The sequence below is a fragment of the Pleurodeles waltl genome, chromosome 8, assembly GCF_031143425.1.
Source record: "Pleurodeles waltl isolate 20211129_DDA chromosome 8, aPleWal1.hap1.20221129, whole genome shotgun sequence".
In the NCBI taxonomy this organism is placed as follows: domain Eukaryota; kingdom Metazoa; phylum Chordata; class Amphibia; order Caudata; family Salamandridae; genus Pleurodeles; species Pleurodeles waltl.
Window position 1 is genome coordinate 201,071,712 of NC_090447.1, and position 72,089 is coordinate 201,143,800.

A 72,089-nucleotide genomic window follows, 5' to 3' on the forward strand; every position below is an offset into this window, starting at 1 on the left:
TGGCTTCTTCCGTAACAGCGATCATTGCAGTCTCAGCACCATGTAGTGGTCTGAAGCCCATCTGAGTGGCCTGTAGGATATTATTATCCTCCATGAAACGGGAAATTTGAGTATGGACGTGTTTTTCAGCTATCTTAGACAGAACAGGCAACAGTGAGATGGGTCTATAGTTGCTAAGAAGTACAGGATCAAGATTAAGTTTCTTCAGGAGTGGTTTAACAACAGCATGTTTCCAGTGAAAGATTAACAAGATTTGTAATAATAGGAACCGTCACTGGAGTGCCTAAAGTCAGCACCTGGGGAGGGGCTAGATCAAGGGGGTATCCTGATTTAATGGCTGAAAGATATCTACTCACATCTTCTTCAGATATCAAGGGGAGGTCTGATAAGATTATGGAACCCATAGACTTCTGTTCTGGTACCTTCTGTACCTGATCAACAGCGCTAGGGAAGGTCGAATAGATGTCTAGTACTTTTTGTTTAAAATATGATTCAAGATTATTAACATGTTCCTGAGATGGATCCGGGTGTGCCAAGTCCTCTTGTGGCTGGGTGATCTCATTGATGACGCGAAAGATCTCTTTAGGGGAATTAGCAGTCCGCTCAATTCTTGAGGAGCAGTATCTGGTTTGAGCTATTTTTATTTCAGTGTGATAGGACCAGATTGCTTTCTGATATTCTTGTTTTAATGTTTCATCATGTGACTTTCACCATCTCCTTTCTCATTTTCTACATTCTCTTTTGAGATGCAGAAGATGCGGAGTAAACAAGGAAGAGCTCTGCCTACAATGTCCTCTCCCTTTGGAGGAGAGCGGTAGGAGAGCATCTAAACTGACGGTAATCCAATTATTAAAGGACTCTGACAATTTCATAACATTATTTTGACTAGATGGCTTATATCTTTCTAGAATGTTGATCCAGGCATCGGCTTTGAGATTACTCCAGCTTCTGGTAGAAAGAAAGGTATTATAAATCGGTTTCCTATGCCTAGATATGGCTAATTCAAGTTTTATCAGAAAGTGGTCAGACCATGCTAAAGGGTGAGATGGCATGGGTTTTAATTCTTTGACATTTGAAAAGACTAGATCAATCGCATGACCCCTGTTATGTGTCGGTCCCTTAATCAGTTGTGCTAGATTAAGGGCATTCATGCCAGAGAGCAGAGATTTAGGCCATCATTATGACCCTGGCAGTGTTGCACCGCCAGGGCCAACGGGGGCGGGAGCACCGCCGACAGGCCGGCGGTGCTCCCTTGGGCATTCTGACCGCGGCGCTTTGGCCGCGGTCAGAAATGGAAAACCGGCGGTCTCCCGCCGGTTTTCCGTTGCCCATTTGAATCCCCCATGGCGGCTCAGCTCGCTGCGCCGCCATGGGGGATTCTGACACCCCCTACCGCCATCCTGTTCCTGGCGGTTCGCCCGCCAGGAACAGGATGGCGGTAGGGGGTGTCACGGGGCCCCTGGGGGCCCCTGCAGTGCCCATGCCAATGGCATGGGCACTGCAGGGGCCCCCGTAAGAGGGCCCCGCTAGTATTTCACTGTCTGCATAGCAGACAGTGAAATACGCGACGGGTGCAGTAGCACCCGTCGCACCTTCCCACTCCGCCGGCTCGATTACGAGCCGGCTTCATGGTGGGAAGGTCGTTTTCCCCTGGGCTGGCGGGCGGCCTTTCGGCGGCTGCCCGCCAGCCCAGGGGAAAAGTCAAAATACCCGCCGTGGTCTTGCGACCGCGGTATGGTATTTTGACGGCGGGACTTTGGCGGGCGGCCTCCGCCGCCCGCCAAGGTCCGAATGAGGGCCTTAGTTTCCACACTATCTGCCTCTTCCACATGAATATTGAAATCACCTAGTAAAGTGAAGTTAGGATTAGAACAAACCAGCTCAGGGATATTCTCTGCCAGGGAATGCAGAAAATGTTCAGTGGGACCCGGGGAGCGGTAAACCAAAGCACCTGACAAGGCATGTTGATGATTCAGACTGATGGAAAAATACATACTTCCACATCCTGTTATCTGTAGGGGCTGTGAATTGACTGTTAGGTTATTCCTATAAATTAACGCAATACCCCCACCTCTAGCAGAGGCTCTATTGAGCCTGCTTATTCGATATCCGCTGGGTAATGCCAAGGCGACATCAGGGACCGAACCCTCATGTAGCCAAGTCTCGGTCAGACAGAGAATCGTAGGTTTAATCTGTTCTAAGAGTACGTGTATGTCCAATTTATGTGCTACCAAAGAGCGACTGCTAGCTAAGCTAAGGATTGAACATTTGCTACCTTCCTGGGCTGTTGGATCCAAGTTGTCCAGAGTAAGTTGCTGGGACCACAAGCACACTGAACATTGGTGCTTAAGGTTCACGAGGTCTATACTATGGGTGTAGACACTCTGGGTATCAGGTCTCAGAGCATGAAGGAAATCTTAGGTGTACTTGATTCTTACCTCTTTTATAGGGACATGGGCATAGGGACTGGGCCCTGGGCCCGTTCTGGCTCAGATGGGCGCAGACGTAGCTTGCATCTGAGCTAAAAATAGTCCAGATGCCGAAGTAAATAGAGACTGTACCGCCGACCCACCTAAAATGGTGGCTGTAACAGTGCTTTTGAGGAGGAGGAAAAATGGAGGGCAGAAGGCTAGAATCAAAAATTCCCTACCACTGAGGCCACAGAACACGGACCAGGGGGGAGGTAGAGGTGAAAAATTGTCCCTAAAAAGTTAAGAAAAACATGTACATGGCAGTCCCTGCCTGCTTATTTGGTGTACAATGTCAGCGTTTGGGCTATTGACACAATTAATAGCGATTCTTTTTAAAATTCTGCAATTAAAAAGTATTCCCAGCTCTGAGCTTGCTAAAAAAATGTATAACAGAGGCAGCTCTCACCTACTCGTTATTCGCTCACTGTGCGTAGCTTGCATTTGAGCTAAAAATAGCACAGATGCCGAAGTAAATAGAGACTGTACCGATGACCCACCTAAAATGGCGGCTGTAACAGTGATTTTGAGGAGGAGGAAAAATGGAGGGTGGAAGGCTAGAATCAAAAATTCCCTACCACCGAGGCCACTGAACACGGACTAAGGGGGAGGGAGAGGTGAAAAATTGTCCTTAAAAGGTTAAGAAAAACAAGTATATGGCCGTTCCTGCCTGCTTATTTGGTGTACAATCTCAGCTTTTGGACTATTGACACAATTAAAAGCGATTATTTTTAAAATTAGGCAATTAAAAAGTATTCCCAGCTCTAAGCTTGCTAAAAAAACGTATAACAGAGGCAGCTCTCTCCTACTCATTATTCGTAACAGCTGTTGACAAGAATCAAAAGATTAGCCATGCAATACGTTATGTGTACATCAGTGATTAGTATAGACAGCATCTCTTAGGGCTCCACTGACTCAGGGGATTTAATTTCAGTGCATGTAGGAGACCTCCCTGGACAGTTTCACAAGTTTCTGCACTCAAGGCGAAATCACTGCAATGAGTTTTCGCACTGCAGAGATCCTGCCCCAAGTGTGGAGACTCTCCCACAACTGGGAGGCCTCCGCCACAAGGGCAGAGGCCCTTTGTGAATCAAACCTCCTGTATGTGTGTGGGCTGAAAATCATGTGTCAGTGTGGCAATATGTCTGTCATATGTATATCACGGAACAAGTGGACCAGTGTAAAGACCTGGATAGTCCATGCTCATAGCTGCCATGTTTGTGCCACTCCAGGCCTCTGGTTGATTATAGTGTAAACTGGGACTTGTGTTCCTGTATCACTATGGAATGAAAAGGACTATAAGTCCCAGAATGCATTCTGATCAACTGGCCTGGATCAGCACATCATAAATGGCATTGGCAAACTTGGAAGGGCTGTGTGATTACAAATTATCTCCTTCATGAATCTGACTAACATCTACTGGTCCCATTCAAAACTGGCAAGACAGTTTGTATTTTGTGTAATGCAGAATGCATCACAGTTACAGGTCTAATGTACCACTATGATGGTATGTCACTGTCTCATGTTAACTTAACAGGTACCTTGCCAGATACATGACGTGGAGTGTCTGCCAGTGTCTGAGCAGGTAATCCTGTAGTAACAGACACACCCTGCTCTAATGCAGCGAATAAGCTCCAGTGACCATATTCTACAAAGTGCGCCAGGTGTGCAATGGGCATATGTGCCCGCTCTGCACTCCCAAAGGGCACTTCTGTATTACAGAAAGGGCTGCAGATAATTGCGTACAAATAGCACCTGCACTATCACCAGCTGGTGTCCCCTCATGCCTCTGCGCCCATGCAATATTTTAGAATTGGGCACATAGACAAAGAAGCTGGTCGGGAGGTGCACTGAAAGTGTGCCACATAAAAGGTGTGGCAATGTCAGTGCATCACCTGATGGCAGCCATCTGAAAGGGAAAAGGGGTCCTATGGGCTCCCAAGATATCCCCTTGCAGGCAGATGCAGTCCCTTACTGCACCTCACTGCAAGAGCATCTAATCCCCCTGAAATGCGCATCTGGGATGCCGCCTGCACATTGCTATACAGAGCGGCTACTTTAAAGCTGCTCAGTTTTTCACTTGACTGCACTGCCTCCAGGGCAGCACAAGTTTGTGGCTGTCCTGGGAGCAGCACGTTCAATGTAATCTGGTGCACTTTCACTGTTTGTACATGGTGCACATGTTTCAAAGTCAGCTGTGGTGCAAACAGAGAAGATGTGTCCTATGTGTAATAGGGGCCCAGATCTTATTGTGTGCTGCAGCACTCATCTGTTCCTCTGTGCCCACATAATGTAGAGACTACCTGCGAAGCACCCCTCAGTTAGTATGCTCCAATCAGTATCACAGAATGTGTGGGTGCAGCAGTCCAGCAGGAAGGCAGAGGATCCTGCTTAGAGATGACACTGACTCAGAATGACCATATAATGGATGCATCCCCCTCCATATATTGAAGGAGCTTGGGAGTACTACTCTCTACTGATAAAGGGCAACATTCAGAAACAAATATATGGTCCGGATTCACAATGGGCCCCTCACTTGGAATTCTCATTGTAGAGATTCTGCCCGAGTGCAATGACTCCCCCATGACTGAGGGGCTTCCAGCTCTAGTGCGGCGGTTGTTTGTTAATCAGTCTCTATGTGTCTAGGGATAAATAGCACTACCTGCTCCAACTTTGATGAAACGCTAGTCTACTTTGATGTAAATGTAAAATGTTGATCCAATGTATCATAATGCAAAAGAGCAAACTGTGCTGGGATGTGATGTAATGTGTACCTAAACACTCTTCCCTTCCTGAATTGAACTTCCTGTCCTTCTTTCACATTATTTCTGATTTTCTACTTACTAAGCCTTGTTTTCCATCCCGAATACATTGCCTCCGCCATGAGTGCAGAGTATACACCTTGAGTACGGAAAGAAGGCCCCATGTATGGAAATTCCACACTCGGCTGGAGAATCCGAAAACAGGTCGGAACCTAAGGTTTTCATACAGGAAATCAAGCACAAAAGTTCCCCTTCGATATTCATTCAATGAAAACACATTCCTTACATCAACTCATACTTTAAACAATGCCACTCAGCACCTCAGTAATACCCAGATCAATACCAGAATAATATAAGGATCACAAACTCATGTATAATCAATGTAAAACAATATATTTTAATGACACAGCAATTTTGTAAACATGTCAATACACATATTCTGCTCAAATTGTTTACAACTCATAAAAAGCTAATCCTCACATTCAGCCCCACAAACCGGTGTAAACAAATGTCTCAATAAAACCTTTAAAAAAACTTACAACTGGGAGAGACACAAAAGACAGCACACAATTGTCTATCACAATAGCACCGATCCCATCAGTTGTTATGCAACCTGCATTACATGTGCATCAAAGTCAGTCTTTTACAGAATGCTACTATATGGGTTCAGTATCACATCCATGTGTTTCAGTGGTCTTCACAATTCTACACCACCTTCTTCAGGAAAGGACAATATTCTCCAACAAACAAGCACAAAAACATATGTTGAAAAATAATACACATTTTGTTTTCTTGAAACTCATATCATAATGCAACATAATCCATGAGTACACACCCTTACCCTGTCCCATACTTTTGTGGTACTGTTACTTTCACACATTCATGGTGTTCACTTCCATCCAATTGAGACTTCTAATGGGGCACACCAAACTTCAGACTGTGAATAGACTCATCTGTGTGGCCCCTACTCATTCGCCATCCCACAGCACAGCCTAGTACCACCACACACAGGTCTCAATCAGGCTTATCACACCTTTACTTATTTGTTTACACCTTTTTTACACTTGTGTTGCTCACCAATCAATGTTCTCATGAAGCTACATTCTTGGGATTAAACTGCCATTTGAACCTTGTATGTGGAGCCTCAATAAATGATGAGTCACTCCGTATTCTAAAAAATAAAGGCACCTTGAATGAGATAAATCCCTCCGCTTTAAGTCAGGTTTTAAAGTTTGGGATACAAACAGGTTATTTCTTGTAACCCGCCCCTGTCTCTATCGTATGGGCATCCTCTCAAGGGTCTAGAAATGTATGGTAACCACATCCTACTCACACCCTTCTGATACTGATACTGATAAAGGACATATACCCATATGGAGACACACCTGAGGGAAACTGACTGTGGCATAGCCTCGGATTTTACATTCTCAGTTTTTTTTATTTAAACTCACTATTAGCTGAAACCCCACCATTTAATCATATAATGCTGACACAAATCTCGCCTTTGAGAGCCTCAATAGTTGGTGGGTCACTCTGTAAGATTAAGACAATTACATTAAAAAAAACACATAAAACACATCCACATTCTGTTTGGTTTCAAACAGAAATGCAAGCAGGTTATTACTTGTAATCCCTCCCTTTATGTCAGTATTCAAAGAGTAGAGCTCAAACAGGTTATTTCCTGTCACTCACCCCTGTCCATATCATCGGCATCCTCTCAAATGTCTAGTAATTGGCGATGACCGCATCACACTCACACCCGTCCAAAATTAGTAAGGGGCATATGACCATATGGAGACACACTTGAAGAAAATTATCTATGGCACAGCCTAAGATTTTAACATGCTCATGGTCCTAAATACACTCATTATTTACTGATATCCCACCATTAAATCCTAAAATTGTGCTTTGCTTAGCGAAACTCGCCCACTATATTTATAAACGTGCAAATTATTTCTCCCAAATGTGATGAACATGGGATTCTGGTCCACTTCAATTCACCATTTGCTTCCACCGATAAGCTTCATCTACATTTCCTGGGTCAGATAATGTCAAGTGTGGGGGGACAAGGGCACGTATCTGCGAGCACAAATCAGCGACCAAAACACAGAAGGTGAATGCCCCCTTAGTATATTTTTTAGAAAAGGTACATGTGAAGACACACTTGAGATGGTTTTTGTTGGAGAAGATTCAGTTAAAAAAGAGAGGAGTAAATGTAGATAAATTCAGGAAGATGAGAGAACAATTGTTTATGTCAAAATATAACACAATGAGACAGGGCTTAAATAACAGAGAAGACTGAGAGAAACTAATGGATCTCCCTGATCGACATTTTATTTTGGATGAGAATTCTGAGATGGAGTTATAATGATGAGTCTCACAGAAGATTAATTAGTAGGGAATTTGAGGACTTGTTTTGATTCTGTGTTTTGACAATCCTCATTTTCAGAAATGTATGTATTTCATTATGGTGGAGGTTTTCTCCATGAGCCGCCCCCAGAGGTTGGGGTTTTAGCCAGACCTTGCATTATTAACTAGTGGAGACTTGGGAAAAGATAAGGCAGCCTTTTAGCCGTTTGATATATGGCTTGGCTCATACAGCTGTAGTCTTCTCATATGGCAATATGGTAGCTCATATGAAAATACGGTAGCAATTGAAATTCTAAACTCAAGTTTGGTCCAGTCTATTTTCAGAAAGAGGTAGTCAATTCCAAGTGACTAGAAATAACCAATTAGAAGGCACCTGTACAGGTGGGGAGGTGCCTGGACAGAGGATGAGGGTGCCTCCACTGCTGGTGGGGGTATCTGGACAGGGCATGAAGGTGCCTGTACAAGTGGGGAAGGTGCCTGGAAAAGGGGTGATGGTGGCTGTACAGGTGGGGGAGTTGCCTGGACAGCGGATAATGGTGTTTGTACAGGTGGAGATGTGACTGGGCAGGAAGGAGGGGAATGTGACTGGCCAGTGAGGGGCATATGCAATGGGTGGTGCCTGTACGGGTCAAGAGGGGTGCCTGTGCAGGTTATAGCCCCCCCACTGGTGGATGATCCTTGTCACTGAAGCGACTCATCATCTTCAGCACCTGAAAGACAGAGTTTGCAACAGGCCAAGTATTTTTCTTACAATATGATGCAGTGCAACACAAGGATGTTCCACATGTGACCTGGTTTGTATACATTTACATGTGACAGCTCACACTGTAGCATTGAGGTGTTCAGTGCAGATGTGCAATGCAAAACCAAACTCAGCAGTTCCAACCACAGCTCTGTGTGGTATTGTGATCCCTCTTGATGTCAACTGCTGAACCAGGCTCCTCAAGTGTGTAGCAGAAGATGTGGTCCTCGATCCAGTACTTGAGAAGGAAGTGATGGCATACTTAATGTTCTGCATGAATTGTATGTGAACATCCACACTTGACACACACATCACTGATTATGGTGGGGACATTTTACACATCAACTTTAAATGCAATGCAAAAGTGGCTATATCTGCCGATGCCCTTCCACAAGGATTTGGGTATTGTAGATGAGTAGAGAATCAATAGTATAGAACACTATATCATATGCCTACCCTATAGAGGGATGCCAGTGGGTTTGGCTACTGTAGCCAGGATGTCTCCCAATCCCCTGGATGATGTCATCCGTATTCATGAGTAAGTCCTGCCAGTAGCTATAATGTGACATACATGTCCATGTTTAAGGGCAAAAGATGATGGTAATGATTCTACATGTATATGTCATAGGTATATACCAGTGATCTGCAATTTATGGGTAGGCCACATATGGCCCTCCTGACCTTACATGCTGCACTCTGGTTAACAGCAACACTGGACAGCTATTAATGCAACATAGCCCTGACATCAACCAGGTATCACATTTACAGGCAAATATGTGATTGAAAGTTACTGATAGTTACAGGAAGGAAGTAAATAAGGTGTTCTGCACTGCCTACCTTTAGACATACCTTCATTTTGAGAGGCATCATACATCATAACCATGATGTGGTTTCTTCAAAATTCTAAAGGTGTTTTCCATAAGATGCAGACATGTTTCACCTTTGCACATCAGATCATGTGAGTGCATTGCAGAGTACAAGTTTAATATGTAGAATTATCAACCAGGATTTGGGGTAACATATATTCTTCCACTCCCTGCCCCCCAAGACATAATTTCCCAATGTGGACTGGGAGGTCAACCATTTCTGCTATACACACTTTTGCTGCCCTTTGTCCTCATTATACATGAACAACATCATGGTATATTTGACCAAATACTTGACAAGGTTTTGTACAGCACATATCTTGAAGTACTGTATTTCAAGGTTTGCTTATATGTAATGATGGAGGAAGAGGATACAAAGTGAAAATCAGCATTTGGCTAGGATCACACAATTTGGTCAAGTGGAAAAGCTGGGATGATCCCACCTTTACTGGTTTCACATTGTGCAGTGCGGCCACCAGATTTATATTCTTCACTTCCTCTACACCCACCTTACCCCCAACCCCCCTCCCCAACCGCAACTCTGCTGGCATCAGTGCAGCCCTAATCCAAATCAATTGCTATTCCTTTTGGCCCTGGGATTTTGGCAGCAAGTATCCATGTCATGGACTTTCAAACCAGTTGTGGCTGCTCCTCGCCATAAGAGTCTTGGGGACATACTTATAAGCCCCTTGCACTGCCAGAGCATCACGTTTTGTGCAGCTCTGGCAGTGCAAACTACAAATTCATATCTAAGAGGCCATGTAAAGCTACTTTCCATGGCTTTGAATGGCCTCATAGCTGTGGAGTAAGGTAAGGCTGTGCAAATCCCTGTGTTGCCTTACTCTGCACTCAGGTGGCATTCCGTGGGCATTGCTGGGGTTGTTCCCACACAACACCCATGCATGGACACTTATCAGGATTTACAGAACCATGTAAACCTGGACATGTGCCAAAACCTTATACCTCCTTAGGTGAGGTATAACGACTTGTAAAGATTTGTTGCGCTGACCTATGCCAAATCCACAGACATTGGGGTGAATTGAGAAACGTAGATGCATACTGTACACATACATTTTGAGTCAACCTTTCATTAGCCAACATGTTATGAAGTGGTATACTGTTATGAGCCATATGTGAGCATATGGAGATGAGTGAGAACAGTGATATTAGACACACACCACATACTGCTGACATTTAATCCACCGTTTAGGAGCATGAACATTTGGTAAAGTAATTTTTATGTATACTTACCAGGGTCCCCATCCGCCCAGTATGTAGTGCCTGACCAGATGTCACACCCATATGTGTAGTAGAGATCACTGCATTCTGTGTATTTCTGGACAACATCACAGGACCTACAATGATATGTGTGTTTTCAGTTTGCATTCTAGTTGACACATGTGATGCATAACATTTTCTAGTTCATTGCACAGGTTTGGGACTGTTTATGGATTCTAATTAATATATCTATGAGTTGAATGATCACAATGTAGGAGTTAGGACCCTCTCCTGGCCATATTTACCTACCAGTCTGTGCTGGTGGTAGGAGTGGATGTGCTCAATGACGTTGCCTACCTGATGGTGCAGGGACCTCTGCTCCAGTGGGCGAATGTACTCTGGCTGTGTGTGGCAAAAAAAGGGGAAGGTCACCAGACGTAACCAAGAAATGTTGAATATGTGCAACTTTTGCACATATTGTCACAATTGCATCTACATGCCGGCAGTATTGGTTAGTGAATGACGCACATTATCTATTGCCATTTACCAGTGTTAAGTAAATGAAGCAGCAGTGATGGGCCACTGTTTGGGACTTAGGAATTGGAAGTTGCCATTTCCATCACAAAGGAATCTGGGACTTGTAATGCAGTGGACTAAATGAGACACATGAGTGTCTGACTCACCATGCAGTCTGCACATACCTGGGACAACACCCATGGTCATATCTGTAGTTTACCACAGACATTGCTCATTTAGTGTCATTGTTAGGATCATCACATATTACCTGGCACCACATTGAGGCCATCACTCACAGGCAGTCAATGGAGCAAGTGGGGGTCCATGGTGGAGAGAATGTTCCTCTCAAGTGGGGTGAGCTGGAGGTGGGGTCCAGTTTGTCTACCTGGGAAAGCTCTGGCCACCTTTATCCTGCTGTAGTGCTCCTTCACCTGTCTCTTCCCATCCTACCAATTCTTCTTAATATCTGTGACTGTATGGATGTCCTCCCCCCATGCAGTGACTGCAGTAGTAGTCAAATGCTGCCATAGGGTTACCTTTTGTAAAGCACTGCTGTAGACCATACAGTCTTTTGTGGTGTCTCACTATGAATTTGAGTATCATAGAGGACTCCTCCTCAGAATAATTCTTTGTTCTCCTCATTGGTGTCATGGTGGAGGCAAGTTGAAGGGAAGGCAGCTGAAACGTTGGTGTGCACAAACCAGGGCCTTGCTTGTATGCTGTTTTTATGCGGTCTGTAGTACTGGGATTGCAGGTGGTGTTGCTAGTCTGCAGGTGTATGAAATTAGACTTACTATGCCTTGAGTGCGGAGACTCCACCCCAAGTACAGAGACTCCACCTAAGTGCGGAGATTCCGCTGGGAGTGTGGAGACTCCACTCCGATGAGTGGGGGTGTAAAGATACTTATCATAAATGTCCTTTGTGAATACAGTAAAATTAGACTTTTGTTCTAAGTTTTGACCAAAAGTCTAAGTTTAGCTTTGTGAATAGGGCCCATTGATTGGCAAAAGATTGACAGGGCAGCCCAGGAGTCAAATGACTCAATTCATGCTTAAAACGAGAGATGGTTGCAGACTTTCAAAAAGCACAGTGGTACAGAAACAATAGAAGCTAAAGATATGGGTCATTTTGTGTTCAGGTTTGTGCAAGATTTAAAATCAGACATGAGGGAGATGATTCAGCAGCACCTGATTTGTTGGCAGAATAAATTGATTGACCAAATCCTGCAATATGAGAAGTATTGCAGCGATCAATTGGAATTGAAGCAGAAAAAGCTAAAAGAAAAGGTAATGGTGATTCAATTGAAGGCTGCACAGAAAGTTAGTCAGAGCCCACAGATGATGGTCAATACTGGCAGGATTCAAGGTGTGCCACAGCAGGTGACAAATGTTGTTCAGCCTAGAGGTAGAGGATGTGGTGTTCATGTAGATCAGAGTGGAGGTGTTGCTGATGTTCAGGCTTTGAAGAGAACTAGTTCATGTCATGCTTGTGAAAATGTAGGTAACTGACAACATGTGTGCCCCTTTAATAATGTAAATAACCATGTGCAGAGGATGGGAGTAGCTCATGCAAAAGGCAGTAATCAAGCTCAAATACAAAGCTCATACAAAAGGCAGTAATCAAGCTCAAATACAAAGAGTTTAAAGACCCTGAGTACAAAATGTGAATGTGTCTCCAGGGCAGCAGATGCAAGTCTAACAAGCCCGATGACTCAACAGCAAATGGTTGTTTCCCAACAGAATCTGAACCAGATTGTAAATACAAATATGAATCAGATAGCATCACAGTTTCCCCTGATGGACATGAGTGATGAAGAATTTTCAGAAATTCTTCAAGCAGACAGCTCAGGTGATGAGGATTGCACATTAGCTGTAGTCTTAGAAGTAGATCAACGCAGTAGCTATGTAAATGCCAACGTTATGGGACATGATGTCTTATTCTTGGTTTACACTGGAGCTACACTTTCCACTGTCAGAACAGCAGGAGTGCTAAACTTGCCCCTTTCAGTAAAAATAGTTTAGGTTGTAGGAGTCACAAATAAGCAGTTAACCAACCCTGTAACAGAACATGTCCCTGTAAAAATAGGATAACTTGAAGATGAGCTCCAATTTGTGGTTTGCGATTCAAGTCCTGTAAGTTTAATTGAATGCAACCTACTATGTAAGCTAAGCTGTTCTATTAGTTGCACACCCCAAGGAATTGAAATTCAAATGAATGAAAATGTGCCCTGTAAAACTGTAAAGCAGTACCCAAGTGTTACATTGTGCCCAATGCTGACATTTAATGATTTGTCTGAAGATTTGAAAGACAAAGTGATACCTGGGGTTTGGGATTTTTCAAGAAAGGCATAGAACTCAATAAAGAAGTTGAGCCTATGAAAATAACAGTGAAGCCAAATGCAATGTATCCAAAAATGCCTTTGTATCTTTTGGTACCTGAGATAATCGGTGGAATCACACCCCTAGTTAATAGTCTAATTGACCATTTTGGAAAGTCCATGTAATGCGCCCATTCTGGCATTGAGGAAGGCCAAAGGAAAGTACTGCATAATTCAAGATCTGAGGAAAAAGTGAACAAGGTTGTCGTTCCATGTTGTCCAGTGGTACCGAATCCTGCAGTGATTTTATTTCAAATTCCCTGTGAAGCAGAATTGATCTTTGTCAGGCTTTCTTTTCCATCCTCCTGCATAAGGAAAGCCAATTTCTCTTTGTGTTTAAATTCATCAGTCCTGTGTTGGCATAGTGCAAAATCCTCAAGGGTATACAGAGTCACCATCTATTTTCAACCAGATCTTGAAAAAGAATCTGGAGTCCCTTAAAATGCCTTATCACTAAGTTTTAGTCCAGGACATAGATGCCCTCCTTGTTGCATCAAACACCCATGAGGCATGCAGGAGAGATAGAATAGCTCTCTTGAATCATTTAGGAGAAAATGGACATAAAGTTTCCCCAACTAAATTACAGTATTGCAACAAAGATTTCCTGTATTCAAGTCACCACATTGAGAAAAGTGCGCAGAATGTGTCACAAGAACGAATCTCAGCAATAATTCAAACAAATCCCCGTCACACAGAAAGAAGTTTGAATATTTCTGAGAATGGTTGGCTACTGTAACCAATAGATTCCAAACTTTTCCCATTTTGTCAAGCCTTTACAGAGGCTGACACACAAGGATTGTCTGATTTGGTACCATTGGATGACAACTGCATGTGTGCCTTCATAGAGCTGAAAGAAAGCTTACGCCAAACCCCAGTTCTGGAAATGCCTGATTATAACGAATGTTTTTGTTTGTTTTGCTGCAAGAGGGATGGATGTGCTCTCTCAGTTTTGACACAGCTGCATGAAAATGTGGACAAACCTTTGGTTTATTTTTCTGCCACTCTTCATCCTGTGGCTTTGGAGCTGCCTGGTTGTTTAAAGGCTGTTGCTCCATTGAGCATCAGCATAGAACAGTGTGAAGGCATTGTTAAGGGTCATTCCATGAATGCTTTTATTCTGCACTCAGTGAAATGTTGTTAACCCGCACAAAGACCCAATATTTAAAATGTGCATGTTTGACCCACTATGAGCAAGTTATACTTGCATCTCCAAACATTAATATCAAACGATGTACAGATCTGAATCCTGCCACATTGTTGCTAGGTCCTGCTGAGAATGTTGATGACCATGAGGATAAGGTTGAACATGACTGTCTTGAGGTAATTGAATTGTGCACCAAACCAAGACCTGACATACATTCAAGATGTCCCCCTACAATGAAAATTATTATGTTGTGGTTGTTGATCGCTCCTGTTTAACAGATAAAGGCCCTCATTACAACCCTGTCGGTCGGTGTTAAAGCGGCGGCAAGACCGCCAACAGGCCGGCGATAAAAAAAATGGAATCATGACCATGGCGGAAACCGCCAACATAGACAGCCACTTTAACACTCCGACCACCACGGTGGTAGAAACAAACACCACGGCCGTAACCGCCAACAGACAGGTGCAACACAATGTACCGCCCACCGTATTACAAGGCACCAATCCGCCAGCTTTTCCGGGTGGTACCAACGCTATCAAAAGCACAGCGGAAACAGTCTGTGGAACGGAAACTATTCATTTCTCAACACCCAATGAGGAACCAGGATGCCATGGGGCCCGAGTTACATGTGCTGCCCATGTTGGTTTACGTCCTCTTCTATCAGGAGCAGCAAAGACGCCGGCGATGACCACGATGCGTACTGTACCTAGCACACAGGGGTGGGGAGGAGGGAAAAGAGAGTGACACATGCACGCAACACGCAACACGCAACCCCCTCACCCACAACACCATACACACAAATACATGCAGCAACATTACATTTACACCCCGTCACCCCCTGGAATAACACAAGGACCAAATGAAATGATTGTAACAAGTGTAATCATCGAAAAATCAGATAGGCCAAAATTAAAATCCTCAGCGTATACAAATATGTACATCAACTACACAAGTCTGGATAGTAATGAACTCATTGTCCGTGGACCAGTGGTCCAGTGACCCCCAAAATGCATGAGCGAAGCCCACACATGATACCTGACTCGAAATGGAGAGTACACTGCTGTGGCATCAGATCGAAAATAAACAGGCACCTCAGCCGGATAAACAGACAACATCACTGGTCCACGAGGGGGCTCTATGCCCACAGTTTGGTCCTGGGGAGTACAAAGCCTCAGTCTCTCAAGTCTCTCCAGTGGGTGGTTTGCCCACTGCTTTATCCTGGGGAGTGCAAAGCCACAGTCTTACAAGTCTCTCCAGTGGGTGGATTGCCCACTGCTATATCCTGGGGAGTGTAAAGCCACAGTCTCTTAAGTCTCTCCAGTGGGTGGTTTGCCCACTGCTTTATCCTGGTGAGTGCAAAGCCACAGTCTCTCTAGTCTCTCCAGTGTGTGGTTTGCCTACTGCTTTATCCTGGGGAGTGCAAAGCCACAGTCTCTCAAGTCTCTTCAGTGGGTGGTTTGCCCACTGCTATATCCTGGGGAGTGTAAAGCCACAGTCTCTTAAGTCTCTCCAGTGGGTGGTTTGCCCACTGCTTTATCCTGGTGAGTGCAAAGCCACAGTCTCTCTAGTCTCTCCAGTGTGTGGTTTGCCTACTGCTTTATCCTGGGGAGTGCAAAGCCACAGTCTCTCAAGTCTCTTCAGTGAGTGGTTTGCCCACTGCTTTATCCTTGGGAGTGCAAAGCCACAGTCTCTCAAGTCTCTCCAGTGGGTGGATTGCCCACTGCTTTACCCTGGGGAATGCAAAGCCACAGGCTCTCAAGTGCATATCAGTCTCCACTAATTCTGGAGGGGGCATTGTGCCCAGAGTGCTTCATCCTGCCAAGGATAGGGTTTGTGGATGTTTTTCTCCACTGGTTCTGGAGGGGGCATTGTGCCCAGAGTGCTTCACCATGCCAATGATAGGGTGAGTGGATGCTTTTCTCCACTAGTTTTGTAGGGAGCATTGTGCCCAGAGTGCTTCACATACAGTGTGGCAGGTCCCATTCCCTCACCTGGGTGTGTGTGCCACGAGATTGCCTGGGAACAGATAGCATGATACTCCATGGAGGCAGAGACACACTCCACCCTCCTGCGACTTCGCCTGCCACCTGCAGGTACAAACAGTGCTGGGTGTCGTGCCTCATGTACGCTGTGCAGAGTCCAGGACGCCTCCTGCAGCCTTGGACGGCTGGCCACTGGGGATGATAGCCATGTCAGCTGTGGTGGCACTGTCTGAGCACGTCGTGGGCTGGTGGCAGTGGTTGCAGTGGTGTCTGTGGTGGAGATGCTGGCAGTGGTGAATGTGTCAGCACCTGTGAATGTGTCAGCACCTGTGGAGGGACACTGCAGGATGTCTCCTGCAGCCTTGGACAGCTGCCCAATGGGGATGATCCTGGGGACTGTTGCTGCGGCAGTAAACGTGCAGGTGGCGGTGTCCACCGCCGTACAGGTTGCTGTTCTGGTTGCCAGAAGGGGTGACTCTGGTCCCTCAGCCGGAGGCTCCGTGCCCTGTCCTGACTTGCCCTTCACCCTGTGTCCCTTCCCCACCCTTGATGTTGCTGCTGGTCCCTTGGCACTGTCCCCTTTTGGCTTGGAGGAGCCCTTGCTGGGTGGTTGGTGCGGCTTCTCCCTACGGCATGTGGGGACCTTCTTCACCTTGGCAGGTGGCGGAATGGGCTGATCCTTGGCCTCGCTAGGTGGCACACTGGCAGCCCTGATGGGTGCCGGCCGCGATGTGACAGGACTTGCTGAGACCACAGTGCTGGAGGATTTGGTGGCTGAGGTGCTGGGCTGGGACCTGGACATCCTAACCCTAGGGGAAAGACGGAGGGGGAAGGTGTAGGGAAGAGGTCAAAGTTAGCCAGAAAGAGTTTCTTAGACACACTGGGACGGGAAGATGGAGGGGGTTTGGCAGTGGAGGAAGAGGTAGTGGTTATAGGAGGTGTACGACTGCTGAATTTGGGTGAAGGTGCATGGGCCGAAGGCTGTTGTGAGGTGGATGGCTGTTGGGTGGGTGTGTGCCTGCGTTTGTGTACTTTGGGAGGAGGGCTCTCAGACAACTGGGAGAGGACACAGGGGATGTGTGAATGGTAGTGGGGGTGGTGATTGCACGTGAGTGGTGTGCGGTGATGGGCGTGCTGGTGATGAAGGTAGTGGATGAAGATGTAGTGCATTCAGGTGTGAGTGGAGACGAGACAGGGAGGGAGGAGGAGGACGTGGAGGAGGGGGACACAGTGGAGGCAGTGGATGTTGGTGTGTCTGCATGGGGATAGTGCTTGTGTGAGTGCCTGTGGGATGTGTGGTGCTCATGTTTGCCATGTCCACTCTTGTGTGTTGATGAGTGTGCATGCTGGTCTGATGGTGTGCTTGGGATAGGCTGAGGTACAGGGGATTGGGTCTGGGTAGAGGAAGTTGGAGGGAGAGGCTGGACACAGGGACAATGGCTGCCATCAGTGCTGAGGACAGAGCCTGAAATGCTCTCTGTTGGGCCGCCATGCCAGAATGAATGCCCTCCAGGTATGCATTTGTTTGCTGCAAATGCCTCTTAACACCCTGGATGGCATTCAAAATGGTTGATTGCCCAACAGTGAGGGATCTCAGGAGGTCAATAGCCTCCCAGCAGCCCCTCAGCATGTTTCCCGTGTCCGCTCACCCAGGAGGGTGGGCATCTCCTTCACCCGAGGCACCTCAGGCCCTGCCCCAGTCAGCCCTGCTGCCCTCAGTGAGGAGGCTATTGACCTCCTGAAACCCCTCACTGTTGGGCAGTCAACCATTCTGAATGCCGTCCAGGGTGTCGGGAGGCATTTCCAACAAACAAATGCATACCTGGAGGGCATTCTCTCTGACATGGCAGCCCAACAGAGAGCATTTCAGGCTCTGGCCTCAGCACTGATGGCAGCCATTGTCCCTATGTCTAGCCTCCCCCTCTAACTTCCTCTACCCAGTCCCAATCCCCTCAACCCCAACCTATCCCAAGCACAACTTCAGACCAGCATTCACCCAAATCAACACAAAAAACTGGCTCAGGCAAACATAAGCACCACACCTCATCTCACAGGCACTCATACAAACACCATGCCCATGCAGACACAGCAACATCCACTGGCTCCACTGTGTCCCCCTCCTCCTCTTCGGCCACCCCCCTCCCAGCCTCGTCTCCACTCACACCTGCATGCACTACCTCCTCATCCACTACCTCTTTCACCAGCACACCCATCATTACACACCCCTCACGAGCGGTCACAACCCCCACAACCATGCACACATCCCCTGTGTCCTCTCCCAGTATGTCTGCGACCCCTCCTCCAAAAGTATACAAACACAAGCACCCACCCACCCAACAGCCATCCACCTCACAACAGCATCCAGCCCATGCACCTTCACCCAAACTCAGCCGAAAGACACCTCCAACAACCACTCCCACTTCCTCCACTCCCAAACCCTCTCCATCTTCCTATCCAAGTGTGTCTAAAAAACTTTTCCTTGCTAACTTTGACCTCTTACCTACGCCTCCCCCCACCCGTCCTTCTCCTCGGGCCAGGGTGTCAAGATCCCAGGCCAGCACCTCAGCCACCAAGTCGGCGTCCGCGCTGGTACCTGAAAGTCCCAGGGGGTCCAAGGTGGGCACCCGTCAGGGCTGCCAGTGTGCCAGCGATCCCTGCAAAGGACCAACCCATTCCACCGCCTGCCAGGGTGAAGAGGGTGCCAGCAAGCAGCACGGCCAAAAAGCAGGACCCAACCAGCAAGTCCTCCTCCAAAATTGCATTTGCCAGTGCCAAGGTCCCAGCTGCGTCTGGATAGGTGGGGAAGGGCACGAAAACCCAGGGCAAGGCACTTCAGGCCTCGGACCCTCCAGGTGAGGGACTGGTGCCCACCATAAGTACTGACAGCCCAGCAACCTGTACAGCAGAAGGCACCACCGCAAGCATTGCCACCTGCACCACCATCTGCCCCACCACTTGCACCGGCACCTGCACCGCCGCTGCCACAACAACAGTCAGCAGCATCATACCCAGTGGGCAGCCGTCCGAGGCGTCAGGAGATGGCCTGGTGTCTCCCTACACTACTACCAGCACCTGCACCACGGCCTGCACCGGCAGGATCTCCGCCGCAGACACCGCCGCAAGCACTGCCACCTGCGCCGTCATCTGCACGGCCACGTGCCCAGCCAGTGCCACTACATCTGTCATCAGCAGCATCCCCAGTGTGCAGGAGTCCGGGGATGCAGGAGGCGGCCTGGACCCTCCACTTGAAGCACCACCACCAGCACAGGCACTACCAGCAGTTTGCAGCCTAAGTCGCCGCAGAATGGAGTGTGGCTCTGCCTCCATGGAGTATCATGCTACCTATTCCCTGCACATCTCGTGGCTCAGACACCCAGGTGAGGGAATGGGAACTGCCACACCCCAGGTGCAGCATCACTGGGCACAAGGCCTTCTCCAGAACCAGTGGAGATATGCATCCACTATCACTTTCCTTGGCAGGATGAAGCACACTGGGCACAAAGCCCCCTCCAGAACGAGTGGAGATATGCATCCACTATCACTTTCCTTGGCAGGATAAAGCACACTGGGCACAAAGCCCCCTCCAGAACCAATGGAGATATGCATCCACTATCACTTTCCTTGGCAGGATGAAGCACACTGGGCACAAGGCCCCCTCCAGAACCAGTGGAGATATACATCCACTATCACTTTCCTTGGCAGAATGAAGCACACTGGGCACAAAGCCCCCTCCAGAACCAGTGGAGATATGCATCCACTATCACTTCCCTTGGCAGCATAAAGCACACTGGACACTAAGCCCCCTCCAGCACCAGTGGAACATGTCACCCACTTGAGAGCCTGTGGCCTTGCACAGCCCATGGACCAAGCAGTGGGCAAACTACCCACTTGAAAGACTGTGGGCTTGCACTCCCCAGGACCAAGCAGTGGCAAACCACCCACTTGAGAGACTTGAGAGACTGTGGCTTTGCACTCCCCAGGACCAAGCAGTGGCCATGTGGCTCCCTCCAGGAGCAGTGGCGTAGTACCTTCTTTCAGCAGAGGTGCCCCCCCGAGGTGCCTGTGTGTTTTCGACCTGATGCCCCTGCAGTGTACTCTCCGTTTTGAGGCAGGAGTTAAGTGTGGGCTTCACCTCTGTTTTTTTGGTCCACTGGTCAACGGACATTTGCAAAGGACAGTGTACGGCCCTCTGTACATATTGTAAATATTTGTATATACTAACTTTATCTGAATTTTCTAAATATCACTGATTTAACTCAATTCCTTTTGTCCTTGCATTCTTCCAGGGGGTTACGGGGTGAACATGTAATGTTGCTGCATGTGCTTGTGTGTATGGTGTTGTGGGTGAGGGTGGGGGTGGCGGTGTTGCGTGTGTGTGTGTCACTCTCTTTTTCCTCCCCCCTTCCCTGTGTGCTAGGTTCAGTACTCACTGTGGTCATCGCCGCCGCCTTCTTTGATGTTCCTGGTGTATTAGCAGATACACCAGCATCGGCAGGACCTGTAGTTCGGGCTCCATGGTGTCCTGGTTATTCATTGAGTGTCGAATGGTGAGTGGTTTCCCTTCCAAAGACTGTTTCCACCATGCTTTTGATGTCGTTGGTTCAGCCGCGGAAAAACTGGTGGATTAGTGCGTTGTAATAGCATGGGTGGTACATTGTTTTCCGCCTGTCTGTTGGCGCTGACCGCCGTGGTGTTTGTTGCTACTGCCGTGGTGGTCGGAGTGTTAAAGTGGCTATCTGTGTTGGCGGTTTCCGCCGTGGTAGTGATTCCATTTTTTGTACCGCCGGCTTTTTGGCAGAATTACTGCCGCTTTAACACCAACCGTCAGGGTTGTAATGAGGGCCTAAGTTTTGGAAGCGATTATTAGTGATTATGAGCTATGTCTATATTAGAGACATTTCAACCTTTCGTTGAAGCGTTTTGGACTTTTGCAAGTGGTGAAAACTCTGGATGAACTTTCTGGAAGATAAAGAAACTATCTGAATAATTTGCTTTTTTAAATAGACAATTTTCGATTATTGCTTTGGCTCACAAATAAAAAGGACTGAAAAGAGACAGTGATACATTGAAGTTGCTTTGCATTTTTTTCATTTTTGTTTTTGATTTTCAAATTTGTATTTTTTTCTGATATTAGAGAACTCATGGAGTTGAATTGCAAAAGAGGTAGTAAATGTAAATACATATGCATAAGTTGATTAATATTGACAGTAATCATGATTAAAATAATGCTCATTAGATTGAGTTTTCCCAGAATAAGTGACACTGAGAATGTTACATCCACAAGTGCCTTCAGTTTAGCGAATTCCATTGCAAATCAGTATCCCCTGTACAAAGATGGGAAATACTTACCAGTTGATGGTTCTAGAGGTGATTCATCAGCAAATGTGTATTATAAACTTCTTTATGAGTACATAGATACCATGGAAGCTAGAGATTGCTACATGTGTGTGTAGTTGCCTTCATCAGTGAGTGAAGGAATCACATATCATAGTCTACCCCTGACCTACGGAATTTCCTGTAGTCTGTTGTATTATCAATATTTCTATTCAAAATATGACCTTGTGTTTTCAGTTGTCTCCATCATAAAACATTTGAGTAACATTGCAAAGAAGAAAAACATTGACATAGTGGGATGTTTCTTTGACCCTACATTGACATTTTGTACAGTTTATGCCCACAAGAATAATTTGACCTGCATTCTTAGCCTAGTAGCGAAGGAGTTCATTGGACAAGTTGAGGAGAGGAAACAAGCTATGAAAGCTAATATAGAAAAGGGAATCGTTTTACACATTTGGTGGCTGGAAATTAAGGATTCATGGCATTAGATTGTCAACTGCTAGAGAAATTATGTGTTATACTCTTAGATCAAAGACTGACCAACTTTTTGTAGGAACTAGTAAATGTAGACATGTTCTTGTTTAAGAAAGTTTGGACTTTCATGCTGAATGGACAAGATCCCACCATTCTAGGTGTTTATTTTATAAGTGGGGAAAAATGCCTACTACAAGCTGCCAAAAGGCTGGTATGGTACATGTTTCCTGGGAGTAGTTATTCCAAAGATTTAGTATGTGGACCATTTTAATGATCTAGTCTGGGATGAGAAATCAAACTCCAGAGTCAAAAGAGGAACTAGTGTTCCAGAGATTGTGGGAGATATTTTTGGTGACATAAATCTATCGGAGATTTTGAATGACTTCAAGATTAGAAAGCTGGTAACAATAGTAGATAAGTTATCTACAGACACTGCAGGAGCCATATTAATAATGAATATGGAAATGGTTGCTGTGAGATTAATAGTTTTGCAAACTTGCCTTGCATTAGACATACTCCCTGCAAAGCAAAGTGGACTAGTAAAGAGATAAGAAAATACATTGCAAACATGACTGACCTGAAAAAGGACCTGAAAGAGTTAACAGTAAAGGGTGTGTGGGAAGTGAAAGGTAGTGGTTTTTCAGCCATTGGAAGGTGGGTTCGAAAATCTGGGAGAGGAGTTATGGGAACCCTATTGTTAATGGCTTTGTGTACCCTAGTTGTCGTTGGTCTTTACAAATGGATCAAAGGTTAAAGGAAATGAGAGCAAAAAAAAGACAGAGAAAGGAGGAGATCGAAATGGAGACGAGGAGAAGTATATACTATAGTAACCTTAAGCGGTTAGAGGACTACAGAAGGCCTTACCTGAATAAGCCTCTAAAACTTTGAACTGTCTCATTAAAATGAAAGTTCGAGTATTTTGAGATGGCTTGATTCGCCAGAGGGTACTGATGTTGTTGATAATTTAGTGTTGTCTCTCATGTCTCAGACGTCTTCAATGCGTGACAATATATGCATTATGTTAACCAAAGTATTAATAGCTTTAATGTAGAAAGAGGCCCTGAGAAATTATTTTAACTGTACATTCATTTAGACTAATGTAAGAAACCCTGGTGGTATTACTCATAAATCAAATGTTTGGAAGATGTTATTGATATTGTGACTTTAGACTTGGAGAATGTATTGAAACAATATGGAACTTCTAATGATTAATGATTTAAATACGAGTGAAATGCAGTTAATTTAAAGTGAATGTAACATGAATATTAAAGATAGATTATTAATGTTGAATTCATAAGTTTGGATATTTTAAAAATGTGTTTATTGAAAGGTATTAATTAAATGTAATGCTTTAATAAATTTGCATTGGCCTAGGTGAGGCCTGCTAGGCTTTTATTTGGTGACTGCAGGAAATGCTGATTCATTTTCATAATGTGAGCTTTCTTTCAGACTTTGTTTCCATGAGAAGACTAGCTTTGGTAATGAACCCCTATTGTTTAGATATAGAGAGAAGTGAAATGGAGTCCTTGAATGTGGAGCATCCTAAACTATGGACTGACAAATTATACTGTTGTTTCAGTCTTGTATGGATCTAAATGGATGGATGAGATTCCCATGAAAGATCTGAGAATATGTCCTGCTGTTTCAACTTGGAATCATGTGATCGATTTCCATTGGATGATTCCCTTTCAGCATAATATGGACTGTTACGTGGAGTGAATCAGATTGCTGTATGACATTTAGTATGACGTTGGCCAGTTGGACTTTGGTCAGAAGATCTACAGATTTTCCAGAACCTTTTTTGATGAAGAACCCTGAATACTGAGCCCCTAGGAGAGGTATCTTCCTCTCTGCTTTGCCCCCTTGAGATGTTCCCCCAAGACTTGGAGATTTTCTCCCTGACCCCTGCAGAAGACTCTTAATCAAGCTTCTGAGATGTTGACGCTTCCTCTTTTTTGCCTACCCTAGTTAGAATTTTGTTACCAAAGACTACCTTTTTCCAAACTTTCTCTCTTTTTTTTAATCCTTTTTGTCTGTTGCCCATGTGTTCTGCCCCACACATGTAATACTTAATTTAGCAATAGTAGGGTTTTCCCTGTGCTCAGCTAAATTAAAACTCTGATGATTTGAAATAGACTGATGCTTGTCAAGTCTGAGCAATGCTCAGTATCTGAATTGCAGATAATCTTTTTATTGCTTTGTATTCTTCTTATTGAAGATTTAGCTGTAATAATGTTAGATTGCATGAATTTATTTTGTCTCCTTGGGCAACCCTTGGTGCTCCTGTATCTTTATAATTTTGCTTTGAGATTTATCTACCTGACTTTAAGCTTGAGTTTGTAATAAATCCCTTAACCTTATTCCACACTGGAGTTTTTCTTGTAGGGCTGAATAGGCTATACTGTACAATTAAATGGTTTGTATTGTAATTGAGTTATATTGTTCTACCACACTCGTTTACAGAGTCCAAAGATCTGTCAACCCCAACGAGCATTCATTCCTGCAAAGGACAAAAATGCTCCAGCGTCCTCTTGGCTTCACTTATGGGTTCTAACCATGCAAATGAAATGGATAATTTCTCCCAAATGTTCTGTAAGTGCTTGCATTATGATAGGATTTAGGAACGTGTCTGTTGTGCTACTTACTTGTTAGTAGCAATAATTTCCATAATCATTTCAGATAATTGTTTTCGATGACTATATATAAATTGTCCCAATTCTGTGATGGGCTCTCTCATTTTCTCTTATCACTGTTCTCTATTCAAACATGATGAGTAAACCTTTTCCTCAGATTCACCAATCTATTTCAAAGTAGGCTGAAGCGCATGAGGAGGAGCTGTCTCTTTTTTTGCGGTCTTGCAGCTCTTGCTAGCTATCTGTTGTAAACATTGTTGTATGCAATACTCAACAGAACCAATCCTTGCTCATGATTGGATGGCTTTCATGTTAATCTCAGCTGCCTTACTTTTATGTGTAACTTTCCTCTCTCTCTGTGTTGGAGCTGCCCACAGGAGCTTTGAACTTTTGCCATTGACAAGTTTGTTGTTTGTTCTGCTTCTAATGCAGCACTGGAACTAAGAAAAGATAGCCAGGCTTAAAAAACATGTTCACTTTGTTAGTCACGAGAAAAACTACATCAGAAATGTGGATCATACAATATGGATCTTGACAGACACAGACTACCATAAACAAGCTGCTGGGCTTGGCCCTTTTTTCAGGGTCATCCCCAAACTTTTTACCTCCTTCCTCCTATTTTTCTCTGACCAGTTTTTGTTGGCCTTAGGACTCTGGGCACTTTACCATTGCTAACCAGTGCTAAAGTAGCTATGCTCTCTGTCTTAATTGTATTGGTGATTGGTTTATCCATGATAGGCATATTTGATTTACTAGTAAATCCCTAGTAAAGTGCACTAGAGGTGCCCAGGGCCTATAAATCAAATGCTACTAGTAGGCATGCAGCACTAATTGTGCAACCCACATGAGTAGCCTTGTAAACACATCTCAGACCTGCTACTGCAGTGTCTGTGTGTGTAGTCTTGCACTACCAATTCGACCTGGCAAGTGTACCTGCTTGACAGGCCCAAACCTTCCCTTTTACTACATGTAAGCTACCCCTAAGGTAGGCCCTACGTAGCCCCATGGGCAGATTGCAGTGTATTTAAAAAGTAGGACATGTAGTGGTGTTTTTTAAATATCCTGATAGAGAAATGCTGCCAAATTTGATTGTCTCTATAGCAAGGCCTATCCCTCCCATGGGTAACATGGGGCCTGCCTTTAAATATCTTTTAAGTGCAGTTTCCCATTGGAAGCAGATAGAGCTATGGAGTTCCGGATCTCTGAGCTCATAATTAAAAAATACATCTTTTGGTAAAGATTTTTTCATAGATTGTCGGATTGAAAAATGCCACTTTTAGAAAGTGGGCATTTTCTTGCTTATCCATTCTGTGCCTCTGCCTACCTGTGGAATCCACATCTGGGTCAGACTGACAGTTGGACTATTTGTGAATTCCCCTTAGACAGTGACATAAAGGGAAATGGGATTGTCCTGCAAATACTGATGTGCACCCTGGGCTAGAGTATGGAGGGACAAGCTGACACTGCACCTGAAAGGGCTGTGTCTGTCCTCACACAATGCAGTCTCCGATCCCCTGGTGTGTGTCTGGGGTCAAGCCTGGGCAAGGCAGGATCTTGTCAACAACAGAGACTTTTCCTTTGCAGTTTGCCTACTTCAAAAGCAAAAATGGGTATAAGTAGTGGACTCAAAACCCTAGACTTTTAGAAGACCTCTGGATCAAGAGGAACATCTGCCAAGGAGAAGAGCTGAAGAGCTGAAGAGCTAGAGGAGGAGTGCTGTCCATTTGCCTTTTGTGCTTTGCTGGGTTGGCCTGCAGTTGCTGCTTCTGCCTTAGAGTAGATAAAGACTAGATGTTGCTGTGTATCCTGCTTGAGAAGTTTCTCCAAGGGCTTGGACTGAGCTTGCTTCCTGTTAGGATGTCTCAGAGACAGCAAAGACCTCTCCTACTAGCCTCTGGGTTCATTTGCTGTGGACCACAACTCTCCAGGTGGTGCCTATTCCAGTTTCTGGGCCTTTGGGAGTGAAAGCTGGTTGAAAACTAAGACAAAAGCAAGTGCACCGATAGCGGAAGACACCTCAACTGATGCTGCTGCTGATCCCATGACCCCACATGCAATCGAAGCCATGGGCCCCGTTGGAGTGCAAAGACTACGACTGACATTGCAGGCATGGTGCCACCGCAGCCGCGCTGATGTCCTGTGACTTTGTGAGTCCTGAGTGCTGTGTCACTGACGTCCATGACACCCGACTTTGCAGCAGTGTCTGCAACCCCGTGGCATGACCATGACCCCGTGAGGTCGCCCCCCCGCGTCTCCACCCGCTGGACATCAACCCCGCCACAGCGTAACCACACCGGCACTGCCTCATCTCTACTGCTCTGCAGCAAGGACCCAACGCTTTGCACCAATGCCTCCACTCCACTGCTCTGCAACACCAGAACTGATGTCCCACCAGATCCAGCAACGCCTCGCCTTCCCCGACTCCTTGCACCAGCTTGTTTCCTCACTTTCAAAGGGTAGTGCACCTAGGGAGTCTGTGCGACTCTGTGACTGGCGCCATTGGCATCAGATTGCTGGGAATTACTCCGTCATGACGCTGTGATAACACCAAATTGAACCATTTATGTTCCTAAGCACTATATTGAAGTTTAATCTTTAAAAATTCATAACTTTGCTTGTGTCTGTTGGATTTTTGTTGTTGTGGTTTTGTTTTAATCAGATAAACATTCATTAGCTATTGTTCTAAACTGGTGCTGAGTCATTTTGTGGTGTTTTCACAGTGTTACTGTGTGATTTGATTTGGTACAAATACTTTACACACTGCCTCAGAGATAGGCCTGACTGCTTGTGCCAAGCTACCAAGGGGGAGGGCAGGTGTTATCCTAGGTGTGTATCTCGATTACCCTGACGAGAGTGAGGGTCCCTGCTTGGACAGAGTGCAAACTGACTTCCAACCAGAGACCCCATTTCTAACACAAGCATTTGCAATGTCAACCGATCTTGCCTCTATCTAAAAGTAAGCATGACTCACTGACATTGACAGTGCTTGTTTCCACATTGCTTTAATGGTAATTCTTAGCCAATATTACTCCCACTACAACAGAGGCGATACCAGAGGTTCCTTGAATATTTTTTGCTGTTGTTAATCGATCATCAGTTTTTTTTATAATATGTAAAGTTGCAGCAGTAAATGCAAAAAATATTTCCTCATTAACAGATAAACATTTACGGGAGCTGCAGTTGTTTACTTCCTCGCAAGACCTTTGGAAATGTTTATCTCATGATTAGCGCAGGTTGCTTGGACTGACAGGATATGCTCATCGTATTATGCTTATCATTGCGATGTTGTTATTAATCTAATCCCCATTACATATTAGCATACCACGAACAAATATGACGTTCGGAGCAATATGCTTTGCGGTAAGCAGGAAAAGGTCAGCAACCCAAACACAAGTGAAGTGAAAATGGCATTAAAGTTATGTGTGGGAGAGAAGCCTGTGGAGCAGAATAACTAGGAATGGGTTAGACAATAGAGTGTTAAAAGGTGTGATGTGTCTGCCCGACTCCTATTTCAATTCTTAACCACGTTTAATCCTAACTAGACCGAATGTATCTCCTGCAATTTGTGTGACACATTAATCTGCAGAAGTGAAGGTCACATTGCATTAAGCTGATCTGAAGGTCGCCGCATGATCAGCATTATTTCCACATGCTGGATTTCTTTCTTTTTTTTTTTTTGGCTGTTTTCCACTGATGCAGTTTAAGTTCAATTAAATCGTATTTTCTTTTATGGAAGCATTTCAGTGATATCTAATACGCTGATTTATGTGAATGTGTCCTCCATTTATGCGGTGCGCATTGTGCCATTATTCTATATTGATAGATTTAAATAGCAAAAGTATCTGTTTTGTTTTAGAAGAGGGCAAGATATCCAGGTAAGGTACCGCGACCCATTCACAAAGACATTTTGCAGTACCCAACGTGGTACTCCTGTAGTATTATGTTACATACTCTGACATTACTTTGTGTATTAGCCCAAAAACGTCTAAAACGGGACTACAGTGGACTATTCATGTAGAATTAAGGAGGGACTGTGGCCTTTTGCACTTTTACTACTAGAGAGTTGGGCATTTCTTGGGCAAATTGGCAAATGTGTGGAGGAGTTTGTGAAAGAGAACTCCTGAAGTTCTGCTCCCCATGCTCACAAATTCTTTCGTGAACTAATCAGTCCCACTATACTTAAACCACCAGAGCCATCAATAACCTGAATGGGGCACTTGAAATTGACAGAAGCTATTCTAATAGATGATTGCAAAAGCAGGTAAAATGACACAGTGTGCATATATAACTGAGATATTAATATTTATTAAATACGGTGACATTCAGAAAAAGTAAAAATGGTTGATTAATTAAAAATATCCTGGCGGTGCACACGTACTTTTTAAAATTATAATAAATTATTAAATGCCATGGTTTGAGTTACAAGTATTTTATATTCAAGCACCTTGAACGCATTCTACAATGGCATTCTGCTTTCAGTTATGTCTTTCAGCTTGTAACTTGTGTTTTTTGTTAATTACATTTTTCAACATTTGTATTGCTTAGAAGATTCTCGGCTATCGTTAGAAACTACCAGATGGCAGGATGGATCCTAGTGCTACATTAGTTTGTTTCATATAATTCCCTCGTTTTCCAATTACGTAATGCTCTTTAACCTCAAATGTGCAAGAGTTAAATCAGCTGCCAATAAAGCAGGTCGCTCATTCATATCCTGTCCAAATATAAGTCGATTGATTTTTGGACTCCTATGCATCAAATATTTAGCGAAACAACGTTTATCAAACATTTGTTCAGATAAACCTGGGGAGAAATGGCTATTAAGGGATTATTTGTAATCCTTCATCAGTAATCAGACCCAGAAAGATCACTAAGGACCATTTTCTCCAGAATTACAAGCATCAACAGTGACTCCCATCAGAGGATTGGTCTTTCACTAAACCTTATCTGGATACACTTGTCCCTCCTTGCTTAGATCTAGTAATGTGTAATTACAGCCATTACAAGTATGAGGAGGATTTTAAAGCTTCAGAACATATTTGCACTTTTATTTCGAGTGCTTCCTAAGAACTACATATGCTGGTGGACATCTTGATAATCTATCAGACAGATGGAATAGATAAAAAAAAATGTAAAGCAATAATTTAACCACTCCGATGAATTTAACGTAATCACATTATTTACAATAGCTCCAGGAAGCACATTTTACAAAATGATTGCTTGTTGAAATAGTACCTGCTACTGATGCTCGCTTTTCTCATCCATAGAATGGGAAATAGGTTTATTTTAGCAGATCACCCATTCCTTGAAAGACGTATAGGACTATATGTAATGAAACCCTTTCCATGTCAATGACAGGAGGAAAAGGTTGTGTTAATAGGTCTTATGTCAAATTATAACATTTGTTCTAATTTTCACACCTGATGGAGACACCACAAAACTCAGGACAGAAAACATATGCCCTGGGTGTGCAGTTAGCCAGCAAGCCCTTATTTCACATCTAGCACAGGAACCTCCTTCTACTATGCTCGTCCTCCCACCACACCTGGGACTTACTCGCCATTCATCCTGTTCAGTATAGAAAGTTTTATGGATGAAAATCCAAGACCTGAAAAGGCACACCATCACAGGTCAGACTGGGGGAGGGCGGATATATTAAAATTCCACACACAACTAAAATTCCTTCTCTGCTGCTGTTCATTTAACAAACCCATGTACCCCGCGCTGGTGCTCGAGCATTCATACAGCTCAGCATACGGCAATAGAACCCCTTTCTGGTCATACATGTGAAACTGTTCTTGACTCCTGAAATCCATTGTACACCATATGACCTTCAGTGTACTGGCCCACCATAATAAGTCCCCATCACCGGAACAATGCAAAGATACTTTCCTTGTAATCCATGAAATAACTTGAAAACAAATATTAGATGCCTAGAAACTATTTTAGGCAGAGTTGGGAGTTGCAGTATTTAAATGAGAAGTTAAACAATCCTAATGATGTTTCAAATGACTGGAAAGCACTGACAGACTTAAATGAGAAGGACTGTGACTACAGGAAGGATTTAGTCCACTACACAGTTATGATGCATTCTGGAGTGCAATGAAAGGTTAGTTGAGTAATGTCTATGAAGTACCCATTATTTTAGGAGTCCTAGCTTGTTCTTTAAAGTTCTTCATATTATAAGCCAACTCTTCATTCTTCACTTCCGCTATATTTTCAGTTACCTTGTTAATCAGTCAACACATACAGAAGCACAACAATTTGTAGTCTTTGTCCTGTGAACACATAACCTTACATTTATTTAACATTTCTAACAATCGATTTGTGTTTCACAGTTGCCTAAAGCACTGCAAAGTAGCACTCTGTGATGCTTTGTGTCAAGGGGGCATAGCATATGTGGTACATGGACACTCCTATGAAACCGCCCAAGTGTTTTGACACAAATCTCTACTTCTTAACACTTGTAGGCAGGAATTTGTGCCAAATAATGACACGTCCCCTAGGAAGGAGTAGCAATGAGGCAAGTTTTTGAAACTCTCCACATTTCTTCAACTTTGTATGGGTACTGAACTGAACAGCACACGCACAAAGTGGGAAATGTATTAAAGCACAGTTTTTTTCTGGAGGGTCCCTTTCCAATACAATACCTAGGCTTGACAGACGCAGACACCCTTGCGTAATGGTGCAAGACTGCGTTGGCGCATGGCAGCATAAAGTGTGCCACCGCAGGGAGAGTGAAAGTGAACACCATACCTTAGAAGATATTGAGCTGTTCTGTTCACTCCATTTCATGGAACATAGCACTGCAACTTTCATTGCTGTGATCCGTTGCGTGAAATATTAGTAAATCTGCCCCTTAGAACCTGATTGAAATTGGGTGATAAAGGGGTATCTTGGATTTTTTTTTTAGGAAGTGCAACATCTGGTGAAGAATCAAAGAGTGGAATTTGCTCCACTATAGGGAAAATAAGATGAAGGCGATTCCTCCAATTTAATTATTCTCTGGAATTAGCCCCGCATCAAAAAAAGTCTCACTGAACTCTGAATCAGACTTTAAGACTAGAACGCAAGCTGACTGTCTGATTCAAGTACAACACGGAGCAGATGGAGTAATCTGTTGTTTACATTTCGGACAGCTGTCGCCCTTTATAGATGGAATACAAAGCGATGTTGACATTAGAAATATATTAACAACATGTAGCTATCCTTTAAGAAATGGTGCTAAGTTATGAAATAAAGACTGCCGAGAGCTTTCTCATGGTTGAAGACCTGCATCCACACACAAATCTTGTTAAGAAATAATCGAATGCGTTTGCGCGGCCTCTACTGCTCTGCGTGAGAAAGTGGCTTGCATCTAGCAAGTTCATTTTAAAATATGTACCAGCTAGTTTCCAAACATTTAAGGACAAACGACTTGTGAGGTGAAAGGTCCATTTCTAGAATTAATTAATTTCACAATTTAACCTATTTAGAAAATATAGACATGGATAGTTTTTATTTTTACTACAGTATATAGGTGATGAACACATGTTAAGTTATACTGTAAAGGTTTACAGGCTGCTCACTGAGCAAAAAGTAATTTTAATTGCAGAAACACGTGGGGGAAATAGTCAACACATGCAACACATGTCTGCATGAACATCAATTTAATGGGACTATCTGTTGTGCTACTATCAACAAGAGTATAGCTTAGGGGTGATGATGCACTGTACCTTAAAAGTGACATCAATCACAACAAGCCAGCACTTACCAATGTTGAGTGAGTGAATGCATTGGCTTTTGCTAATGCATGAGCAGCTATGTTAAAAGGATTGAAGGTAATCAAAAAAAGCTTCCTATAGTTTCAAGATAGCCACTGTACTATTACCTGTTGAATCATCACCAGTGTTGCGATATTTTCAGAGCATTCTCTAGCTTAAAGCCAAAGAAAAAGTAGCCCAAAGTAGTTCAATGTTGCTACGAAGATGGGGCAGTGGCAGGCAGTAGATGGATATTTGTGGCTGGACAGTCTTACAGAAGTAGTAAGCGCAGAATTTCTGCTCTTGCAAACTGTCATCCTTGCAGGGAGGGGATTTGGCAACCCTCACAAACCAATTTTTCCCACACAAATGGAAATAATATAGCCCAATTGTGCGTGATCTTACCCAATCTGTCAACACTGGTCAGTCATCCAATGCACTGGTGCATGCATGGTGCCTCTATCCATGTTCCACCACTCAACATTGTGACCATCTTGAAAGTATATAGAGCAATGTTTTAATTACATTTTAGACTTGTAACATAGCCACTAACTATTGCAGAGCATTGTGAGGGCGTGAAGGGGCGTCCAAGAGACCACAAAGTCTGTTATCTAGTGCCTCGATGAGGGGCACAGAAAAGTCAGGAGATTAGGGCCGGGGATGATTAAATCCTAGAACTCGAGCTAACTCTGAAAAAAATATACACACTCCAATATAGTGATAATTGAACAAAAAATATAAAGTGGCTCCAGTGTAAGTCTAAAAGACAGCAACCAATTGAAAGAAGCATTTGCAATGCAGTGGGTCTCGCATTTGCTCGACTTAGAGCTATTAGCATTTTAAACTCCTAACCAGACTTTTCTTGCCACATAAACTGAAAAGTAAAACAGGTTCACATAAGCCAGCCGAAGAAGACACACAAAAGGGCACAGAAGTCCGCTCGTAGTGAAATGTATTGGCAAAAGTGCAATTATCCATGTAACAGGGTCAAGTTCATGCAAAGAGCTCCATTTCTGCCCAGCAAGATCGTGCTGAATAGGGAATAAAAACAAAAAGTAGTCCAGAAACCATATGGAAAACATGGAGCCTCGTATGTTTTCAGTAGTTTACCAGTGCTCTTGAGGATACAACTATTGAAATCAAGGGAATTTTAGAAGGCAAGCTCACAAACCAACCAAAATGATCCCATATTGAGATTGGACCAGGGACAGAACGATTCACGTGCTCGACCCATAAAAAACAGCAAAAGAGCAATACTCTAGGAAAATGATATACAGTGTAGAGACAAAGAAGCAACAGTTCACAAGCACATGGGCCGGAGGCTCAGATTATGCTTCTCTTTTCCTTACATGGAAACTTCAGCAGAAAATCATTTAAAAATAAAAACAAACCACAATACACATCAGTCACAGTAAGCATGTCACATCCCCCAATCACAGGAGAGTTACCCCTATAAGAGTATCAAGCCACCATATTGCGTCCTCTTTCTTTGCAGCTTTGCAGCCAGGTAAGTGCTATTTAACCTTATTATCTTTATTGTGCTGGTAATCTGATTTAATTGTGCTAATAAGCGTCATGTGAGCAGTGTTAATCCCTCTTTATATATACCCAGTGGATTTCTTCACTGTCATTTTGCTTGTAATTTACATTTCCCCATCTGCCGCTAATCAGATCGCTTTCTACCTTAATATTATTTGTGTCTTCCAACGCCTTTTTCCTTCCTTTGCCGAGGGCTTCTGTGCCACGTCTTTGTAACCTTGTGGAGTGGGGAGCAGATGTACTTCAGCACAGTCCTTTTTCTATTTTCATGATCACTCACTCCTACGCGTACACACGGAGTACCTTGTGATGCCAATAGATGCCTCTGTGAGATTGCAGGCATTCCGAGCACTGCATTGTGACCCAGCAAGCTAGCCATAATGTTTTCTTGGCTCCCCTGACACCCTGCTTGCAGAGAGCACAGGGTTTTATAACTCTTACATAGGCTTGGCCCACAGTGTTTCTTTTTTGGTGACCAGGCAGCTCCCTCCACTTAAAATTAAGCAACTCAATTGCCTGGCAGAGGTCTTTTCATTCCACCTACTTCTCTCTTGAAATTCATACTTTTCATTTGATAAGATGATGGCTAATTGGGACCCCTATGATGCAGAAGTGGAGTATCTCCCTAATGATGTGGTGGAAACCAGTTGGAAATGGTGCTCGAGGAGGACTTAGATTGTCAGGTGCAGCAATCTGTGAATGATTCCCTGGTCAGGGCTTTTGGCCCTTTTACTGGTCAATTGCTGGATTACACCCACCATCAGGACTGGCTTCCTGGTTCTTTAACCCCTGGACAAGATCATACTCCTCCTAACAAGGGTAATACCAGCAGTAAGGTGCAGTCAGATGCCCACGCAGAAGCCTTTGCTAAACTACGGCACAAGACACCAGGTGATCATGATTATAGGACACCTCACCAATCAGGGTCTCCTAGGACTGTTAATATTTCACCTTCTACTTCTCAAGATACTGATGGATCAAATAAGGATGATAGTGACAACTCAGATAAACCTGGCCCAAGTAAGAAGAAGCAAGTAGCTCCTCCTAACACCCTTGCTTTTTTACTTTTGAACCCACAGAAATCATAGATCCTCGAGTTTTTAATTGTACTCCCTCCCCAAAGGTGGCAAAATATGTTCAATCCCACCTTCGTCATGGTTTTGACAAAGAGGTTTGCGCTCGTCTGCATTCAGAATGCCGTTGACCTGATTTAGAAGTAAAGGTTGTGCATACTCTGGAGGTAGACCCTACTATGGCCACCTTTGTGAAAAAAATCACAAAAGACCCTAAGAAAGGATTAGTTAGGGCATGGTGTTAGTGCCAGGATAAGCTTCTATATATAGCAGGCCTGTTGACTAAAATCCCAGAACTAGCTTACAATGACAAAGATTCTCAATTTCATGTAGATCCCGATATCTTGGTAGGCTGGGCACAAAGAGCTATCTGTCAACTTGGGAACACTAATTGTGCTATATCTTTGGAGCTGAGGAGATCCATCCTTATGTGAATTGATCCGAACCTCAATGACCTAGCCACCTGTGTAGCTGTCCAGTGGCTGAGGGTCTGCTCTTTGGAGGACTTTTTGTTAAGTAACTGGCAAAGTTTTGTTCTACATACTCTGCTATATAACGCACAACTGTCTCTTAAAAGTGTTCAAAAGAGACCTTTTTCTCAGGGCTAGGTGTTATGGAGAGTGAGCACCAGGCCGAGGTTCCTTTCAAAGCTCTCAACAAAACAACTATCCTTGAGGCAGATGTGAGAAAAGGCCTCTTTTGTCATGGTTTGCCTCAACCTTTTTGCCTGGTATTTGATGTGGTCTCAAAGTTGTTAGTGCCCAGGGCCCCTGCTAACCAGGTTCCCTGGGCCAGATCTCTTACCCAAAACTGTTGTGATACATTTGCACAATTGGTAACACCTTTAGCTGCCACTATAAGTCCCTAGTAAATGGTACTTAGGTACCCAGTGCATGGGGTACTAAGGGTTAGCCCCTGATGGCAGCAGCACAGATTGTGCCACACTCAAGGGCCATGCAATCAGATGCACCCTGTGCAGTCATAAAAAGTAAACTCGACATGGCACACAGTCTGTGTGCCCTGTACACTACAGATTGCATCCGACATAGGTAAGTCAGCCCTTTGGCTGGCCTTCCAGCCCTGAGGCAGGATGCACAATACTGTATGTGTGGGCGTAGATGCATGAGCAATATACCTCTACTGTGTCCTTGACAAAACTAGGACATGGTAAGTTAACAGTGCAGCCATTTTAAATGCATGTGCTGGACGCTGCTCAGTATGAGTTTCACAGCTACATGATGGCTACTTTGAACCCTGGTTTGTTTGGTATGAAACAACTTAGAATGATTAATCCAAACTGGTACCAGTATTGGATTTACTGCAACATGTACCTAGGGGCCACCTTAGAGGTGACACCTGCAAAGCTAACTAACACTGGTGTGGTTGCTGGCTTGTCAGAACCAGCCTGCCACCACCAGACAGGATTCTGGGACGCAGGGGTGAGAGTTCATGCTCTCTGGGTCCCAGAACAAAGCCCTTCCTGAGTGGAGGTGTAACACCTCCCTCCTCAGGAATGTGCACTGTCCTGCTAGAGAGTTTCAAAGGGCTTGCTGCTATTGAAACTCGCCCCACAAGTCTGCCGCTAGCAGCAGATGGCCACCATCATTGCAAACCCCCAATTTTGGTGGGAGTAAAGGTGGGAAAACACACAAAGGACAGGAGGAGTGGTCAGCCCCAGTTTGCACCACCCTAAGGTGTTGCATGCAAGGTGACCCCTTAATTTATTTTTCCTCCAACTTGCATGGAAGGAAAATAGCCAATCAGAAGTACAGAAGGGACCTCTGCCCACAGAAAGTGGTCACTTCGTGGGTGTAGCCACCCAAAGGTAGATGACCTTTTGGTCACTACTAGGTACTCCCCTAAACACCCAATAGATACAGTATTTAGTGGGCACCCCTGGACCAGAGATTCAGATTCCAAGGGCAAAAGAAGACCAGCAACAAAGAAGACCCAAAGCTCGAGAACTGCAGTCATGCTGCACCCAGAAAAGGTGCAAAGCCCTGTCTGCTCTACCCAGGACTCAACAATCACTGCTGAGGGGTTGCTTGGACATCGGGCAGACTCTACAAACCCCCAGAGGACCTCCACTCTTCTGAACATTGCAAAGATTCCTCTTCAGAGTGAAGGCATCACTCACCTGCAACAAAGATCAAAAGACTAGTGAAGTTTATATCACTGACTGGCTGTTGACCACGGAACCGGATGCCACAGCTGGACCAAATTTCACCTGACAGACCATGAGGACAGCACTTACCAGTGTGCCAAGTTTGGTGGCACTATAACTTCCAGTGACCGAACCATGCAATAGCTCTAGGTACTGGTCACTCCACATCGGACACCAAGAAGTTCAGTCCACTCTGGACTTGAAAAGGACCAGGAGGAATCCCCAGTCAAGGTACTTCAAAAAACACTAGGATCCCTATCACAGTGCCCCTGCAATCAACCCTCAAAATAACCTACCTCCTGCTTCCATGGGCACCTTTCTGCACAGCAACCTGAAGCGCAAAGCTCTGATAACTCATCACAATCTAAGACGAAAGTAAATACTCCGGTAGAATTAAAAACTTGCAAAGGAGGGATCCAAGGGATAAATGCTCTAAAGAACAGTGCGCTCTCTGCCGAATTAGTTCTCACACCTCATCACTGCTCAGAAGGAGCCACGATATCCTGGATCAGTCAAATCTATTAAGGCTATTTAAGGCATTACCAGTAGAGATCACTATAAGCTCTGATAATATTTTAAAGGTGGGGTTTAAGGTACTGCCCGAACACAATAATTATGGACAATCAACTATAATCACTTTAAGCCCCCCAAAACTGTCTGACCAGATACTGGCAAACAAGCAGGTCCATGAAGAATGGGGAATAAAAGTAGTGACACTTGGTCAGACCAAATACCCCATCCCATTAAAAAAAACACACAAAAACAGTGAATCACAGCAGCAAAAAAACAATACTAACAGTAGCCTATAAGGGACAGGCTACCCCAAGGCAATAGCGCAGCACACCAACTTCTCCATACTTTGCATCTATTTGACTCTAACAAGCAGCACTAGGAAAGTACTCCAAGCCTGAGGAACTGAAACTAACCCCAACAGATGCCCTCCACTCTCCCAGAATATCAACCAGCAATATCTCTAACAACAAAAGCACCATAGAGGCTCTGCATCTGAGATGTGTCTCGTGCAATGTGGCAAGCCTGACTAGATTTATGAAATATGATCAGGCACAACTGCTCTTAAAAAAAGCCGACATAATATGCCCACAAGAAACATGGCTTATTTCGCCACTGACAATCCAGGGCTTTCATGAAATACACAAAAGTTACAATAAAAAAAATATATATTCAGCAGACCATATGGTGGCCTCTCAATATATCTAAATGTCAATCTTGACTTCCCTGTCCGAGTGGTACCCACACAAAATGAAATGCTTCAGATAATTAGGCTAGAAACGTCAACACCAAAACACCAAAACACCAAAAGTCAAAATTTGTAATAGCTAATCTTTATTTTGATAAATTCATTTATGACAGAGGAGCAATTATGGCCCACTTAGTAGATATTCTGGACCAAATAATTTATAATCACATTAGCTACAATGTTATAATCTGCAGAGATTTTAACCTTTGGGCCTTGGGAGAGAGGCTAACTACTGAACAACCAATATGTATGGCTACTCAATATTGCCATACTTTTCTCAGTAAACATAATTTCTTCTTTCAGCACTCAAAAAATACAAGTTTTTATACACAATCAGTCCCAAAAACCTTTCAGGGCAAAAACACCTTAGATTATATCTTCGCCTCAGAGGCAACCATTAACCGCCTGGTCTCCATTACAATCTTACAAGTAAACGCCAGTGATCATCTCCCACTCATAGCGAACATCAAAATGGATATAAAATGCATGAAAACACAAACGTTAGTGGGAACTTCATGAGGAGAGGAAGAATCACAACCAATCAGGCATATAAAATGTGGTCCAGTGGCAACCCGGCTATACAGCTCGTGGATGAAACTAAGTGGCCCCACAGCTCTGACAATGGCTTGTAATACACTTCGGGCTAATTGGTCTGACATCACCAACAATCTCTTGCAACATGCAGGATTATCACACATCCCACAACAGAGTCTCAGTAAAACCTTCCCTCAACCGCCCATAAGGGAGAGCAAACTGAGACTTGGTAGACTGAGAGCACAACGCAACAAAACAAGGAATGGTGTAGTGAAAATGGAGCTACCCACAAAACTACAGAAACACATCAAACAACATAAACAGCTGATATGGCTGCTAAAATACAATCATGCGGAAAAGGAGGCTGTCCATATTTACTCCCCGATGGGAAAGCACAATCATGCTGATTTATGGAGGTACATTAAAAACAAGGTGGGACAGAATAATCCTCGAATCAATGCAATAAACAAAACAGAATGGATAAAACATGTCAAGAAATTGTACACATATAACTCACCATTCTCTGTCCATCAACAGCTTAAACCAGGTACATATGATACCGCTCTGGCACAGGACTTTGCCCCTGCACCAAGGGAAGTTTCTAACATCTTGCAAAATATGAGATCATAAGGGGCCCCTGGTCCCAATGGCATCCCTGCATAAATCTTCAAGAAAAACAAAAAGCTTTGGTCCCCGGTTTTGTCGGCGCTCTACTGCTCTTGCCTGGCATCAGGTGAAATACTCCCAGCCTGGAGAGGCTCCATACTGCACCCAATTTTTTAAAAGGGTGACAGAAACGGCCCAGCAAACTACTGCCTGATCGCCCTATTAGATATCGAAGCAAAAGGTTTTGCCTCTGTCATCCTGGATGAACTACAAAACTGGGCAGAGGACACTGGGGTAGTGCCTCTCTGCCAAACCAGCTTTAGGGCAAAATCTGCGACCATAGATAATGTAGTGGCTCTCTCATGGTTGATATATAAAGCAACTACTAAAACGTCTCCTCCATTGTTTGCGTTCTTTGTAGATTATTCTGCAGCATTTGACGCAGTCAACCGGACCCAGCTTTGGAGAAAGCTCCAAAACTGGGGAGTTCCAAGCAAACTGCAAAGGGCAACAATTTCACTTTACACATCAACCAGGGTAAGAATTAAGCTATCAAACTCTGCCATTAGCAAGAAGATCATCACCACCAGTGGGCTAAAGCAAGGTTGCGTGCTCGCGCCCCTTCTATTCAATCTCTGTACAGCAGACATGTCACAAGCTCTAAAACACACAATCCTGATACCACCAAAAATTGGGAATCTTAGACTCACTCTCCTGCAATATGCAGATGACATTGTATTGCTGGATCACTCAAAAACTGGCCTACAAAAAGCACTCACAGCTCTGTATGACTACAACATTGCAAATGAAACAAAGGCAAATCCCTCAAAAACTAAAGTAATAATCTTTGGTGGGCCACAGAAACACCAGCACCTCAACTGGAAAATGGGGCAACTTAGCATCTGCAGCATAGACACCTACAACTATCTGGGTGTCTGGCTATCAGCCAATGGAAAGCCAAAAGCTCATTTTCATTACTTGAAGGCAAAGGCTGATCTCATAATAATTAGACTCTGCCAGTTAAACAAAAGCATGTAAAGCCCGACTGCCAGACTAAGCCTTCAAGTACTGAAAGCTTCTTTCTTACCAGCATTAAATTATGGCCCTGAAGCATACCCAGGTCGCCTTAGTGAGCCGATAGAAAAGCTTCAAGTGAAAATCTATAAAAGAATATTCAAACTCTCTCATTATCTAAGGAGTGATATGATTAGAATTTGGGCTGGAAGGTCAAAACTGGACACACATGGGGGCTTTTCGAAAGTACTACAACAAATTAATTATGGCACCTACTAACACTCTGAAATCATGCCTTCGTTTCATTTTTTAAACAAAGTCAAACCCATGGTCACAATACTTAACCATAGGATTAACCGGCCTACAAATTGATCAAACCGCACTGACAAAACTAGCACAGTTGCAAATATCCATCAAGGTGATCCTGAAAAGACAAACAAAATTCCTTTTCCGAGCATGTGGTCTTGGCAAACTGAATAACACAGCAGTGCAAAGAGCAGTGGCGGCATGCTATAAGAGTGTTACACAGCATCTGGCACACCAGCCCCACTTAGCTTGCACAATTAGGAAGGCCTGTGTGACAAAAATTGCCTTTGCCAGACTGCTTGGCCCTAAAAATAAAGGAACTGAATCCAAATTGGCAGTCCCTGACCAGTATAAACTGTTGCAGACTCTGTGGCTATAAAACAGAGACATTTATCCATTTATTATGCTGCTGCCCAGCACTGTTGAATGCACAACACACTTTACTACGACCTCTCTTCCTCCGCTATGGCATACGATCTTGCTCTGAGGCTAGAACTTTGGTATTCTCTGTAAAAGAGCCAGTAGAGCTGGCCAAATTTGGGAAATACATCTCACAACTGCAAGCAAAATTAAATGAAAACTGCACATCGAACTGATTTAACTTTTAAACTGTTGAACTGATATAATCTAATATCTTATTGTAAAGAATGCCGGAAGGAATATACCATGCCCTGATATCTACTGCTGCACCTCTTACTTTCCTCCAACTCTATTAGGCCCCAATTTCAATGATTTTATAAACCAAGAAGTGCAAATATTGTTTAAATAGTGACACACAATTTGTATTATTAGCTGATGTTTGTAAATTGGTACATTATGTCCTCCTTTGCAAATCTTTTAAGTAATCACACTCTTCTACTTTTGCAATATCATGGATTTTATATTGTATGCCTTACATTTGTAAGCCGACACAATAAATAAGTTTGACAATTATAATTATTTGATAACTTATCAAAAATAAATGAGGTTAATGTCACACTCACACATCTCTTGGACAACTGGCCAGAATGATACGGCTTTTAGCATTGTCTATTTAAGTCAATGACCCCTTCATTACCATGCACAGTGATATCTCAAGATCAGACATTAATGAAAGGGTTACTCCTTACAGTCAAAGTACCCTTAGACAAAGAAGATGCTCAAAATGAGATGACATGGTAGCAAGACCATTTATCCGTTTGGAATGGTTGTACAATCTGTACCAGATCCCCATATTATGAAGTACCCACAGGCCAGTCTGTGGGTTTGAAGTCCTTGAAGTATTCAGTACTCAACCGGTGGGACATGCTCTGTAAAAGAATTGTCAATGCATATCTATTGATTAGATCATTTGCAGACTCCTTTGCCATTAAATTTCACCAAGGAAAAGGCAATGTCCAATTTGCAAAACATCTGGAAGGTGCCAGTTCTCAAACACTAGTAGGGTTGGGAAATGCATTTTGGGAGTTCTGTACCCATCACAAAACTTCAATCAGAGCAGAGTTCCTTCCTACCATTCTTATGGTGGCAGTCAAGATAGGGAAACAGCATTTTTGATGCTGCCAGAACCACACATAGCCTTAATAATGGTGTTGGAACAACAAATGCGTCTTTACAATGAAGGTCTTTACAACAGCTTTTTTACCACAGATATGTCTTAACCATGCACACCTTTACAACAAAAATTATTAGGGTTTAGAGTGGATATAGGTCTTTGGGTATGAAGGGAAGTTTTAGGGTTTAAGGTGCCTACGGGTTTGTGGTTGGCAAGGGTATTTTTAGGGTTTAGGATGGGTTTTTTGTGGCTGACACAGAGGTTTTAGGGTTAGGGGTGGGTATGGGTTTCCGGGTGGGAGGGAATTTTTAGGGTGGGTATGGGTTTTTGAGTGGCAACGGTATTTATAGAGTTTAGGGTGGGTATGGGTTTTGTGGTAGCAAGGGTATGTATGGGGTTTAGGGTGGGCATGGGTTTTTGGGTGGGGAGGGAATTTTTAGTGTTTAGGGTGAGTATGGGTTCTGGTTTGGGAAGGGAATTCTTACGGTTTGGGGTGAGTATGGGTTTTCGTGTGGCATAGGCATCTTTAGGGTTTAGGGTGAGTATAGGTTTTTGGGTGGCAAGCGCATTTTTAGAGTTTAGGGTGGCTATGGGTTTTTGGGTGGCAAGGATATTTTCCGGGTTTAGGGTAGGTATGGTTTATTTGGTGGGAATTCAATTTATAGGGTTTAGGTTGGGAATGGGTTTTTGAATGGAAAGGGTATTTTTAAGGGTTAAGGTGTGTATGGTGTTTTGGGTAGGAAGGGCTGTTTTTAGGGTTTTGTGTGGGTATGGGTTTTTGGGTGGGATGAACATTTTTTGGGCTTAGAGTAGGTGTGCTTTTTTTAGATGGCAAGGCTATTTTTAGGGTCTAGGGTGGGTATGGTTTTTTAGGTGATATGGGTATTTTTAGTGTTTAGGGTGGTTATGGGTATTTGGGTAGCAATGGTATTTTTAGGGTTTAGGGTGGGTATGGATTTTTGAGTTGCAAGGGGTTTTGGGGCTCAGGATTTGGAATCGGTTTTTGGGTGGAAGGGGAATTTTTAGGGTTTAGTCTGGGTGTTGGTTTAGGGGTTTATGGGCTAATAATGTTAGAATATATGTCACCATGCACATAGCTGCCATGGACTGATTGTGGGGGTGGCATCAGGAGTCCTCAACATGGACGGCCTAAATGGGACAGTATTGAGGAAATTACTCCTTATCATGATGAAATATGTTGCCCTAAGAGTGTAGGGTTTGTGTAGGGAAACAGCCATGGCATTCTGGTACATATGACTCTATGTGTGCAAATAACACTGCCTAATGCATTGCACCAGCTATCAATCTGTGGTCTAGCCATTCCAACTATGGAATGGTAGTACATGTGGTAAGTCCCCTGTGAGGTCCCTGGAGTCTAACCCTATTGTTTAAATGTCATGCATGACATCGCCCTGGAAACACAATGCTTCTATGCAGTGTTTCATCCTTGCCAACTCACTAAGTCAAGATGTTCTCACAATAGCTGGATTATGAGCATAGCATCTTACAATTCACAATGTGTATTTTCTGAAATGCACTGTCATTTTAACGGCATGCCATTTGGTAATTGGTGAGATGTACATGTTGATCTGTGTTAATGATTGGTAGGTACTGATCCTTTTCCATCCTATTTATCTCTCTCTCTCTCTCTCTCTCCCTCCCTCCCTCTCCTCCTCTGTCTTCATGTGCAGCAGCATCATCAGGCAAAGGAGAAGGGGCACCCATGAGTGGGGAAGCAGCAGCCCACAGGACGCAGGAGGCTGACACCAGCGAAGCCAAAGGGACTAGTGGGATTGAGGGAGAGGGGAGTACCACAGGGGAGACGGGATCATCTGCATCATCAATGGATTCCTACTCGGATGGAATCTCTCTGGCAGTGGTAGACCCATTTTGGACCAGCCCAGCACCATCCTTGTCCTCCACCCACCTTATCAGCAACGACCTCCCTGTTGCTCCCCACCCAGTTCCCTGTGCCCGCTCACCCAGGAGGATGGACGTCTCCTTTGCCACAGGCACCTCTGCCCCTGCCCCAGTCAGCCCTGCTGCTCTCAGTGAGGAAGCTATTGACATCCTGAGGTCCATCTCTGTGGGTTAGACAACCATTGTGAATGCCATCCTGGGACTGGCAGCTCAGGTACAGCAGAGCAAGGGTAACATGGTCCCCGTTAAACTGGAGATACCTGCAGAGGCAGTCCATCTGCAATGGCGTTACTGGAGGTCTATTGGCTGTGTCCCATCGGGAACACGACCATGCTCATAATATGACGGTCTTCTCCGCGGGCCTGTGGCGGTGCAACCGCCACCTCCAAAGTGGCGGTCCTCTTATCACCAAATTCGGAATGAGGGCCTTACTCTTGCCTTTGATAGAAGTACATTTGTGTGTCTTTCAGGGTATATACCTATCTCCACAAGGTATGAGAATACCTACAGATTAACAGTTTTCAAGATGTTTACCTATTTTTTTATGGTGCATTAATGAGAAATGCCCACAGCCCCACTCCTAACCCTTAACTTATGAATCTTTTTCCTCAAAATAATGGCGTCTGCCTAAAATGCAACTAAATCTGATTATGTGTATTAGGGGTTGGACTTTATTTCTAAAAGTTCCACTTCTGGCCATATGTTCACATTAAGTACAAAGAAAGGTTTGTAAATTGTGCTCTCAGCATGCCATTTGAAACACTTGAGAAAAAGCCTCATTGTAACTTGCGCTTCAAAGTTGAACAACTTTCAGATTAAAGACAAGTGAATGAGAGTTTCCACGTTTCGAGGTCACAGCAGGGTGGGCATTTACATGACATGCCACTGTAATAAGTATTAGGGGTGTGCACAATTTTATTTCTGTGCACTGTTTACTTGTCCTAGTCATTATGCAAATTATGGGTATTAATTATTTTGAGGGGATAATGTCTCAGAGAGATATTTTCCACTCACACCAGTCTCTCGTGCATATAAATGACGCTAAGTTTGCAAAATATGCATCATCTACATTATGCATAATAGGAGGAAATTGTCACAATTCATGAAACATGATGTTCTCAAATAATGTGAGATTGCACCCACATAACAGAAATGTTTCATGGGTTTAGTTGTATATCAAAAATGAATACCTCACCCGTAACCGCAAGAACACAAGCTTTAGGTTAGTAGACAATGTGTAAATTATTTACCAACAAAGCTGTGCACATGCATTATTAGGTAAGGTGAAGCTGCCCCACTAAATAAAACAAGATGTGAAAGGAATTTTGTAGAGGGGGGACTAGCTTCTGGTCCTACACCCTGGATGTGCTGAGTTCTTAAGAGAACAACTTTTCACCAGGTGCTTCTGTTTCCATAATTATCGTTTGGAAGTACTTGGAAAGAGTGGGTCTGACCGTGCAATGCCCTGAAAATGTGGAATTTACATTATCAATTCCTTTTAGGAAAGTTCATGAGTCTTCTGACTCTTTCAACTATTAGTAATATGCCTGTCTGTTTTCCATATTTTGCAACCAAAGCAAAATGCGTAACACATATCAAATTACTTTATGGAAAAAAAACGAGTGGGGGTGGATAGTGATTTCCACTCAATGAGACAGACATACTTTGCTAAGTTTAGAGTAAGAATACCAAAGTTATGTAGGTTGTTAAGTGTGATGAAAACATGATGCTCCTCATTCAATGTAATTTTGCTTGTAAATATGGGGATTTGCATACTGTGTGCATACCTTTCATCTCAGCCACGGTTTTGAGGGTAATATTTTCAGTCTGTGCTGAGCATGTCCCCCAATAGCTATGATTAAGGGCCTGATTTGGAGTTTGGCAGATGGGTAACTCTGTCACAAATGTGACAGATATCCCATCTGCTGTATTGCAAGTGCCAGAAAATATAATGGGATTGTAATATGGTGTGAGGGATATCCGTCACATTTGCATTGGAGTAACCCATCTGCCAAACTCCCAAATCAGGCCCTAAGTTTGACACACTCTCTGTTTATACATTGACATGCCACACATGGTCACTGTACCACAAAATACTGTCATAGATAGACAACAGCCATCTGAGGCCAGCATGGCTAGGGGAATTTGGTTACAAGTATGCACCTGGGATGCAAAGGACCCTCTTGAGAATGTGTATGCCACTTACTCCTTCCTATACATCAAACAGCATGTGATCTGAAGGGCATGCACCATATTGCACTACTAAATCCCTTCCTTGCCAAGTCCTGTCTTCGTTAGTAAGGGATCTTTACTCGATATGTGTCTTTACCGATGCCAGTAAGATGGCTGAAGTAACTGGCCCATTTTTTGCTGGTTAAACTCTCTTTGTAGCTGGGACTGCAAACAATGAATGAGTAAGAATGAAGATGGTTTTACATTTTTTCTTATCATTTCCTATTTTTAAGTAACCATATAACTATACCCGTGTGCAGTGAGCTCCCGAGTGACGTTTCCCAGACAGGGAGTACCATAGATCTTCGGTTATGTGGCCTATGAATAGAAACGGCCCTGAGTTTAGTCAATTCTGGGTGTAAGGAGTACATACCGGAAAGATGCGGATGCCCCTTTCACACTATGGCCTTCAATGAGAGGTTGTGCTTGATGGGTGAGAGGTTTGGAGCTGAGAGGTAAAGGCTCCCTGGAGAAGTGTGACACCATTTATGTAGCACATGTCTTAATGAACACTAAGAAAATACTTCATATTTAATTTGTAGAAAACAGCTTAGGCATCATTTAAACTTTGGCTTCCTGGCCACCAAATCACCGCTGTAGCACATGTATCCCAAATTTAAAAATATGCAACATTCTGACTACCTTTTTTTTTTCAACAAATGGTTTCCACAAATATGGTGAGAGTTGCTTCAGGGGATGTAGCTACACCTGTAGTTAAAACTAGCATAGCAGAACTCTTGTCACTCACTGTTTAATTCCTGAAACAAAACCACCACGGGGGTCAACTTTCAGAAATGAGAATTAATATGCACTCCAAGCACTGTGAGATTTTTTTCCTTCATCTTGGGATACTTAGAAGATGTTTTCCAGGGTCACTATGGTTTCAATGGTAGGTCCGAAAAGAAGAACTTCAGCTGAAATGCCAGATGGGTGACCCTTAATCGGTCGCTCTCAAAGACGCCATTCTCTTCTGCAGCAGGGCTGCCGCACGGATGTTTCCAATGAAGGAGCAAGCAGTGGCCTTAACATCAGGAACTCTGAAAACTGCTTGCATGTTAGACGGGGCGGCCATTCGTGTAGTTCGGTATCTGAGACTTTGCTCTTTTTATGCTGTAAGTGATATTAACAATTATTACATAATGACCCCTCCCATGGGATTCTTCTGTTTACACAGTGTTCTTGCACATAGATAAGCTATTCAAAATTTATATTCTTAAAAGAAAATACGCTGTGTACATTTGTCATTGTGCCTAGAAAAGCTTTACAAAAGGTTAACTTAAAATGGAAGCACCAGCGCTCATTTGTATCTTTGACTGGTTTCGATTAGAGGCGGAATTCCTTGGCATTTGAAATGTATCTCACTATGTGGACAACATATATTCATAGGAACATTTGAAGTTAAATGATAAACTGCATAACTTTGCCGGTAAAACAAATGCTTTGCAAAAAACTGGTTAGGCCACAGAACACAGGTTAGACCACATGTAGTGTGGGAGAACTTCCGGAACCCCACCAATACAAAAAGAATGGCTAAAAGCAAATATAGTTTTTGGTGAGAAAAATAATACACTTTTGCATAGTAGTTCCTGGTAGTTAAGAAACTACTTTCTGTGTGGAAGTGCTCCCACTGAACGAAATGAATGAAGCTAACCATTGGCAGAAGGGGCTGACCCTTTGCTCTATGTTGCATGCTGTAAGGGGAGGAAGAAAATGGGAATGACACAAGAGACCAATAGATTGAAGAGTGCAGTCTGGAAGTTCCTTAAAACGTTTAGACATATACTTGTAGTAAAACCAAAAGGCCTTGGCTAACCACAAACCTTATATGAGAACTTTCCATAAAATGCAAGAGACTGAACTGGTAGTGTTTATGATTTTAGAGCAGCCAGTTGTACCACTCAATGCTGACAACGTAACCTTATTTTTATACACACACCATCTTTCAAGGACCAATATGATTAGTGCTCCAGCAATACTTAGTTAAAACATTGGTAAGACCAATAGTCCTGTATTTCACAGTTTATGCACAATTGTGCCTTCCTGTGTTTGAATACATTGTCATATAAAAGCCCAGAACTATTAGTTTTGTCAGTGCTTGTTTTTTTCTTTTTTTACTATTGCTTTTCATGATTTCTGTTTACCTCGTCTCATTTTCTTTATCTTTTTCTCCCTACCCTGAATAAAGCAGCCTCTATCCAGGTGATTTTTGACTCCCATGTTTCTATGTACACCGTGAAAGTTTTACAACATTTATTTAAAGTATGGTTTGGATTCGCTATGTTTGACACTTCTCATAGAGCAGTCTTTAGCTTCAGTGGCATATCGGTATAACAGTATTGTGTTACGAGGTAAGATATCACTAACTATATAACTTCAGAGCACATCAGAGCACATCACGCCGTGATATTACATCATGGTACAGCTGCGTACATAACAGCGCAGCCAGACGTGTAACAGCATAGCACAGAACATTACATCAAGGACAAACTCGACATGAGAGTACAGAACATTTTTCCACACCACTGGATTCTGTAACACAGCATGCACAATGTGTCACATTACTTTGAATCATTTCACATCACATGACATTAAAGCACATCAGAGCACAGCACAGCATAATACACATCCTGCAATCACACCACATTATCAAACAGCACTTTACGGCACGTGGCACTGCAATACAGTACACTGTACCACAAAATAGTGACACATATGACTTCATGTCACACCATAGATGATCACTTAGCAGTACCTCAAAGTGCTTAGTAGCAGATCACAGCACATTAAAGCACACTAGAGAACGGGAGGGGGTGGCACCACAGGAAACCTTGTCATCATAGTCAAGCACATCACAGTGAACCACATCACATCACGACACATCCCAAAATACATCACAGCGTATTAAAGAACAACAGATGACATTCATAGCACTTAACATCAAAGTATTCCAATAACATTGAAAGAATCAAAGACAGTACGGCATAATAGAGCGCACCAGAATGACCCCCAAAATAACAAGGCAAACCAAAGCATCAAAAGTCAATAGCCAAGAATATTCAAACACATTAATTTGTAACAAATCACAGATGAGCCTAGAACAGTACAAAACATTCCATTACAGGTCACAGCAATGCAGATAATTTCAGACCAAAGCACATAAGAACATCACAGCGCATCACAGCCTCCCACTGCACAGCACATTCGACCACAGCAAAAATATTCACACAACAACATAGTGTACCAAATTATAGCACAATATATTACAGCATACCAAATGCCATCACAACGTATTACAGCACAATACACTATAGCATCATATTCAATCAGAGAACACTGCAGGATTCCACAGGTATCACGCTACCTCAGACCACATAGCATAAAAGCACAACACTTTAAAACACAGCCCGATATTTAAGAGGGCCTAGCGCCTCCTTGCGCCACATTCGCATCATTTTGTATGACGCTAATGTGGCCCAATGAGCCCAAAATCGCTGCACCATATTTACAAAGTGGCGCAATGGGTGCATTGTGCCACTTTATAACCCTTGAACCACATTATGCCTTCCCCAGGCATACTATTGTTTACAATGGGCCCCTATGTACTCTGCAGGATTAGCCAGGGGGGCTCAAAGGGGCGCGAGAAAAGTGGTGCTGCATTTGATGCAGCACCATTTTCTTAAGTTCAGGCCACAGTACATAGCGTGACAGCGCTTACTTACCAGCTGTGCATGTTACAGCGCTGTACTGCAACGGAAAGCTAGTGAGAGCATATAGCACCGCAGCACATCAGGGTACAGAACATCAGAGCACATCACTCAGCCTTAAAACACATGCACCACACAAGCAAAAAGCACAGCATAGAATATCCGTACAGCATATGACAGAAGACCACACCACAGCACACCACAGTAGATCACATTAGTACGTATTAAATCAAAGTACAGTACTGAAAACTGCAGCACCACACATCATTACACAAAACAAGTGTAAGAGAATGATATAACACCAAGGCACCTGGCTAGACATGTTTGAGCCACAGAGCCGGAATAACGCTCAGCCTTGTTCCAAAGGGAAGAGTCAAACTGCGAGACCATCATAGAAAACAAGCTTCGTCACAAACTGTGTGAGACTTCGAGTTGCCAAACAAACCCTTCAGTGGGCATGCACTGCCTCTAAGGTGGAAGATCTCTGCATGCACTACAAGACGAGGAATCGCTGCTTGAAAAGCATACAAAGGAAACAATGGAATACGAGCATTGGCAAAATCATTCAGCTTTGCTTTAATGTGCTAAAGTAAACAAAAATAAACAAGCCGAAGTGTACATTAGTACACGGGTATATATGTATACTTTAGCACATGAAAGCATGCAATAGGGCTCAAAAACGCAAAGACGACTTGTAACTGTGAAGTTAATTGTTAGCGAAAATTTAACCACAAAGTAATTCCCCATTCATCCAGTGAGAAATTCTTGGAATATTTGCCCAAAGTGGCTTTGGTAGATAGTAGAGTTATATGTCAATGTTTGACTAAGAAAGCACCTGAAACATTTCTCTTGCATCTAAACAGGGAGCAACAATGTTAATGTCATGCTGCTGCGCTTATGTCACAGAAGAAATATTTAAATCTGCAGTACTGCTCTCACACTCTACTTGTAGTGTCACTTCAAACTTACACTCCTGTGCTCATAGATAGCTAACATCTTAGGTGCATATTTATACTTTCTTTGCGCTTTATTAGTGGAATTCTTTTATGCTAATTCAGCAAAAACTTAGCTCCATATTTATATTTTGATGCTAGACCCGTCAATGAGATGCAAGGTAGGAGTTCTTGTCCAAAAAATGACTCAAAGCCCCTAGTACCTCCCTTATCCTCCTGTGGAAAAAAGGTGCACGGTGGGAGGCGGGCCTAAATAATGACACTAAACCTGCTTAGCGCCATTATTTAACGCCTGGGTTAAAGCAGGCGTTAGGGGACCTATGGACCCATTTCCATGGTCAAACACCATGGTAAAATCCCACAGGTGCCCACCCCAAGAACACCCCCACCCACACCAGAGGGACACCAGAGGACAGGGTGACCCCATCCCAGGTAAGTAGGGTAAGTAGAGGTAAGTATTTTAAAAACATTTTCCAAGTGCCATTGGGGGCCCTGAAATAGGTTCCCTACATGGCACTGGGTGCAATGGCCAGGCCCAGGGGACCCTTGTCCCCTGTTCTGGCCATTGGGGTGGTGGGCATGACTTCTGTCTTTTATAAGGCAGGATTCATGTGGTATGGATAGTCTTGCATCAGGAAATGACGCCAGGCTGGTTAAAGACATTTTTTTTGCCTCTAACCAGCCTAACCTAATTTTTTGGTGCAAACTCCCTTCTCCCATACCCCCACCCCACCCAGCTAACATAATTTTCCCAGATGCTAGCCCACCCTTTGCGCCAGCTTGCGGGATTCCCTAAATTTGCACCTGACTGGCGCTCTGGAATGCCTAAAGCTGGTGCTATACTTTTTGATGCAAAACTGCGTTTGCACAGTTTTGAGTCAAAGAGTATAAATATGGGCCTTAATGTTATGCTGCAAGAGCAGACAGGGCACAAGTCCTAAACAAGCATTTGCAATGCAATGGGTCTCGCGTTTGCTCAAGTTAGAGCTATTAGAGTTGTAAATTTTTGACTGGACTTTTCTTTCCACATACATTGAAAATGAAAAGTAAAACAGTTGACATAAGCGAGCCGATTCAACATGCCACTGTCACCATGAGCGCGAAGGAGAGACACTAAAGGGAAAAGAAGTTTGGTTGCGTCAAACGTATTGGCAAACATGCAATTTTCCATGTAACAGGGTCGATGTCCAAGGTGGTAACAAATCTGCCCCAGGGAGGGACAAAGGTAAAGCATTTGCCAGTGATAACAAGGATTTTTGAAAGGCAAGCCCAAAAAACGAGTGACAGTGATGGCGTGCGGTGGGTGTGGTTAAAAGCCCACAGATAGATTACAAGAGGCCACAGCGCTTGCATGCTCAATCTAAAAAAGAAGTGCCCTTGGACCAGCCAGGTTGGGCAGTATGCAAGTGACATTATGGCATGTAACATTGCAATACTTGGCATTATGGTGCTTGACATTGCACCTAGCATCACAGGAAGTGGCATCACAAACCGTGACCTCACAGAAAGTGACATCACAAGAAGCAACATCTTAATTTAAGACCTCACACATATGTTTAGCAGGTCTATCATGAGTAAATTTGAGCGCATTGCAATATTTATCAGATGAGATTTTGCATTAGGTTGTGCCAAAATGGTGCAGCTATCCAGATGCAAAATCTGGGAATCAACATTCACATTTATTTTTTAAAACTCTGCACAATGAAACAGGTAAGAAGGAAAACCTGGCAGTAAATCTGTTCTGCTTAATTGGTTCAAAATTCAGCATTTTAAAATATCTTATAGTGTTAAGGCATCTGCTGCAGAGATTTCTGTGTGCCTAGTAAATCTCCAGGAATAATAAGATAACTCTGGAAGTTTACATATTTCCTGGAGAGATCTGTGTTTTATCTAGTCCCAGTTTTAAATCAAGGTGGCATAGAGGGTTAATATGTCTCCTGAAAAGCACATAATGTGACACACAGATGACAGATTTTTATTTTATGTAGACTGGTAAGTGGGTTACTGCTTTTAACAAAGAGATCCTGTTGTTATTTGCAGTTCATAAATTATAATTCTTCTAGTATAGCACAGTGAGCTATGAAGGACATGTAACTCCTACTCCTTGTAACCCTCACAATCTTATGTAACACATCCTGTACATTGATTTAAACACATATGATTTATTGTCAATGTATAATCTGTAGGTCTGATCTAAAGCACTCTGACACCCTGCATTGGGATGAGCAGCGCTATAAAAGACATAACAGAAAAAAGTGGTACTCAAATAGTTATTTGTGTAACTACTGGAACAGACCAACATATCTGACATTCTTACAGTGCATGCATATCTCATATACAGGGACTGAAAAAAAAGTCAAAACCATGCCTCTCTTAAGTACTTGTGGAGTCAGAACAAGCTATTTGCCTGTTTCCCCTCCATTGCATTTAGTTGTAAGGATCGAGATTGATCCCAGCCAGTATACTCGATAAAAAGGAAGCCTGATTGCCACTTGAATTGGGCCTTTGTTTTGAGCCCAGCTGGAATTTAAAATAACAAATTTCCCTCACCTGCACGTTGCTGCTTGAAAGAAAAGCAGACAAAGTTCAGGCATTTTTGAATGTTTTCCAGTGTCTGAAAATTACAACTGGACGAGTTCAGCATATTTCTGTGGAGCCCAACTTCTTGGCAGGGTAGATGGCATCCACCCTGTTCAAAGAGTTGGTAGACAGCGTCCACCCTGTTCAAAGAGTTGGTAGTCAGCGTCCACCCTGTTCCAAGAGTGGGTAGGCTGTGTCTACTAGCGTGTAACCTTAACTTGTGCCCTGAAAGCAGGGATGTAGATGTTAGAAATTGGGTTTCTGGCTCACAGAAGTATGCACCCTGTCCAAGCAGGAACCACAATTCCAGCCAGGAAACATACCCTAATTTAAACTGTGCTCACCCTCTGGTATCTTGGTAAAGAGTAGTCAAGCTTGACTTAAGACGCAATGTATAAAGTATTTGTGCAGCACTTCAAACAGTTAAACAGAACACCATACAAAAAGATACCAAAACTGGTTAGTAAAATAGAACTTGATTTAATAAATAAAACAAGACCAAAACAGCACAATTTCAATGAGTAGACCTTGCATTATGAAAGAATAAACTGCAATATAGCACCTAAAACCATAAAGCACCAACAGTAGCTACCTGGTCGCGCTGGATCTGGTCAAAGTCGAATTTTCGAGCCGACTGCAATGGGTCAGATTCAGTCCCTCTGGAGTTTTGCCTTCTCAAGAACTGTGCAAAAAATTTTGTCGCAGGGAAAAAATTTGCAGGGAGAGCGTCATTGGCGATGGCCAGCTAGACGTTGAGGATGGGTGTGAGCCTTGCAGTTGCGAGATGCAACATTTGCTATGTGAAAAGATAAACTTGAGGCTGCTCACACTGGATTTCCGGGCAAACAACAATGTTCCAGAGCAAATGGGCCTGTTCGTATTTGCGAAGAGCCCGAAAGCTTGAGTTAAAGAGCTCTAGAGCCACTCCAAGGGCCGAGGACCTAAGGGGTGCCTTATAGAGGTCAGGAACCCATTGTAGATGAGTCCAGGAGATGTAGGGAGCCTGTTATGTCCCTGAGACTCAGATCAGGAGGCCAGCAGACTAGCCTGGGATCCTGGGATTAAGATGGAGGTGCAGGTCCAGGTCTTCTTCCCCAGGCAGGAGACTAGCAAGGAGCATGTCAGCACAGCAAGACAGCGGGTCCTTCAGAGTAGTAGTCCAGCAGAGTGACAGTCCTTTCAGCAGCACAGCAGTCCTTCCTGGCAGAGTATCCAGATGTCCTGAAGTGTACTGAAGTGGTGGTGTCTGAGGTCCAGTATTTATAGTTTGGTGGCCTGCTTCTGGAAGATGGTAGTTGCTTCTAGACAATGGCTTTAAAATGCAAGGAATTCCTTCCTTCCCCTGTTCTGGCTCCAATATGGCTGGAATGACAATTAAGGTTTCTTAAGCCCTTTGTGTGTGAATTGGCACAGCCTATTCAGGTCTAAGTGTGAAGTTGTGGCCAGCTTCTCACACCTATCCAGCCAGGATGACCCATCAGGGCCCATCAAGTCACACCTATGTTCCCATTGTGTGTGGCTGTCTCAAGGGAATACACAAAGTCCAGCTGGCACCCTTCCCAGACAAGTGATCAGAGACAGGCTGGAGGCACACAGGTGTAAGAGCAGGAAAATGCCAACTTTCTGAAAGAGGCCTTTTCAAAATTGTAACAATAACCTCAACATAACCATTAAAGAGGACTTATCATTACAATTCCTTAGGTATTAAACATGATGTATCTAACCCTTATATATATATCAGGAATTACAGTTCATTAAATGTAGTACGTAATCCTCAAAGTTATCCTATGAGAGGGTAGGCCTTGCAGTAGTGACAAATGATTTAAGGAGTTGTTCACTACCAGGAAATGTAAAACTTAAAAGTACATGTCCTACCTTTAATTATGTCGCACCCTGCCATATGGGCTATCTAGAGCCTACCTTAGAGGTGACTTATATGTAAGAAAAGGGGCATTTAAAGTTTGGCAATGGATTTTAGATGATAAGTGGACGTGTCAGTTTAAACTGCACACACAAGCTCTGCAATGGCAGGCCTGAGACATGTTTAAAGGACTACATAAGACAGTGGCACAATCAGTGCTGCAGGCCCACCAGTAACAAATAATTTACTGGCCCTAGACAAATGTAGTGCACTTTGCTAGGAACTTAGAAGTAAATTAAATATGCCAATTGTAAATTAGCCAATATTACCATGTTTTAAGGAGTGAGCCTATGCACTTTAGCACTTGTTAGCAGACATGGTGAAGGGGAGTGAACAAGGCATTGACTGGTGCATTTGACCTTTTGGCAGATCCTATCTTTGCAAAGCCTGTGAGGCAGGCCGTAGTCCTAATGCAATTTTCATCACCATAAACACTTACCACTTAATCATCCAAGGTTATGGAGAGGTGCTAAAATAGCTCACTCACAACTGTGAGTGTGAAAACGAAACCACCAGCCACGGAACAAACTATTGACATGAAAAGAGGATAAGAATTGGAGAGGGCCATCTATATAAGGAGATTTTTGTACAACAGCTGATTACATTTTTAATGCCTCATAATGCCTCTCTTAGATAGCTTAACAGCCACTCAGAAAGTGACCTGGTATGTGTGAATAAATTTATCTGGAGTTGATGGGACAAAGAGGTGGGATTTCAGTAAATTATAGCACTGACCTGAAGCTCTCTTGTTGCCATGCAAACTGCATACCAGCCGGTGAGTGCAGAGGAGGCAGGTGAGCTAACAATGAAAGCCATTTTGCGATGGCTCTGTAGCAGTAACTTAGGAGTTGCCGATCCATCACAAATAGTAAAATGTACATATTTTTCAGAAAATTGTAAAATTGGCCCACTAGTCCCTGGCTTTAAAGTACACTCTTTTCTCTGTGTGTGACAAAATTGTGCTTGGACAAAATGCCACCACTCACACAGAAGGCAACCAATGGCTCAAGTGGCCTGAACTGTGCTCCATTCTGTATGCTAAAGGCAGAACAAGACCAGAATGTGAATGACAATGCAAGGGACCAATGGACGAACAGGACTGACTGAAAGCCCCTGTTAACTAATATGAGAGTTGGTTCAGCTGCTGGTTCGGAAGTTTCAGGGTGATCTGTCAATTGGGGGCCAAAAAAAGGGGGGATGGAGTCCCAAAGTGCATTTTCCCCATTCATTTTCCCATAGGGTCTTTGGACACGCCTACAGCCCGAACCGCTGAACAGAATTACACCAAAGTTGGCAGGAAGCTAGATCTTGGTGCACAGGTAGTGCTTCTTATGATTTGGTGTAAATTTGTTCTGTATTTTTTGAGATAGTAGAGTTTAACAAATGTAGGTATCTAGGGACGCAGTGGATCAGCAGATCCAACTATCCCCATGCTGATATCTGATTGGCTGCCAACACTTCAACAAGGAAGTCGTGGCAGCTATTTTGTGACTCAGTTTCAGCTGAGTCCCACAAAAAAAGCATTAAAAAAAAAGAAAGGGGGCCAAGGTAAGGATACCCTGAGCCCCTAGCCTTGGTGTACGGATCCCCCAGGGACCCTGCGAGGTTTAAAAAGCATTAATAAAATCAGAAAAGTCCGTGGGTGGATCACCAGATTTTTCTGAAATTTGTTTTTAAAAAGTGCGGTCTCCCGCACTCTTCTTTTATTTTGCCCCTGGGTGGGTCTGGGGAACTGGGGGCTGATGAAAGGAGGGGGTACATGGGGTCCCCCTCTTAGGGCTGACAGTTGCCTCTGGACCACCACCTCCCCGAGGGGCTAAGAAAGAAAAGTGTGCCAGGGTGGCGCATGGCCCCCAGCACCCTTGGGGCCACCACCTTCCCAGGGCAAGATACATTTATAATAGTAGTGGGGTCCTGCCAAAACCCCGTGCTCCGGGGCAAAGTTTATATTATATGCAAGGGGGCCACATGGCCTCCCTGAGCCGTGGGGACAACCACCTTCACTAGGCAAAATGCTACGAAAATTGTAGGGGGGGTCCTGCGCTCAAATAAAATAATCTTTGGGGTTCATCACGGACCGCAGGCCACGGGAACCACCACCTCCCCAGGGCTAAAGTAAACATTGGAGTGGGCTGTACAGTCCCCCTTAGGAAGCCATAGATGGCCGTGTGGACCGCAACTCTAGTGTAGCAAAGTGCAAGGAGACCCATAGGTTACTCTGAGCAGGCATTAAAAATTATCACAAAAATTATGCAGTGAAATCTATTAAATTTCACTACGCCATATTTGCAGTCCTCCTAAGGCCGGAACGTCCCCCTTACATACATTATGCCTGGTGCAGGCATAAAGTGGCGCAGGAGTTTCCAAAGTTGCACAATGCACGCATTGCACCATTCTGTAAGTATGACGCATGGAAAAAGCCACTTTAGTGCTGCCTTAGCTTAAAAAAAATTATGCTATGGCAGTGCTAACATGGCGCTAGAGGTTCTCAAGTATGTCCCAGTGTATGCAAAGGGGCATTCGCACGGAGGGAGGCCCAAAACAATGGCGCAGCAAAATTCACAAGATTTCACTGTGCCATTTTTGGCCTCATTTTTAATGCCTGGTCAGGGCAGGCGTTAAAAAATTACGAACCTGTAATCTCCTATGGGCCTCCCTGTGCTTTGCTGGACTAGTATCAACATTTTTGGCACTAGTGCAGCAAAGCGGCGCAATAGCGCCAATAATTTTCATGATGTTGTGGTATTGTGTGCCATGCTGCGCCATATTGGAAATTCGGCACACCCACGGTGCTGCTAAGGGGCGCAGGGGAGCACAAGAAAAGTGGCCCATCTATGCTGATCCGCCACTTTCTTGTAAATATGCCCCTGCAGCACTCAGCAATGAAGCCTAACAATCGAACACTTTTTCAGGCAATCTCAATATTCACATTTCAGACTGAAATTAAATTCGTTGACTGTGATTCTGTGCAGGTTATAATACTTCTTACGTGAAGCAGTTTTGAATTTGGATTTTTGGCATCGAATTTTAGCCAAAAGATGGCAGTAGAGCACTTCAAAAGAATGCCATCCTTGTAAAGTTGGTGATGTTCTCTAAAAATACATACGGAATTAAATGTCAAACAATATTCGTTCTTCCAATCCCGAGCGGCTTGTTTAATGCCTTTCTTCTGCCAACCACAAAACAGGATTTTCTTTTGAATTTAATTTAAAGGTCCATAGCTAGTCCGAAAACGGATTCTTCGTGTTCTAAATACTTTTGCTTATCAAGCTCACTTAAGAGATGACAAAAATGTGCAACTTTTCTTTCTTTGTACTTGAGACCAGTAAATAGTTACATCTGAGTCCTTTCATGCGACTCACACATGCACCAAATTCCTGAATTCAATGTAACATCTCAGCATTTTGGATACTTAAAGGCCCAAATTTATGCCTTTTTTGCGCCGCATTTGCATCACTTTCTTACGCAAAAGCAGTGCAAATTTGTGGTGCAAACTTACAAAATACAATTATGGCCCATACATATAGGGCCATATTTATACTTTTTGACGTAAAACTGCGCTAACGCAGTTTTGCGCCAAAAAAATTAGCGCCGGCTAACGACATTCTGAAGCGCAATGCGGGCGCCGTATTTATTCAATGACGTTAGCCGGCGTTAGCCGCCGGCGCTGTCTGGTGTGCGTTAAAAAAAACGACGTACACTAGGCAGCGCCGGCGTAGGGGGAAAATGGAGTATGGGCGTCCACAAATGGTGCAAGTCAGGCTGAGACAATTTTTGCGCCTCAACCCGATTTGCGCCATTTTTTTACGACGCCCAACCCCCATTGAAATGACTCCTGTCTTAGCAAAGACAGGAGTCATGCCCCCTTGCCCAATGGCCATGCCCAGGGGACTTCTGTCCCCTGGGCATGGTCATTGGGCACAGTGGCATGTAGGGGGGCACAAATCAGGCCCCCCTATGTCACAAAAAAAAATAAAAAAAAATACTTACCTGAACTTACCTTAATGTCCCTGGGGTGGGTCCCTCCATCCTTGGGTGTCCTCCTGGGGTGGGCAAGGGTGGCAGGGGGTGTCCCTGGGGGCAGGGGAGGGCACCTCTGGGCTCATTCTGAGCCCACAGGTCCCTTAACGCCTGCCCTGACCCAGGCGTTAAAATCCGGCGCTAATGCGGGTTTTTTAGACCCGCCCACTCCCGGGCGTCATTTTTGCCCGGGAGTATAAATACGACGCATATGCATCGGAGTCATTTTTTAAGACGGGAACGCCTACCTTGCACATCATTAACGCAAGGAAGGTGTTCACGCAAAAAAATGACGCTAACTCCATGAACTTTGGCGCTAGACGCGTCTAACGCCAAGGTATAAATATGGAGTTAGTTTTGCGTCGAAAAAAACGACGCAAATTCGGCGCAAACGGAGTATAAATATGCCCCATACTTTTTTAGCATCACATTTGCGCCATTTCATGATGCAAAAGCGGCACAAACTTACAAAATAAAATGTTATTTTGTATGTTTTTGCCGCTTTTGCGTCAAAAAGCAGCATAAATGTGGAGCAAAAAAAGTATAAATACTGGCCTATATTTTGTACGTTTGCCCCGCTTTTGCATCAAGAAATGACACTAACGCGGGTCAAAAAAATTATAAATATGGGCCTACATTTTGTAAGTTTATGCCGCTTTTGCGTAAAAAAATTATGCAAATGCGGCGCAAAATAAGAATAAATATGCGCCTTAGAACCTAATTCGAATTCTATAGAAGTTGAAACTATGGCTTAATTGTATTGTACATACCACCAGTGGCGGCCCGTCCTTTAGGGCGGAGGGGCCACGCCACCCCACCCCATGAAGAGTGTCTGTCAGGCGGATGAACAAAGGTCAGCCTGACAGACACTCTTCATGTTCAGGTCAGGCAGCAAGGAGCAGACATGCGCGATTTGCGCAGACTCCTGGCTGCCTGAGCTGAACTTTGCTGAGCAGAGGAGATCACAGCTCCTATGGGCGTGACCTCCTCGGCCCAGCAAAGGTGCCTCGAGGCCCTCCCCTGGGTGACAAGGAAAGCGTCACCCATTGACACTTGCCCTGGGCGCTTCAGGTTTAACCCCTGAAGCACCCAGGGTGAATGTCAATCAGTGACACTTCGTCACAGAGTGGGATGGGGTTAGCAGTCTCACTGACCCCATCCCACTCTCTGACGAGGCTGGGACTGCTGCCTTCCCTCATTGGCTGGCCTAGGGTCAGCCAATGAGGGAAGGCAGCAGTCCCAACCCTCCTGGGACCTGGAGGCTGAATGTAAGTGTGTGTGTGTGTATGTGTGTTATGTTTTAAATTGAATGTTTGGTGCGCGCGTGCATGTTTGAGTGTTATGAGTGTTGTTAATGGATGTGAGTGCGGGCGTGTGTGCGTGTGTGAAAGAATGAAGGTGTGTGATCTTGTAAAATGAATGTTTGGTGCATGCGTGCATGTTTGAATGGTATGAATGTTGTTAATGGATGCGCGTGCGTGAAAGAATGAATGTATGATATTTTAAAAGGAATGTTTGGTGGGTGCGTGCATGTTTGAATGGTATGAGTGTTGTTAATGGATGTGCGTGCGTGTCTGTGTGTGAAAGAATGAGTCTGTGTGTGTATGTGTGTGTGTGTGTGTGCCCTGCCCACCCCCCTCCCTCCTAAAGCTTTTGCATCAAGAAATGACACTAACGCAGGCCAAAAAAATTATAAATATGGGCCTACATTTTGTAAGTTTATGCCGCTTTTGCGTAAAAAAATTATGCAAATGCGGCGCAAAAAAAGAATAAATATGCGCCTTATAACCTAATTCGAATTCTATAGAAGTTGAAACTATGGCTTAATTGTATTGTACATACTACCAGTGGCGGCCCGTCCTTTAGGGCGGAGGGGCCACGCCACCCCACCCCATGAAGAGTGTCTGTCAGGCGGCTGAACAAAGGTCAGCCTGACAGACACTCTTCATGTTCAGGTCAGGCAGCCAGGAGCAGACATGCGCGATTTGCGCAGACTCCTGGCTGCCTGAGCTGAACTTTGCTGGGCAGAGGAGATCACAGCTCCTATGGGCGTGACCTCCTCGGCCCAGCAAAGGTGCCTCGAGGCCCTCCCCTGGGTGACAAGGAAAGCGTCACCCATTGGCACTTGCCCTGGGCGCTTCAGGTTTAACCCCTGAAGCGCCCAGGGTGAATGTCAATCAGTGACACTTCGTCACAGAGTGGGATGGGGTTAGCAGTCTCACTGACCCCATCCCACTCTCTGACGAGGCTGGGACTGCTGCCTTCCCTCATTGGCTGACCTATGGTCAGCCAATGAGGGAAGGCAGCAGTCCCAACCCTCCTGGGACCTGGAGGCTGAATGTAAGTGTGTGTGTGTGTATGTGTGTTATGTTTTAAATTGAATGTTTGGTGCACGCGTGCATGTTTGAGTGTTATGAGTGTTGTTAATGGATGTGCGTGCGTGCGTGTGTGCGTGTGTGCGTGTGTGAAAGAATGAATGTGTGTGATCTTGTAAAATGAATGTTTGGTGCATGCGTGCATGTTTGAATGGTATGAATGTTGTTAATGGATGTGCGTGCGTGAAAGAATGAATGTATGATATTTTAAAATGAATGTTTGGTGGGTGCGTGCATGTTTGAATGGTATGAGTGTTGTTAATGGATGTGCGTGCGTGTCTGTGTGTGAAAGAATGAGTCTGTGTGTGTATGTGTGTGTGTGCCCTGCCCACCCCCCTCCCTCCTAAAGCTGCCGGCCGCCACTGCATACTACACTAGTGACTTATAAGTAATACAGTGCTCAACCTCTTGTGGGGTCAGCCACCTAAGAACCCCACGTTATTCATGAATAATAACGTATTTAAAAGGAAGCACTTTGAAGTTCTAGTTTTTTTTCTTAAAACAGAATGTATAGTCAAAGTTTAAATTACAAATCCAGTATGGTCAGTTTCACCATACTTCTTGCTTGAAATATATGGGTCATTCAGGAGAGGTGGGTAGCACATTCAAATATTCTCAAGGCCCTACCACATTCACTGCCACTCCCTTGATTCGTACAAACTTCTTTATTATAAATCTAAGTGGAAAAAGATGCCAGTCCATCCAACGTGTTTCATCCCTCATACGGACTTCATCACGACTTGACTATTCATGATCTAGAAGGAACAGAAGTAGGGGCAGATTTAAGAGCCCCTAGCGTCTCCTTGCGCCATATTAGCATAATTTATTATGCTAATGTGGCCCAACGAGGCCAAAATCACCACGCCAAATTTATAAAGTGGCGCAATGCATGCATTGCTCCACTTTGTAACCCTGGATTAGCGTCAACATTTTTGACACTCATCCTGGAACGTTCAGAACTAGAGTCAAAAGTTTTGACGCTAGTTCCGCTAACTACTGCCATAGTGCGCTGTATCTTAGGTACGGCGCACACATGGTAGCGTAAGGGGGGTGCTAAGGGGCGCAAGAAAAGTGGTGCTGCAATGGGTACAGCACCATTTTTCTTTAACCAGGCCCTTAAGGTTTAAAGGATTCAGTTCCCAATGTAGATGCTATTTTGCCAAAAATTATTTGGACTGAACCATTTAATAGAAAATTAAATGCTCAAAACTTAACAAAATCAATAATTAAATGGGGTCAAGTGGGAAAGAATAGAGCAGCGAAGATGCAGAGGTGAAGAAGGTAGATATTCAAATAAAAATGGCAACATTACAAGGGGCAGAGAAACAGCATAGAAGCTTAGAGGAGTGGGAAGCAACAAGGAGAAGGGGAAGCAGCACTTGGGCAGAGAGCAAGAAAACAAATCAACTCTCATGCACTGCTTAGAGTAAAATAAAAAAGTATCTTCCTCTATGGAAGCAAGATCAGCAGTGGAAAGATATGTTAACAAACTAAAACACTATGACACCTCAAAGCTTCAGGATGCTATAAAAAAGGGATAGGGAGAAAAGCCATTGCATCAGGAGTAGGTAGGTGAGATAAAATAAAGCCATCCAATGATGAGCACACCTAAAGACCACTTTAGGTCTATTGTAAAGAAAAACATAGCTGCCTGTACATATTCAACTGTTTGTGTATGTGGGCACAGTGCTTCGTAAAAACAAAAAGCTGCAAGGGCCAAAGTTTTTCTTAGAATGCCATTCCATTACTGTCCTATGGCAGGTTTGCTAAATTGAAAGCCTGCCTAGCTTCGATTATACCTCATGCCTCATTGTTTCATCACCCTATATTTCTTGTTTCTATATCTCACTGTTCCCTAATTGTTTGTCATCGCTGATTTCTCACTTTGCTGCAGGTTTCCTATCTTTATCCTCCTTCTTTAATCTGTTATCTATCTTTCTAGCTCTTGCTTAAATTCAAAGCCTCATGATGAATAATAAGCCCTACTCCCCAATAATGACAGCTAGTGCCCACCACCTATACAGATTTAGCACTGTGTGTCATCTTTTGTAGGCCAAAAATCTTGCTGTTAAACAATGGAGCACTGAACATTAGTACAAGAGGCTAGAGATATTTCAAATTTGTTCTTATAATGAAGGAATAACAAGTAAGATCCTACTGTGTAGTGTGGTAGTGTTCTTTGAAAGAATGTGTCTTCAAAATCTTTCTGAATTGAATATAAATAAGAAGGATACGAGTATTTGTGAAGCACACTATCACATAAAGCAAACATATCACATTAGTCTTATTCAAAAGCCTATGCGCCTCCATGTAGGTACTGTTTATTGAATGAAGTCCCTTATTGTCAATGCTCAGGACTCAGGGGTTTTATTAAAACCTCACACACACCCCTGTGTGTCATGCTCCATCACTGGTCATCCTGCAGTCCCCAAAGAATACTCTAATCGTGGGTGGACCCTCATCTTCATTAAGGGTACTTGCAGGGAAATGTGGTTGAAGATCCAGACAGGAAGGAAAAATCTCTCTCCTACCTTAAGAATTTTTGTTTTTAAATGTTAGGTGGTCATGACACAGTTAAAAACATTCGATGTGCAGGAGAGTTTATTGCTCCTACATCCAACTGGTTAACATGGTTCAGGGCTTTTATCCAAACATGGATCCCTGTATTTTCCTATGATAATTCCTGACTACATACAGAACATCACCAGCATACATGCGTTCAATACCAGTTAATCATGTAGTATTCATGAGGTTTTGTTACACAAAAAGAAAATAAATAACATACAGAAATTATAATGTAATTATGCTTGGAAAAAAAAAATATATAATAATATTGGTAAACAACATAAGAGTCATGCATACAAACATAGAAAGCACAGAGGAAATCTCTTGTAAACATGTTGTGCCAGCTATGTGTACACTGCAAACATGACAACGCAGTGGGAACTCACTGCAACTCCTTGCACTTGTTGATCACATATGTTTGTGTTGAAAAATTAATGCATTTACATCCACGTTTATTCTTACCCTCACTATTGGACTAACAACCATTATGAATGAGTTAACAAGGGTAGCCTTGTAGTCACACACTGTGAGGAAAATGGGCATGTCCTCATCATTGTAAAGATTTATGGGGCATTTTCAAGAAAAGTGGTGCTGCACTGTGTGCAGTCCCACTTTTCTTGCACCCCTTAGCGCCCCCTAAAACCACCATGTGGCTGCTGTATCTAACATACGGCACACCATGGCAGTATTAGGGGACTAATGCCAGAATTTTTTACGTTAGTCCAGAGATTTGCAGGATTAGCTAAAAAAATGTGATACTAATCCTTGTAGTAAAGTACCATCTTTCTTGGCATGTTACCCCAATTTCTGCCTGTTTGTCAGTGTGTTTTTACTGTCTCACTGGAATCCTGCTAGTCAGGACCCCAGTGCTCATAGGTTGTGGCCTATATGTGTTGTCAGTATGCTTGACTGTGTCACTGGAGTTCTGCTTACCAGAACTCCAGTGCTTCTGCTCTTCCTGTTTACCAAATTTGTCACTATCGTTTAGTGACTTCATATTCCAATTTAGATTGGCACACTGGACCCCCCTTATAAGGGTCTAGTCTATGGTACCTAGGGACCTAGGACATTGGGGTTCCAGGAGATCCTTATGGGCTGCAGCATTTCTTTAGCCACTGATAAGGAGCTCATACAAACACTCCTTCAGGACTGCCACAGCAGCCTGAGTCAAATAGTGAATACACTATTTCACAGCCATTTTCACTGCACCAGGTAACATATAGGTCACCTATATGTATAACCTTCAGTTACTGAAGGCTAGGTGCAAAGTTAATGTGTGTGAGGGCACCCTTGCACTAGCGGGGATACCATTATAAGCGTGCACTACATATATGTCAATATATATATGTAGCTTCACAGAGATAATTCCAAATATGCATATGGCCATGTGAGGTGTCTAACATTGTGAAATTGAACCCCCAATCCAATCTGGTATTGGGGGGCCAATTCCATGCACCCTGGGAGCTCCACCATGGACCCCCAGTACTGCCAAACCAGCTCTCTAGGTCTCCATTGCAGCCCCAGCTGCTGCCACCTCACAGAGCCTCTGGAAATGCTTTGAAGGGCACAAATGGTGCCCTCCTTGCATAATACAGTTTACACCAGTTTAGGGACCCCTAGCCTCCGCTCTGGTGTGAAATTGGACAAAGGAAAGGGGAGTGACCACTCCCCCGTCCATCACCATCCAAAGGGTGCTGCCCAGAGCTCCTCCAGAGTACCCCTGGCATTAGTAATCTTGGATTCCAAGGTGTGGGGACCCTCTGGGAGCATCTGAGTGGCCAGTGCCAGCAGGTGACATCAGAGACCCCTCCTGATAGGTGCATACCTGGGTTGGTAGCCAATCCCACTCTCAGGTCTATTTAGGGTCTCTCCTCTGGGTGTTTCCTCAGATTCAGTTTGCAAGACTCCAACAGGACTCCTCTGCATCCTCTGCTTCAGCTTCTGACCATCGGGTCAACCGCAGACTGCTCCAAGAACTACTGTAACTGCAACAAAATATCCAGAAAGGCAACTGTGACCCTGCAACGTCAGTTCCAGCCAACAACTGCAACAGTTTCCAGGTTGTGCACGCTATGAGGACTACCGGTCTTCATTCTGCACCAGAAGGACTGAAGGAATCTCCTGTGGAGTGACAGAGTCACTTACATGCTTCAGTATCGCCAAGCGCGCCCACTTCACCGAACGCATCAACAACAACGCCCACGACTGCAAAGAACTCTTCGGCATCGTGAAGGAACTCTCCAATCCAAAAGCCAACTCCAACGACATCCCGCCCTCCCAGAAACTCTGCGACGACCTCTCCACCTTGTTCCACCAGAAAATCGCTACCATCCACGACAGCTTCAACACCGGTCCACCGCCAGACCCCACCCCGACGTCTCCTCCCGCGACTGCCGCCTCACCGCCTGGACCCACGTGGACGAGGCAGAAACCATAACAACCATGAACACCATCCACTCAGGCTCCCCCACGGACCCCTGCCCACATCATGTTTTCAACTCAGCCAACGCCACCATCGCCCCCGAACTCCGCAAGATCATCAACCTCTCCTTCACTTCTGCCACCTTCCCGGACAGCTGGAAACACGCAGAAATCCAACCCCTCCTCAAAAAACCCAAGGCCGACCCCAACGATCTCAAAAACTTCCGTCCGATCTCTCTCCTCCCTTTTCCAGCGAAAGTCATTGAGAAGATCGTCAACACTCAGCTCACCCACTTCCTCGAAGACAATTCCATCCTGGACCCCTCACAATCCGGATTCAGACGAAACCACAGCACTGAGACTGCTCTCCTCGCCGCCACAGATGACATCAGACATCAAATGGACAACGGCGAAACCTCAGCCCTCATCCTCCTCGACCTATCAGCCGCCTTTGACACCGTCTGCCACCGCACCCTACTGACCCGCCTCCAGGAAGCCGGCATCCAAGATAAAGCCCTCCACTGGATCTCATCCTTCCTCTCCGACAGAACGCAGAGAGTCCGTCTCTCCCCTTTCCGCTCCAAAGCCACCAACCTCATCTGCGGCGTCCCCCAAGGATCCTCCCTCAGCCCTACGTTGTTCAACGTCTACATGGCCCCCCTCGCTCAACTGGCCCGCCAACATCATCTCAGCATCATCTCCTACACCGACGACACCCAGCTCGTCCTCTCCCTGACCAAAGACCCACTCACCGCCAAAACAAACCTCCACGAGGGACTAAAATCCATCGCCGATTGGATGAACAACAGTCGCCTGAAACTCAACTCCTACAAGACGGAAGTCCTCATCCTCGGACGCACTCCCTCGGCCTGGAACGACTCATGGTGGCCCTCCGTCCTCGGACCCCCGCCCACCCCTGCCAGCCACGCAAGAAACCTCGGCTTCATCCTGGACTCCGACCTCACCATGTCCAAACAGGTCAGCGCCGTCTCCTGTTTCAACACCCTTCGAATGCTCCGCAGAATCTTCAAGTGGATTCCAACACAAACCAGAAAGACGGTGTCCCAAGCCCTCGTCAGCAGCAGACTTGACTACGACAACGCACTCTACACAGGCATCCCAACCAAAGACATCAAACGACTCCAACGTATCCAAAATGCCTCCGCCCGACTGATCCTCGACATACCCCGCCGAAGTCACATCTCCCCTCACCTAAAGGAACTCCACTGGCTCCCGGTAGACAAGAGGATCACCTTTAAACTCCTGACCCACGCTCACAAGGCACTTCACAACACCGGACCCTCCTACCTCAACACCAGAGTTAACTTCTACACTCCAACACGTCAACTCCGATCCGCCAACCTCGCCCTCGCCATCGTACCCCGAATCCAGCGCAAGACATCCGGCGGCAGATCCTTCTCCTTCCTCGCCGCCAAGACCTGGAACTCTCTCCCCACATCTCTTCGCCAGACCCAGGACCTCCTCGCATTCAGAAGGCTCCTCAAGACCTGGCTCTTCGACCGCTAAATCAGCAGCGCTCCCCCCCCCCCTCAGCGCCTCGAAACCCTGACGGGTACATAGCGCGCTTTATAAATGCTATGATTGATTGATTGATTGATTATGCACCGCTCTGCAAAGACAACTGGTACTCTGGGACTCCTCTCCTGTCGATGAGCGTGATCCCTGGAACACAGGTGGTGGGCCTAAGTGATCCTGACTGTCCAAAGGTCCAGTTATCCAGATTTGGTGGGGGTAAGAGCTTGCCTCCCCGTGCCATATAGTACCCATGTGCACCTCGTCTTCTGGAGCTCCTTGGGCTTCTGTGCACTTCTTCCAGAGGTTGTTCATGCGTGGCATAGCTCAGATCCCCGGCACTGTGTCCTGCAATGCGATGCTCCCTGAGTTGTTCTCCGGCGGCGTGGGATCCCTTTGTGGAGTGCTGCAATGACCGCACTTTGCAACTCCTTTGCCTCCATGTCCTGGGACTCCTTTGGGAGCTGCCTGGTCTTCTGAGGGCTCTCTGAAGTGCTAAGAGCCCCCCTCTGCCTCCTCAGTACAAGTTGAGACCCCCAGGTCTCTCCTGGGCCAGGGCAGCACCTCTTTGATGTGAAATGCATTCTTGCATGAACCAAGGCTTGTTGGCAGAATCAAGAGACGGAAACAGCCTGCATGCAAAGACTCGACGTGGGACATCGTTTGCACCACACAGGAAGCCACAGATTTCTTCTTTAGTGCATTTCTGTACTTTTCTTCTGACCGGCGAATCCACTTTTGCACCTTCATCCAGGTTGGCAGGGGCTCCTGTTCTTCCTGGACTCTTCATCGACTTCTGGACTTGGTCTCCTCTTGTAAAAGGTCTTCATGTCCAGGAATCCAGCATTGGGTTCTTGCAGTCTTGCTTGGTTTTTGCATAATCCTTTACCACGACTTCTAATGTGTTCTGAGGAAACTTGCAGTACCTTACTCCTGTTTTCCTGGGCTCTGGGGTGGGGTATTTTATGTACCTTTGGTGTTTTCTTACACTCCCAGCGCCCCTCTACACACTACACTTGCCTAGGGGGGAAACTGACATTCACATTCCACTATTTTAGTATATGGTTTGTGTTGCCCCTCAGCCCATTGTAATCTATTGTGTTTTTCACTGTTTGCACTATTCTATGACTGTTTACTTACCTGATTTTGGTTACTAGTGCATATATTGTGTATAATACTTTCCTCCAGAAGAAGTATTGTCTCTAAGATATTTTTGGCCTTGTGCTACTAAAATAAAGTACCTTTATTTTTGGTAAAACTGAGGATTGTCTTTTATTGTGTATAAGTACTGTGTGACTACAATGCTATTGCAAGAGCTTTGCATGTCTCCTAGTTCAGCCTTGGCTGCTCTGCTTCAGCTACCCCTAGACAGCCGAAGCTGCTAGACACTGCCTACATTTCACTAAGGTGGATCACTGGACCTGGTACAAGGTGTAAGTACCTCTGGTAACCACTACAAACCAGGCCAGTTTCTCACAATCCTGCAAAGCTCATTGAGGCCCATTGTAATCAATGGTGTGCCTCCTTTTAACGCATGCTCTGAACAGGCGCTAAAAGTGCTGAAAAATATGATGCAAAGAAATCTCTTAGTCGGAGCAGAGCCATTGTACGTAGCACAATAGCATCTGAGATATGACGTTTTTGACCAAATACGGGGATGAGTGCTGTCTGATAACTGCAGTGAAATCTCTGATAAGTTGTACGGTGATTGCTCTTGGTGACGGTGCCCTAAAGTACGAGTGACATAACTGTGTGTGGCACATAGACAACTGGGATATGTTTTAAAAGTAGTATGGTGGTCAATGCAGTCTGATGGCCATGTGGAGACCCCGATGGAGAATCTGATGACTGAACCACCTATGGAGTGGTGATATGTGTAAAAATAAGGGGGTCATGTGCCAGGCTATCTTCTACTTAGATATCATCACATTAGGTGGTGGAACACCTGATTAATTAAATGTTTCAATTTCTGTTAATAATTTTCTTTACTGTGTTAGAGATAGGAGTGAATGTTTTACACAAGTAAGCCTTTTCTGATTGTTCTCCAGGATGTGATTCCAAAAAAGAGTCTCTGTTATTGTTTCATGCATGTTTCGTGGCACCCTTAATGATTATATAGGGGTATTTATGAGCCATACGTTTGTCAGTTAATCTGTCTGTTTGTTCATTAAATGTTTGGACTTCGGAACAATTGCATCTAATGCGAAGATATTGTCAGAAAGGAAGATTCTCTCTAGGTGCGCTCCGGTGATGACTTTTGCATCTAAGTAAGCCATTTCTGTCCATAGGTTTCTCAAAAGTGTTTGTCACAAACGTGTTTTCCTGGATTTCTATATCCAGTTCAATAAAGGTAATCCTATTATTATTGATCGTATGTGTAAATTTGAGGAAAGGGTCCTTGGTGTTCACCCATCTAGCAAATTCATGTGTGGACTCAATTTCTCCACGCAGGATGATTGAAACATTGTCAGTGTATCTATGCTAAAGCATGATGCTGTTGTGGTAGGAATTGCCTGAGGTGTATACATTATCACACTCAAATTATTGTATGTATAGACAGACTAGACTTGGGGCAAATGTGCTGTCCATCATAGTCCCTTGCACTTTATGAAGCAGTGGTCCGTCATATAAAAAAACGTTTTCTGTGATGGTTATCTTAGCACATTCTATCACAAAATGAATGTGGTAATGGAATCTATTTCAGTGTTCCTTAAATTGGATTCAATGGCCTGCAGTGTTTTCCCTTGATGGATGCTTGTATACAATGCCTCTATATCGATAGTAATAAGAATGACAGTTTTGGAATCAATCCTGAGGTCTTTTAAAAGGCAAAGGCCATCTTTGAGGTAAGATAGCATTATTATTAGCACAGGCTTAAGGAAACAAACGCAAAATTGTGATAATGGTTCTAAAAAATATTGAAGCCGGAGACTATTGATCTTCTTGGTGGAGGAAACTTATTTTTGTGAATTTTGGGGAGAATTTTGATTGTGGCTTGGTGGAAGAAGCACAGTCAATGGGATGGATTACTGGACAAGAAACTGAATTCCTTGTATCTAGAGAACCTAGAATAGCACAATTTTACACTCTCCCCAAATTTTACAAAAATAGGTTTCCACCACCAGGAAGACCAATAGTGTTCCAGCCAATTGGCCCTGAAGGACTAACAATAGCTATGCACATGGGAACAACATGCTATGACATACTC